Source organism: Triticum urartu, chromosome 4A (assembly GCF_056163025.1).
Source record: "Triticum urartu cultivar PI428250 chromosome 4A, HENAU_Tu73, whole genome shotgun sequence".
NCBI lineage: Eukaryota > Viridiplantae > Streptophyta > Magnoliopsida > Poales > Poaceae > Triticum > Triticum urartu.
The window spans coordinates 503,439,620-503,511,708 of NC_141876.1; positions in this window are offsets into that span (position 1 = coordinate 503,439,620).

Sequence of the window (72,089 nt, forward strand, 5' to 3'; positions counted from 1 at the left end):
TTGCCATCGAGGATAACAAGATGGGGTTTATTTCATATTGCATGAATTTATCTCTCTACATCATGTCATCTTGCTTAAGGCGTTACTCTGTTTTTAACTTAATACTCTAGATGCATGCTGGATAGCGGTCGATGAGTGGAGTAATAGTAGTAGATGCAGAATTGTTTCGGTCTACTTGTCACGGACGTGATGCCTATATACATGATCATGCCTAGATATTCTCATAACTATGCTCAATTCTGTCAATTGCTCAACAGTAATTTGTTCACCCACCGTAGAATACTTATGCTCTTGAGAGAAGCCACTAGTGAAACCTATGGCCCCCGGGTCTATTCTCATCATATCAATCTCCATCACTTTAATCTTGCTTTGCTTTTTTACTTTGCCTTTACTTTTTACTTTGCATCTTTATACCAAAAATACCAAAAATATTATATCTATCAGATCTCACTCTCGTAAGTGACCGTGAAGGGATTGACAACCCCTAATCGCGTTGGTTGCGAGTAGCTATCATTTTGTGCAGGTACGAGGAACTTGAGCGTGGCCTCCTACTGGATTGATACCTTGGTTCTCAAAAACTGAGGGAAATACTTACGCTACTCTGCTGCATCATCCCTTCCTCTTTGGGGAAAACCAACGCAAGCTCAAGACGTAGCACAAATACTAATCTCGATCTATGCCAACTCAACAAAGACCATCGGAGACACCTGTATAGCATCTTTATAATCACCCAGTTACGTTGTGATGTTTGATAGCACACTAAGTGTTGGGGATATAACTATCAGTTATGACCCGCCCAGGAGGGGCCGGGTCAGCCCCGCCAGTAAACATTAAGATGATAGTTTATCAAATATTATAGAAGGCCCAAAAGCCTAGCGGCGGCTTAAGGCCCAAAATTGCAAACTGCCGTATGTAATGAAAGACTTGTAAAGAAAGGAATGTAAAGGAAGTCACTGAGCCAGACACGATTATGAGCCGGCCGGGACTCTATAGGCCACCAGGCGTCAACCCGTGTATATAAGGGGACGACCCGGTGGCGGCTTAGGGCAAGCAACAAAAGATTGATAACCAAGCCGGCGAGTTGAGCCTCTTGGTGATCGAAACCCCGGCAATACCAACACAACTAGACGTAGGCTTTTACCTTCATCGTAAGGGGCCGAACTAGTATAAAACCTCTCGTGTCCTTTGTCCCGATTAACCCCTTTAAGCTTCCTAGTTGCGATGGCCCTACGACTAAGTCCTTTCTCTAGGACATCTGCCGTGACAATTCCACGATAGTTAGCGCCCACTGTGGGGCCAGCGCATGGTGGATTTGAGTTCTTGAAGGGCAACTTCAAAGGGCTCAAGGGATACGCTGTGGGCCGGATGACCAAGAGTCGTCGCGGCAAGCTCTACATCGACGACGAAGGCTGGGGCCCCGAGGCTGGCTCGATTGAGTACGGGTACCGGGTCCCCTTCGGCGGAATTCACATCTTCATCGGCCGGATCGGCGAGTCAGGCCCTGAGCTGGACGTCCACACCAATCTCATCGAAATGGCTCAACGCGCAAGGACCACCCGTGTTCAATCTGTCGTGAAGCATGCCTTCGTAGGCTGCGTTCACGGCGGTGAATACACTGAAGGATCGGTGGAGGGCAGTGAGATGGCCGTCTGTTCCGACACTGCATCATCAATGGACGAGACGAACTCTTTGTACCAGCTGCAGGATGGCATGCTCGGGGGCTGTTCCGATGGCAGCAGTATTCCGGATCCCCTTGAGCCGCTGAATTGGACCGGAGTCTTCATGGCAGGGACACAGCCCGGGCAGAACTCCACAGCAGCGGTGGCGACAGCTACCGGGTCGGCCGCAGCCGGGTCAGAAGACCCCGCGCACCCCCGGCTCAGATTCTAATGGACCTCATGGATAAACTGACGACTCTGTTGACTGCTGTGGTAGAGCCGGCGGATAAAGCCCAGCATGACGCAGAGGTGGCATGCGTACGTGAAGAGATGGTGCAAGCTAAGGAAAATCTGGCCGTAGAGGAAGTCAAGATGTCAGTGGAACGGGCGGCTCTGGACGTTCGTGCTCAACAGCTTCAAGCAGAGACCTTCCGGCTCTCGGTGGATCTAAACGCGTCAAATGAGGTCATGTGGAGAAGGCATCAAAAAACTCAGTCACGTCTACCTCTGATGCTTGATCCTAGGAACCTATTCCATACACCCGGAGCTGGGGGAAGTAACCCGCCGGAGGCACACCGGATCACGACACCTGGCGCGCCGGTCCAGCCGCGTGCCATGGTACCACCTCGTATCGTTACCGCTCCGCCTCATTACGTACCAACACCGACGGGTCACTTCTCCAACCCCTTGGAAAACCTCATCGCAGCGCCGGCTCGCTTGGCGGCTCTCCCAATGGAAGGTGACTCACCGGCGGCGGTCGAAACGCGGAGGGTAAGAGAACTTATTCAAACAGCTCTAGCACAGCAGGATGCATACTCCTACAGTCGAGACATGATCCATTCAAATCCTCGCACAAGCCGAATCCCGAGCTACAGTAGGCATATGGAATCCGCAGACATGTCAAGCAATGCTCAACGCTGCAACCGGCCACACAGGCATGAGCCGGTGCGGGCTGGAGCCCTTAACTTGGCGGATCAAGAGAGGATTCGACAAGAGGTAGAACGAGCAGTTCGATTGGCAGTAGATCAGGCGGTTCATCAAACTTTTTCGACTTATCCAGCAACCTCGGTCGAGGTAGGAGTGGCCACGAGAACCGGAGGCGTCCCTTGCTTGGTGCCGGCCATATGTAATGAGCATTTTCCCAAGGACTTTAAAGGGCCTCATAAGGTGCCTAATTATACGGCTGACTTACAACCTGGGGCTTGGATTGAGAGTTATGAGATGGCTATGGAGTTGTTAGAGGTTAGCGACGCAGCAATGGCTAAGTATTTCACCATGATGTTGGATGGAACAGTTCGTACTTGGTTGAAGGGGTTGCCGCCCAATTCGATCGGCTCATGGGCAGAGTTGAAGGCCCGATTCATCCAGAACTTCAAAGACACATGTAAGCAGCCTATGTTGATTGTGGACCTGACTAATTGTAAGCAAGAGGACGGCGAGTCTACGACCCATTGGGTGCGCCGGGTCAAGGAGATAATACATTCGTCCGATAAGATGGATGCCGGCTCAGCAGTCTTGATGTTGGAGAAAAATTGCCGTTTTGAACCTCTGAAGCAGAAGTTGGGGCGGCTCAAACGTGATTGCAATGACATGGGCCAGTTGATGGCGGCTCTCGTCAAGTATGCCGATTCTGACAGTACCAAAGACCCGGTGTCTGATGAAGAAAAGACAATGAAGGGAAAGAAGAACGGCAATGACAAGGGTCACCAGCATAACCCGACAAATCAAGGAGGTAATAAACGTAAGGCTGATGAGTTTGTTGCTAACACCAATGAACAGGGCGAAATCAACAGCGCAAGGGCAGACAAACCCTCGGTCGGGCGGGTCAGATCCCACCCTTGAGCAACTATTGAATGAACCTTGTCCAAGGCATGGCACCCGGGAGAAGCCAGTCACCCACCTGTGGAAAGATTATACGATCATTAAGGCATTTAAAAATTCAAACGCGTTTGATGGCGGTCACGGCCTAGGTGGCGGTTCAGGTGGAGGCAGTTTCCAAGGCCCGGGCACCAGTTCAGGTGGAGGAGGATTTCACGGTCAGGGCCATCCTGGTAACCAAGGAGGATATAATCCACAACCCGGCCAAGGTAATCAGCAGCAACAGTCTGGATATCAGAGCAACCCAAAACAACTAAATAGTGGGCAATACCATGTATTCACCACTAGTTTATGTAAGAGGGACCAGAAGCTTCACAAGAGGGCCGTCAATGCCGTTGAGCCGGCGATTCCATGTTACTTACGTTGGTTAGAGCAGCCTATTGTGTGGAGCAGAGAGGATCACCCACCCCGGGTCGATAATCCTGGTCACTTGGCTTTGGTAGTGGCGCCTCAGGTTGGTGGATACAAATTCACTAAGGTACTCATGGATGGAGGCAGTAGCATCAACATCCTCTACTATGAGACGTTTCGCCGGATGGAGTTGACTGATAAGAGTCTTAAACAATCCAACACTGTTTTTCACGGTGTGGTTCCTGGCAAGTCGGCATACCCAGTGGGTAAGATTGAACTGGAAGTAGCCTTTGGGGATGAGTATGATTCCAGAGCAGAAAAATTAACCTTTGAGGTGGTTAAGGTCAAAAGCCCATATCATGCTTTGTTCGGACGGCCGTCTTATGCCAAGTTCATGGCTCGGCCGTGTTATGTATATTTGCAGCTCAAGATGTCGGGCTATAAGGGCACCATCACAGTACATGGGAGCCGGAAAATAGCTTTGGAGTGTGAAGAAGGTGATGCTGCCTATGCTGAATCTGTTTGTGCAACAGAGGAGTTAAAGTTTTACAAAGATCACGTTGACCCGACAGACATGACGTCGTTAAACAAACCAACAACAGAGCATGAGCCGGCATTGAAGTTCAAATCAGCTGATGACACCAAGATGGTTGACTTTGTGCCTGGCGACTCATCCAAGCAGTTCATCATCAGTGCAAACTTGGATCCAAAATAGGAAAGCGCGCTCATCAAGTTCATCCATGAGAACCGGGACATCTTTGCATGGAAACCTTCAGACATGCCGGGTGTCCCGAGGGAACTCGCTGAGCACACTCTCAATATTGATCCAAAGTTTAAACCTGTCCGACAGTTTCTCCGACGGTTCAATGAAGAAAGGTGCAAGGCCATTGGAGAAGAGGTGGCCCGGCTCTTGGCGGCCGGGTTCATTGTAGAAGTCTTTCACCCATAGTGGTTAGCCAACCCGGTGCTTGTGCTAAAAAAGAATGGCACCTGGCGTATGTGTGTGGATTACACCAATCTGAACAAGGCTTGTCCGGCTGATCCTTTTGCCCTCCCCCGTATTGATCAGATCATCGATGCTACGGCGGGTTGCGCATGTTTGAGTTTCTTGGATGCTTATTCAGGTTATCATCAGATCAAGATGGCGGTCAAAGATCAGGAGAAGACGGCTTTTATCACTCCCTTTGGAGCTTTCTGCTATGTGTCTATGCCTTTTGGGCTTAAGAGTGCCCATGCGACTTATCTATGGTGTGTGCAGTATTGTCTTCATAATCAGATTGGGCGTAATGTTCATGCCTATGTGGATGATATAGTGGTAAAATCCAGGAAGGAGGAAACCTTGGTTGCAGATCTGAAAGAGACCTTTGATAATCTCCGGGTCTACAAAATGATGCTTGACCCGGCTAAGTGTGTTTTTGGAGTCCCAGCCGGCAAGCTCTTGGTTTTTTTTGTGTCCAACAGATGTATTGAAGCTAACCCGGAGAAAATCAAGGCACTTACATCCCTGGCCAAACCAACGTGCGTCAATGACGTTCAATGGCTGGCAGGTCGTGTTGCTGCTTTGAGCCGGTTCATAAGCCGGTTAGGGGAGAAGGCAATGCCTTTGTATCAGATGATGAAGAAAAGAGATGATTTTGTTTGGAGCGATGCTGCAAACTTTGCTTTTGAAGATCTGAAGACACAGCTTGCTGAGCCGCCGGTCCTTGCTGCTCCAGTTGAGAAAGAGCCACTGTTGTTATACGTGGCTGCCAACTCACGAGCTGTTAGTGTGGCTATTGTGGTGGAGCGCAAGGAGGCTGGCAAGGAACATCCAGTTCAACGGCCGGTTTACTACGTCAGCGAGGTGTTAATTGAATCCAAGCAACGATATCCACATTGGCAGAAGCTCGTATATGGCGTGTTTATGGCAAGCCGGAAGCTTAAACATTATTTTCAGGGTCATCCAATCACTGTGGTCAGCTCTGCTCCTTTGGGAGACATCATTCAAAACAGAGAAGCCACTGGACGAGTCGCCAAGTGGGCCATTGAGCTTGGGTCTCATGGGTTGAAGTATGTACCACGTACTGCGATCAAGTCTCAAGCACTAGTTGATTTTATCAATGACTGGACAGAAATGCAGATGCCAGAAGAGAAACCAAACAACACATATTGGACTGTTCATTTTGATGGATCCAGACAATTGGAAGGCTCGGGGGCTGTGTAACGCCCTCGATGCGGCTATATCTCCCACGTGTCGAAGCACGACTTAGAGGCATAACCGCATTGAAAGCAATGTCACAAGTGAGGTAATCTTCACACAACCCATGTAATACATAAGGGAAAAGAGATACATAGTTGGCTTACAATCGCCACTTCACACAATACATGAATAAAGCATTACATTCATCCAAATACAATCAAGGTCCGGCTACGGAACCAAAATAAAAGAAGACTACCCCAAATGCTACACAGATCCCCGATCGTCCTGACTAGGCTCCACTACTGCTCAACTAGCACGAAACAACACAAAGGACAAGATCTTAATCGAGCTCCTCCTTGAGCTTGGTTGCGTCACCTATACGGTTTCATCGACACCTGCAAACTGGTTTTGGAAGTATCTGTGAGTCACGGGGACTCAGCAATCTCACACCCTCGCGATCAAGACTATTTAAGCTTATAGGTAAGGTAACGGTATAAGGTGGAGCTGCAGCAAGCGACTAGCATATATGGTGGCTAACATACGCAAATGAGAGCGAGAAGAGAAGGCAAAGCACGGTCGAACAACTATGATCAAGAAGTGATCCTAGAACAACCTACGTCAAGCATTACTCCAACACCGTGTTCACTTCCCGGACTTCGCCGGAAAGAGACCATCACGGTTACACACACGGTTGATGCATTTTAATTAGGTTAAACTTCAAGTTTTCTACAACCAGACATTAACAAATTCCCATCTGCCCATAACCGCGGGCATGGCTTTCAAAAGTTCAAAACCCTGCAGGGGTGTCCCAACTTAGCCCATCACAAGCTCTCACGGTCAATGAAGGATATTCCTTCTCCCAAGACAATCCGATCAGGCTCGGCATCCCGGTTACATGACATCCTCGACAATGGTAAAACAAGTCCAGCAAAGCCGCCCGATGCGCCGACATCCTGATGGGAGCTGCACATATCTCGTTCTCAGGGCAACACCGGATAGGTCAAGCTACAAGTAAAACCAGCCCTCAAGTTTCCCCGAGGTGGCCCCGCAGGCTGCCCGGTTCGGACCAAAACTTAGAGAAGCACTGGCCAAGGGGGGGGGTTAAAATAAAGATGACCCTCAGGCTCGTGAAAACCCAAGGGAAGGTTATAGGTTGTTAGTGCAAATGGTAAAACCAAGGTTGGGCCTTGCTGGAGGAGTTTTATTCAAGGCGAACTGTCAAGGGGTTCCCATTATAACCCAACCACGTAAGGAACGCAAAATCCGGGAACATAACACCGATATGACGGAAACTAGGGCGGCAAGAGTGGAACAAAACACCAGGCATAAGGCCGAGCCTTCCACCCTTTACCAAGTATATAGATGCATTAATTAAATAAGAGATATTGTGATATCCCAACAAGAATCCATGTTCCAAACATGGAACAAGCTCCAATCTTCACCTGCAACTAACAACGCTATAAGAGGGGCTGAGCAAAGCGGTAACTTAGCCAAACAACGTTTTGCTAGGACAAGGTGGGTTAGAGGCTTGGCTTAACAATATGGGAGGCATGATAAGCAAGTGGTAGGTATCGTAGCATAGGCATAGCAAAAGAGCGAGCAACTAGCAAGCAAAGATAGAAGTGATTTCGAGGGTATGGTCATCTTGCCTGAAATCCCGCAAGGAAGAAGAACGAGTCCATGAAGAAGACAAACAGACGTAGCCAACGTATCCTCACAAACGCAATGTTTCCGGATTACCGAGAAGAAGTACACCGGAAAGAAAGCAAACAACATAGTAAACAAACATCACATAAGCATGGCATGATGCACAACCAAGTATGATGCATGTCCGGTTTGAAGAGGCATGGCATGGCAAAGTGCACAAACAACCCTACAAATTAAGTGGAGCTCAATATGCAACTCCGTTGCATATTGACGAAACACCACATGACTTATTTAGATCGATCTTGTTTATGTACCCAACAGTATTAAATGTTGTTAAACATGGCAAGTGGGTGAAGCTAAAGAAAACTACCTATCTAGGCAAGTTTAAATGAGGCCGGAACAACAAACAACAAGACCGGAAACTCCTCATGTGCATATTTTAGGTTTTGGTACTGTTCTGCCCTAAAACATATTTTAGAGTTGTTAAACATGCAAAGTAAGGCCACCATGTTAAACTAGGCATTTTTCCACCCCATTTACATATAAAGTTTATTAAGTTCGGAGTTACGGTTATTTAGTTATGAAATAAAGCATTTTAACATGGCATAGGAGCAAATATAACCAAACAGCATTTTAAACATTTCAAACATGGATGAAAGTTGCAAATTATTAAACTAGACAAAATTCTAAGCAACTTTCATATATAATTTATTTAGATCCGATGCACGGCTGTGAAGTTATTAAATGCATGAAACTAGGGGGGTTTTCTGTAAAAACTGCAGTCCCAGGTTTAATTGCTAAAATCGCAGACAAGGAAAAAAATACATTGGGCCGAATCCATTCTTGGGCCAATAGAGAGGCGCTGGGGAGCAGCTCACCATGGGCTTCGGCCCAGTCCAAGCAGTGGTGGGGTAGGCTGGATCTGTGTAGCCCACACGAGTAGGGAGGCTGCTCGGTCAACTGAAGGGAGTCAACCCGCTCGTCTTCACTGTAGAGGAAGCAGGGGCGCGGCGGCTGGGAGCAACACTCCGGCGAGCGAGTCAGAGGGGCGGCGAGGCGAGGGACTACAGGTGCGGCGGCCAGGAGCAGCAAGAGGTGGGGTCCACGGGCCGACAGGGCGCCGACGCGGTCAACGCGGCAAACGAGCGGGCGAGGCACAGGTTTGCGGGCGCTCCTCTGCTCAAGAAGAAGCAGAGCAGCGGCGGCGTCTTGGCCCGGCTGCAGGCAGCGCGGATCCGGGCGAGGACGGCGACTCCGGTCGGCCAGAAGGTTCCGATGAGCGAAGCAGGGTTCGAGGAGGACGGATCCGAACGGTGGAGGCTCCTGTCGACAGAGAAAGGAGAACAGAGAAAGATGAGAGAGGGAGAAACGGGAGGAGCACAGGAAGGAGAAGAAGGGGGCGACGCTCATCTAGATCGGGAGGAGCTCGGGCACGGGCACGAGGGCAGCGGCGGAGCAGTGGCTTGCGGGGGCTCCTCTCCTCTTGATGGAGCTCGGGGACGAGGGAACGAGGAGTAGCGGGGTGCAGGCGCCTGGTGGTGCTCGACAGCGGAGGAGCTCCTCTCCTGTTGGGTTCGAGCGAGGCAACGAGGAGGAAGCAGGCGCGAGGCCTCCTGTTCGTTTGCTGCGGCCGGAAGGACGAGGAGGAGGGCACGCAAGGTGGAGCTCGGGCGCGTTGGATTGGGGAAAAGGAGGAGGTTGGATGGGTGGATCAGACAGGGGAGATGGCTGGTGGTTGGTGCAGGGGGAATGAGAGGATCCCGAGGTGGGGAATGAGTGCGGCGGCGGTGTCTGGGAGGATCCCTAGAAATTAGGGATTGGTTCTGAAATTAGACTAGGGGTGGACTATATATATACATCACGGATTAGGTTAGGGGCTATCTTGACCCTACGATCGCAATCGGACGATCGCGGATAAAATAGCTAGGGAGTCCAAATAAGAAAACAGTGACGTTTTGTAGACGTTTGGGGATGATCCAAATTCAACGGTGACGACTGCCCGGGTTGGGTCCGGGACAGTTTCGGACGCGCACGTGAGGGGTTCGATGCATTGTGCGGAGAGGGTTTCGGGGCCTGGCGTTTGTCAGTGGACTGCGCAGAAGGGCTCGAGCTGAGAGAAGAGAAGAGAGAGACCCGGCGGCTGTTTCTGGAGACCGAAAACGTCCGACGTTTTGACCGGCTATAATGCCGCTATAGTTTAATGGTTGGGCTATCAAACGAACACCGAATGCGATGAAACTTGACAGGCGGTCTATCTACACTATAATAAGACCACACGCCAACTTTCACCCATTCCGAGAACATTTTCCGGCCACTTGTAAACATGCCGCAGGTGCGTGCAAGTGTGTCTGGGCTCAGGACGGACAACGGAAAGAACGAGGAGACTGGGACGGATGCCAGTTTTGAAAACATGATGATGCAATGCACATGATGACATGAATAAATGCAACACGCAAGCAAATGACATGGCAACGTCGGCGAATAACAGGAAGACACCTGGCACATCGGTCTCGGGGCATTACAACACTCCACCACTACGAGAGGATCTCGTCCCGAGATCTAGAATGGCACCGGAGGGAAAAACGGGAGAGAAAGAGAAGAGGTAAAACTAAGTTGCTTCTTTGAAAAATGAGTGAAACCAAAGAACCTTGAAAAGGTTGAGCCAATTTGAGAAAAGAATGCAATGGAGATGAACGAAGTTGAAAACACTCCGTTAGAAAAGAGGAACAAGGAAAAAAAATTCAAACAGCACTCCTGTTGAAAAGAGATGCAAGACTTGATAAGGCGAAAAAACTTGAGCAAAAGGGCACAACACTTCGGTTAAATGGGATATGCGAGGAAAAGAATATGAACTTGGCAAAATGAGTTGATGGGACGAAGACAGCAACATCATAATGCCTCTGGAAGAAAGACATAGAAGATAGATAATTGGAAGAGAAGGAATTGAGAAGAAAATGACAACTTCTGCCACAATTGAACTTGAAAAGGCATCCTTAGGAGAAGGGTCAAACGTAGTTGTTGAAAAACCCACAACGAAAAGAGTAAGCTTGTTGTGGGCTTATGGAAAACATCTCAAAAAAAACTTGAGGTGAAAACTGCCACTAACGAAAACAATAGATTGGATTGATATGAACAAGAAGACGAGGAACTTGTTCACCTGAAGGATAAAAGAAGAACTTGGGTCCTTTAAGAGCACCATAAATAGTAACAATCCTTAGGGAAGGTTTTAGGTGAAATATAACCCAAGATAACTCCAACGAAGAGGTTGATGGATGTAAAATATCTCATTCTTAACAACATGTGAATCATGGAACATGAACTCAAATTATCAACAATGACATAATACCACCTCAAATGATGAGATATGAAAGAATAGCACTCCGGATTGCAAGATGAAGAAACTTGAGCTCCTTTGAAAAGAATGTTGATGAACACTTCGAGAAGGAATTAAATCCTTGATGAACCACCATGTAGAACCTTCATGAAGAACTCCGTTAAACAAAAGAATGATCAAATGGAAGGAAAAAGAAGTTGAAAACACAAGGTGAAATCTTGTAATAATTAGATGGACCTTCATGATGAAATAAATTGAGAGAGCTTGGAACTCCGGAAAAGAAAAGATGAAACAAGTGAAACCGAGAATTTGATGCACCTCCGGAATAAAGAATTGAATTTACACGATGAAACAAAGAATAAGAATTACGTTATGGGAATCCTTCACCAATTAAATTAATGACCAACAATGGATTTGGCACACTACTTATTCACGTAGTAAGGATTAAGATAGATATAGCGCAAACTTGAGAAGGTCTTCAACGAACCACCAGTAGGATGAAACAACGAATGAATTAATATGATAACCATGGAAGAGAGATCTTGAACGAACCACTGTAAGAACTGAAGAGGAACGAATAAAACATGAGACAACACCGGGAAGGATCAGCAAATAAACGAACATGCTTGAGAGAATTTAGATCCATGAGAACGAAGAGATTACGAGCTAATTAGAGGATCCTTGATCTAAGCACCGGTATGACGGAGACTGATAACTGAAAGCTGAGAATGAATAAACCTGAATTGATGGACTCCAGATAGGTGAAAGGAATTCTCACAATCAAAACAATTATGAGAGGATGGCAACAAGCTAGAATCACGCATCTCTGAGAGAACGAATAAGATAAGGAGGAAAAAACTCTTCTTCGGTCTTCAAAATCTGAGAATTACGACGAGAAACACCACCAAATTGTTGAGATACTCCGGGGTGAAAATTATAAAGGTTGAACCAACGATGAAAAGAATTTGAAAGATCTTGGAGAAAGACATTTGACTGATGATAATTCATTCTTACGTCAACTTTGAAAAGAATTTGAAAAGGTCCGGGAAAAATAAGAAGATTCAGGTAAGATCCTGGGGAAAGACCTGTGGGTTAGGGCCCACTCAAAAGAAACACCGTAGAAATGATTACTCGAAAGAGAGATTGCACCCTTTGAATTAAAATACTTGAATGAGAGAACGTCCTCGTAGATATTGAACAACTGCAGAGTGGAAACATGAATCTTCGAGATACCTTGAGCACTCCGGAACAATTGAGTAGTGAGAAGTGGATGATTAAGAGGTGCACCGGCAAGAGAAAGCATTAGAAACGAGGGAGAAAGGAATATGATCAACAAAGTTTGAATTAGATCCACCGGAGAAGAAAAGGAATGAGGAATGGCGAACTAGAAGAACATCTTCATGAGAACCACCGGGAAAGAATATTGAAGGGAAAAGAATGGAGAGACTTCTCATCCATAAAAGGATACTTGAATAAGAAATCTGAGTCCTTGAAGAAAAAAGGGGTGGGTGGGCGGGAAAAACAAAGGCAGCCTGGGACGAATGAAACAAACACCGTTGAAAAGAACTGAGATTGGATCTTGCAAATGTTGAAATGATCGGATACACTTGAAGAGAAACACGCCGGTGAAAAGAAATTTAGATGACAATCTCGATGATCAAGAAGGATTTGTATTCACATAGAAATATGAGAACACCGCTTGGAAAAGGTATGGAATCAACATTTGACTTCGAAGCAACTCGAATACCACAACTCAAAACAAAACAAAATATTGGCTTGTGGAATAAGCCTGAACAAACATATGATAGAGATTTCGTCCGAAGTTTTCGTGGTGGGGCCTACATGGGCTCGATCATACAACACCATCATATACAAGGCAGTGCACATGACATACGAAGCGTCCCCGAGTAGGCATAGCCAAGGACTCTTTAAGACACAACGAGACCACTGTAAAACCAACCGTGGATAGGCGGACCACTAGACGTCGAACCCCAATTTCATATCATACATCTGACGGAAAGATATCCTAAGAGCTACTTGAATTCCCACTTATAAACTCCCAAATTTTTCCGGTTATGCAATCAGGTGTTGGGGATACAGGGGAAGCATAATATCTCACCCAAAACTAGCAAATCCTACATCCAGCTGTATCCATCCTTCAACACATAACCAAGAAACCTTCGGAAATCATTGACCTCAACCTTCGAAAAGCATCCGTTATACGAGTTATGGCAATACTCCCGAACTCCCGCCCCAGTACTGGGTGGCGTCGAGGTTATCTGACCAACAACTGCATAAAAGAGATTTTCGATGTTGGCAAAACTAAACTCAGGTATTCCAGAACTGCAACGATAAAATTGTGACGACAACACCTCGGAGCTCAATTCCCTGGGACACTGCCACAACCCCTAAATGATAGGAGGCACCAAGAACAATGTTCTCGTCACAAAACCATCGGAACGATTCCAAGATACCCGCGTGATCCTAAATTTTTTTAGTGAAATTTGAGAAGAGAAGAGTCAAAACTCTACGTCAGGATGCCTCACCAGAGCGATGAAGGGACTGAGGAGTAAAAAGAATTCCTAACTCTACGATATATATAATCCTAAATGACTCAAAACATTTTTCTAGACTCAACAACGCCAACGATTCGATCAAGCAGGGGGCTCCTAAGGTCGGGGAAGGCTCTGATTACCAACTTGTAACGCCCTCGATGCGGCTATATCTCCCACGTGTCGAAGCACGACTTAGAGGCATAACCGCATTGAAAGCAATGTCGCAAGTGAGGTAATCTTCACACAACCCATGTAATACATAAGGGAAAAGAGATACATAGTTGGCTTACAATCGCCACTTCACACAATACATGAATAAAGCATTACATTCATCCAAATACAATCAAGGTCCGACTAAAACCAACCAAAATAAAAGAAGACTACCCCAAATGCTACACAGATCCTCGATCGTCCCGACTGGGCTCCTCTACTGCTCAACTAGCACGAAACAACACAAAGGACAAGATCTTCATCGAGCTCCTCCTTGAGCTTGGTTGCGTCACCTGTACGGTTTCATCGACACCTGCAAACTGGTTTTGGAAGCATCTGTGAGTCAGGGGGACTCAGCAATCTCACACCCTCACGATCAAGACTATTTAAGTTTATAGGTAAGGTAATGGTATGAGGTGGAGCTGCAGCAAGCGACTAGCATATATGGTAGCTAACATACGCAAATGAGAGCGAGAAGAGAAGGCAAAGCATGGTCGAACAACTATGATCAAGAAGTGATCCTAGAACAACCTACATCAAGCATTACTCCAACACCGTGTTCACTTCCCGGACTCCGCCGGAAAGAGACCATCACGGTTACACACACGGTTGATGCATTTTAATTAAGTTAAACTTCAAGTTTTCTACAACCGGACATTAACAAATTCCAATCTGCCCATAACCGCGGGCACGACTTTCAAAAGTTCAAAACCCTGTAGGGGTGTCCCAACTTAGCCTATCACAAGCTCTCACGGTCAATGAAGGATATTCCTTCTCCCAAGACAATCCGATCAGGCTCGGCATCCCGGTTACATGACATCCTCGACAATGGTAAAACAAGTCCAGCAAAGCCGCCCGATGCGCCAACATCCTGATGGGAGCTGCACATATCTCGTTCTCAGGGCAACACCGGATAGGTCAAGCTACGAGTAAAACCAGCCCTCAAGTTTCCCCAAGGTGGCCCCACAGACTGCCCGGTTCGGACCAACACTTAGAGAAGCACTGGCCGGGGGGGGGGGGGTTAAAATAAAGATGACCCTCAGGCTCGCGAAAACCCAAGGGAAGGTTATAGGTTGTTAGTGCAAATGGTAAAACCAAGGTTGGGCCTTGCTGGAGGAGTTTTATTCAAGGCGAACTGTCAAGGGGTTCCCATTATAACCCAACCGCGTAAGGAACGCAAAATCCGGGAACATAACACCGATATGACGGAAACTAGGGCGGCAAGAGTGGAACAAAACACCAGGCATAAGGCCGAGCCTTCCATCCTTTACCAAGTATATAGATGCATTAATTAAATAAGAGATATTGTGATATCCCAACAAGAATCCATGTTCCAAACATGGAACAAGCTCCAATCTTCACCTGCAACTAACAACGCTATAAGAGGGGCTGAGCAAAGCGGTAACTTAGCCAAACAACATTTTGCTAGGACAAGGTGGGTTAGAAGCTTGGCTTAACAATATGGGAGGCATGATAAGCAAGTGGTAGGTATCATAGCATAGGCATAGCAAAAGAGCGAGCAACTAGCAAGCAAAGATAGAAGTGATTTCGAGGGTATGGTCATCTTGCCTGAAATCCCGCAAGGAAGAAGAACGAGTCCATGAAGAAGACAAACGGACGTAGCCAACGTATCCTCACAAACGCAATGTTTCCGGATTACCGAGAAGAAGTACACCGGAAAGAAAGCAAACAACATAGTAAACAAACATCACATAAGCATGGAATGATGCACAACCAAGTATGATGCATGTCCGGTTTGAAGAGGCATGGCATGGCAAAGTGCACAAACAACCCTACAAATTAAGTGGATCTCAATATGCAACTCCGTTGCATATTGACGAAACACCACATGACTTATTTAGATCGATCTTGTTTATGTACCCAACAATATTAAATGTTGTTAAACATTGCAAGAGGGTGAAGCTAAAGAAAACTACCTATCTAGGCAAGTTTAAATGAGGCCGGAACAACAAACAACAAGACCGGAAACTCCTCATGTGCATATTTTAGGTTTTGGTACTGTTCTGCCCTAAAACATATTTTAGAGTTGTTAAACATGCAAAGTAATGCCACCATGTTAAACTAGGCATTTTTCCACCCCATTTACATATAAAGTTTATTAAGTTCGGAGTTACGGTTATTTAGTTATGAAATAAAGCATTTTAACATGGCATAGGAGCAAATATAACCAAACAGCATTTTAAACATTTCAAACATGGATGAAAGTTGCAAATTATTAAACTAGACAAAATTCTAAGCAACTTTCATATATAATTTATTTAGATCCGATGCACGGTTGTGAAGTTATTAAATGCATGAAACTAGGGGGGTTTTCTGTAAAAACTGCAGTCCCAGGTTTAATTGCTAAAATCGCAGACAAGGAAAAAAATACATTGGGCCGAATCCATTGTTGGGCCAATAGAGAGGCGCTGGGGAGCAGCTCACCATGGGCTTCGGCCCAGTCCAAGCAGTGGTGGGGCAGGCTGGATCAGTGTAGCCCACACGAGTAGGGAGGCTGCTCGGTCAACTGAAGGGAGTCAACCCGCTCGTCTTCACTGTAGAGGAAGCAGGGGCGCGGCGGCTGGGAGCAACACTCCGGCGAGCGAGTCAGAGGGGCGGCGAGGCGAGGGACTACAGGTGCGGCGGCCAGGAGCGGCAAGAGGTGGGGTCCACGGGCCGACAGGGCGCCAACGCGGTCAACGCGGCAAACGAGCGGGCGAGGCACAGGTTTGCGGGCGCTCCTCTGCTCAAGAAGAAGCAGAGCAGCGGCGGCGTCTTGGCGCGGCTGCAGGCAGCGCGGATCCGGGCGAGGACGGCGACTCCGGTCGGCCAGAAGGTTCCGATGAGCGAAGCAGGGTTCGAGGAGGACGGATCCGAACGGTGGAGGCTTGAGGCGCTGGTGCGGGAAAAGCTCAGCGACGCCATGGCGCGGGGTACTCCTATCGATAGAGAAAGGAGAACAGAGAGAGATGAGAGAGGGAGAAACGGGAGGAGCACAGGAAGGAGAAGAAGGAGGCGACGCTCATCTGGATCGGGAGGAGCTCGGGCACGGGCACGGGCACGGGCACGAGGGCAGCGGCGGAGCAGTGGCTTGCGGGGGCTCCTCTCCTCTCGATGGAGCTCGGGGATGAGGGCACGGGGAGTAGCGGGGTGCAGGCGCCTGGTGGTGCTCGACGGTGGAGGAGCTCCTCTCCTGTTGGGTTCGAGCGAGGCAACGAGGAGGAAGTAGGCGCGAGGCCTCCTGTTCGTTTGCTGCGGCCGGAAGGACGAGGAGGAGGGCACGCAAGGTGGAGCTCGGGTGCGTTGGATCGGGGAAAAGGAGGAGGTTGGATGGGTGGATCAGACAGGGGAGATGGCTGGTGGTTGGTGCAGGGGGAATGAGAGGATCCCGAGGTGGGGAATGAGCGCGGCGGCGACGTTGGGAGGATCCTAGAAATTAGGGATTGGGTCTGAAATTAGACTAGGGGTGGACTATATATATACATCGCGGATTAGGTTAGGGGCTATCTCGACCCTACGATCGCAATCAGACGATCGTGGATAAAATAGCTAGGGAGTCCAAATAAGAAAATGGTGACGTTTTGTAGACGTCTGGGGATGATCCGGATTCAACGGTGACGACTGCCCGGGTTGGGTCCGGGACAGTTTCGGACGCGCACGTGAGGGGTTCGATGCACTGTGCAGAGAGGGTTTCGGCGCCTGGCGGTTGTCAGCGGACTGTGCAGAAGGGCTCGAGCTGAGAGAAGACAAGAGAGAGAGACCCGGTGGCTGTTTCCGGAGACCGAAAACGTCCGACGTTTTGACCGGCTATAATGCCGCTATAGTTTAACGGTTGGGCTATCAAACGAACACCGAATGCGATGAAGCTTGACAGGCGGTCTATCTACACTATAATAAGACCACACGCCAACTTTCAACCCATTCCGAGAACATTTTCTGGCCACTTGTAAAATAATATTTCGGACATGCCGCGGGCGCGTGCAAGTGTGTCTGGGCTCAGGACAGACAACGGAAAGAACGAGGAGACCGGGATGGATGCCAGTTTTGAAAACATGATGATGCAATGCACATGATGACATGATGAAATGCAACACGCAAGAAAATGACATGGCAACGTCGGCGAATAACAGGAAGACACCTGGCACATCGGTCTCGGGGCGTTACAGGCTGGAGTTGTTTTAACCTCCCCTCGAGGTGAAAATTTTTGTTATGTGCTACGGCTGATGTTTCCTTGCACTAACAACGCAGCAGAGTATGAAGCCTTGCTCCATGGTCTTCCAGTGGCCAAAGAGATGAGCCTGAGCCGGGTCAGGTGTCTTGGCGACTCGGACTTAGTGGCTCAACAGGTATCAGGCAAGTGGGATTCCAAAGACCCTCTCATGGCGGCTTATCGCCGTGAAGTTGATGCGGTTGCAGGGCATTTCAAAGGATATCAGGTGGAGCATATTGACCAATGGAAGAATGAAGCGGCTGATGCTCTAAGCCGGTTGGGATCTCAGCGTAAGCCGGTGCCACCTAACACTTTTTTGGATGTCTTGCATAACCCGTCTGTTAAGTTGCCCACAGAAGAAGATCTAGCCGTAGCTGACCCGGAGGCACGGTTGGTGGCGGCTCTTCATGTCATCCCAGATTGGACAGTGCCATTCTTGGCTTACATGACCCGGGGCGAGTTGCCAGCGGATGAGACCCTGGCTCGACAGATAACCCGGCGGTCTAAGTCAATGACGATTTCTGATGGAGAATTGTACCATCGCAGCGTCTCTGGAGCATTTCAGCGGTGTGTTTCCCCTGAAGAAGGACAAGAAATACTTCATGAGATCCATGAAGGTGATTGTGGTCATCACGCCGGGTCAAAATCTCTGGTGGCCAAGGCTTTTCGTCACGGTTTTTACTGGTTGATGGCTCACGCTGACGCGGAGGATCTGGTCAGCAGATGTGATGGATGTCAAAAGTTCGCACGACGAGCACATGTACCGGCTCAAGAACTCCGGATGATTCCAATCACTTGGCCGTTTGCGATCTGGGAGCTTGACATGGTGGGACCTTTCAAAAGGTCTAAGGATAAAAAGACACATCTTTTAGTGGCAGTTGATAAATTCACAAAGTGGGTTGAGGCAGAGCCGGTAAGTAAGTGTTATGCGGCCACGACAGTTTAGTTCATGAAAAAGGTGATCTTCTGTTTTGGTTTTCCACACAGCATTATCACTGACAATGGCACTAATCTGTCCCAAGGGGCTATGGAGGAGTTTTGTCAACGTGAGCATATCCGGCTTGATGTTTCTTCTGTAGCTCATACTCAGTCCAATGGTCAAGCTAAGAGAGCGAATCAGGAAATTTTAAAAGGTCTCAAGCCCCGGCTTATGGTTCCCTTGCAGCGCATGCCGGGTTGTTGGGTAGAGGAATTACCCTTGGTGCTATGGAGTATCAACACCACACCGAACAGGTCCACAGGTTACACACCTTTCTTCATGGTGTATGGTGCAGAAGCAGTGCTGCCTAGTGACATCCTCATGACTCGCCCCGTGTGGCGGCTTATGTTGAAGCTAATAATGAACAAGCCAGACAGGATGCACTTGACTTGTTAGATGAGGAACGAGAGTTAGCAGCGGCTCGATCAGCAATTTATCAACAGGACCTGTGCCATTATCATAGCCGCCGGGTTAAGTCCAGGACTTTTCAGGAAGGTGACCTGGTGCTCCGGCTCATCTAGGATCTGTCAGATGCACACAAGTTATCCCCACCTTGGGAAGGACCTTTTGTGGTCAGCAATAACTTAAACAACGGGTCATATTACCTCATTGACATTCGAGAGCATAAAGACTCACGTAAGTCAGAGGAAGAGACCCGCCGGCCGTGGAACATTGCTCAACTTCGGCCATACTACACCTAAGCCACCGGCTCTCATCATGTACATACTTTAACATTGTATATACCATGACAAGTAATAAAGCAGGACCATCAGTCTCTTTTCTTTTCAAAAGATTACGTATCTTTGTTATGTTTTATTTTCAACTGACTATTAAGGAGTTGATCTTATTTGAATCAAGTCTAACCTTTTTTTTGGTCCAGCTTATGATCGTATTTGAATCTAGCTGCAATATCATGGTCACTTGGGGGCTTTCTGTTCAAACATAGGTCATATTCGAACCAAAGAGAACATAGCTGTCGTAACCCTCTTGATTGGCTCAAGGCCAAACTCACTTGGGGGCTTCTTGATCGTATCTGAATCATAGCTTAACCCCTTTTGGGTTTGACTTGGATCGTATTCGAATCAGGGTCATTAAAAACCTCTCAAGGTCATTTGGGGGCTTCCTGTTCAAACATAGGTCGTATCTGAACCAAAGAGAACATAGCTGTCGGTACCCTCTTGATCGGCGCAACGCCAAAGCCATTGGGGGCTATATGGTCGTATTTGAACCTTAGCTTAACCCCTTTGGTCCGGTTTACTGATCGTATTCGAATCAGAAGCCCCCAACCTTTCAATACAAGGTTAAATTGTAGCCTTTTAGTGTTTTGTTGTCTCAATGTTATAACTAATTAGTCTGATCTTCTTCGCCGGCTGGACTATTTGACAACAAAGCGACCAAGGTATGATGATCATTAAGTATTCAGAAGCATTGACTTCTCAAAAGATTTAAGTTATCAACTTCATTACCCGAGTCATTTAAACCGGTGGTCTAAAGATCAAAGGTACACGTATGGCTATTGTTTATACGCAATTGCCTGTTGCATTAACTAAAGGGTTAATTTCAGCCTTGTTCTCTTTTTATATCTGTTTCTGTTTTTTATTATGGTAAACATATTGGCTATAAGCCGGGTGTTCTAACCCGTTCGGTACTTAGCCACCAAGCCAGCTTTTTTCCGTTGTATCTACAGGAACAGAGCTGGAATATTATAGGGACATCCATAAGTATGATGGACATATTGACATCAGGAAACACAGAATCACAGATAAGTGTTTTATGCGCGATGGCATAAGCAAAGCATACAGTGTTTTCACAGCTAAACTATTACAAGGCTTTTATAAGCCCATGAAGATGATTATTGCTCCTCCCTCGCCGGTTCACCGCCCTTTGTTAGTTGGAAGCTGGGTTTTGACCAGTCAAAACCATTCACGGCGACAAATTCGGCTTCTTCGTCGATCAGGCTGGCCGGGTCAACTTCCGGGGCAAATGTATTTTCTCTTACAGGCGGGATCAAATCTGTCACCTTGTACGAGGGAGTCGCCATCTTCTTATTTTCAACATCAAAACCTGGCTGGTACTTGTCGATGTTGGTTTCATCTCCAAGAATAGTCGCCTGAGGTCGCACCTCCCTCACGCAAGCAACGAAGTCGTCCTGTTCAAACAGTGACCCGTCTTCCTTTACCGTGGGGTACCCTCTGGCTACATCAGCCGGGTCTAGATCTGGCACCCAAGCCTTGGAGCGGCTCAGGGCAGTCAAAGCTCTGGCTCTCGCACAGGAGCGCTTAACCTCTTGGAACCTGGCGGGCAAAATTGACACCTTCTTTAGAACATCGCTAAGCCGGTTTGGCCCTTGATTGGCAGGAGAGATGGCAGCAAGTGCCTTTTGTGCGCCAATATACATTTGTTCTACTAAATTTTGCACTGCCTTCAGTTTAATCACAGGGTCTTGGCTCAGATTCTTGCTTCGTGGGCCTGCACATATTTTATAAACAAAGTCAACTGGCGGCTTATATTCTAGATCAACAAAGGAGTACACAGGATTGCAGATAGACGGCTTACCAAATATTGCGGCCACCATTTGAGACACCCGGCCCTTTAAACCGTTCAATTCTGTCGAAACCTCTTCAAGGGCTGCTTCGGCCTTCTCGGCGCGTTGTGTCAAAAGCGTTTTTTCCTCTGCCCAGGCTTTCTTCTTGGTAGCGAAGCTGGTCTTTAAATTTTCCATCTCAGAGAGACTTATTTGCAATTTGGAGTTAGCAGACTTGATTTCTGCTTCCTGACCTGCTAGCCGGGTCTTCGCATCAGTCAATTGCGAGTTTAGTTCAGATAAGGCATTCTACATGAAAACATACTCAGATGAGTAAAGATTTTGCTCAAAGGTTCAAACATCAAGATTCAAGTCTCAAGTACTTTACAAAAAACCACTTGACACTTGGGGGCTAATGTATGCCAAAACAATTTCTTATGACTCTAAAGACATACTTTAAGTCCCAAGTACTTTACAAAGTAACAACACTTGGCACTTGGGGGCTAATATATGCTATTCAGCAAGTTTCTCAAGGTTAAGCTGGATTATGAAATTCTTTGAATACAGTACAAGACAATTTAAAGTACCGGCTCATCTATGATCAAAATGAACCGGCCCTTGGGGACTACAGGTGAAGCTTTGTTCTATTTTATTGAACTCAAGAAAAGTCTCAAAGATAAAAGTCTTGGCCTATATCATCAAGTCTACAGATCATTCTGGTTCTCTTATAATCTGAAGACTTGGGGTCTGGCGGAATATAGATAAGCCGGAAGAACATACCTCATATTTCAGCTGCAACTGTTTGACCATTTCGATCTCAGAGTCACGACTGGAGTGCACATGGCTGAGATAGCCGGATAAAATATCGTTGGCATTTAGATGATTATAATTGGCAACGTCAAAGCGCACTTTCTGCTTCTGCAATGCTTCTTGTTTCGCCATGTGGCAAGCCAGCACAGCTGGATTCCCCGGTTCAATAAAACGGCTCCCGTTGATCAAAACGTCTTGTGCAGACGGTGATGGCGGGTTGGCAGAGCTTGATGGTCCAGTTGCGGAAGGATGCACGGTGGTCTCATCAAACGACGGCTCAGGAGGATTTGCTTCTGCATCGACAGGCGGGTCTTCTGGAGCGTTAGTTAATGGAGGAGAAGGTGGCCTGGCCGGGTCAGATGCAAGGATTGGCGGGTCTTCCGCCGGTTTAGCTGCCTTTGCCTTCTTCGACTTAGCTTGGCCACTAAGAGAAATGTTGCAGGACTGTCAGTACAAAGATACAATTCGAACAACCCGAAAAAAGGAGGATTTTTCATTACCCAGGGGCAGTCTTGAAGGCCGGGAATTGGGTCTGCGATGAGTCGTCAGAAGAGCGAGACACCTCCAGAAAAGATAAAATAAAGTTAAAGTAATGCAAGGGAAAGGATCCATTAAACAGAGTTAAAGATAAAAGAAGTAAAACCTCATTCCGGCGCTTTTGGGGAGTTTGTTGAAGAGCAACAACCGGTTCGTCTTCGGTCTGAGCTTGATGGCGGCTCTCATGTTGCTGCTTTTTCAAAAGAAAGTGAGGGTCCAGATAATCCAAAGGGTGTGAAAACCTTACTTTCCGGGTTATGACTCAAAGTTTCTGTCTTGGCAAATGTGCTGAGTCAGAGGAAATAGTTACCTCTTCTTCCACGGCCTGACTGGCCCCCGTGTCGTCCTGGTAATGATCAGTGTTAATAAGATTATTAAAGAATCGGCCAAGGGAGTCAAGGGCCACCTCCGACACAGAAGTTTCGTCGAGTTTCATCAAGTCTTCAACAGTGCTCCTCTTCTTCTTTTTGGAACTCCGGGTCGTTTTCTTGGCGGTTATGGCAGCGATTATTGCTTTCTTGGCAGCTTCATGGTCATATTTCACCTTCTAGAAGTCAGATTTGGCCTGCGAACAGGTGAAAACAAAATGAAAGGTTAGGAAAGTGTTAAATAATACGGTTGAAAAAAATACAAAGAAGAAAGATCAGAGTCTCCTTACTTCTGGCGCCGGGTTAAGCTTGTAGAAAGGGTTTAACCCGACGATACTGCAATCTTCGTACTTCCCGTTCACCAGAAGGGTTGACATTGAAACAATATCTGCTTCCGTTAATTGCACGGGGCTGTGACGAAGAGAGTCGTCTGGGCCTCCACCATACTCGTACATCAACTTTGACCGACGGCTCAGAGGAATAACCCGCCATGAGATCCAGCAGCGGGTCAGATCAACTCTAGTCAGGCTGTTTCCTAATAAGGCGTTAATCCTTTTTATGGATGGGATCGGCTTCCTACGTTCGGCAGCCGTAAGCTTGTCAGGGAGCGCAAATTTGGAGTCAAGACGCTCGGCGCGATAACCCGGCAATGGCTTCTCGTTTGCTGGTGAGATATCTTGACAGTAGAACCAAGTCTGGTTCCAGTCTTTGGGATGACTCGGTAAGACTATGAGGGGGAAGACAACGCCCTGCCGACGCTGAATTGAGATACCTCCAAGCTCCAAGCTAAGGCCGTTGGTGCACTCATTCTGCCGATTCAGATAAAAGTATTCTCTAAACAGCTCCACAGTCGGCTCTTCCTGAAGGTACAACTCATAGAGCACTTGGAAATTGTAGATATTAGATATGGAGTTGGGCCTGATATCTTGAGGATGGAGTTTGAAAAGGTGGAGGACATCTCTGAAGAACTTTGAGCCGGGTGGTGAAAAGCCACGGTTCATATGGTCAGTAAAAACAATCACTTCGCCGTCTCTTGGATTGGGCCGTTCTTCCTCCGGGTCAGGAGCATGGTAAGACATGACGATTTTCGCTGGCAAAAATCCTATAGTAAAGAAATCTTTCAAACGTTCCTCAGTTATGGTTGAGGGAACCCAGTTGCAGATGGTTGGCGCTTTGGACGGCATGATGTTCAAAAACGAAATGAAAAGAAAGGTAACATGCCGGTTGAATTCAATGATGAAATTAACAGTTGAATGATGATAATATAGGGAAGTAATGGCGGCTTAGTTAAGGGCTAATGTCATATAAGGAAAAGTAAGCCGGCATAGTAAGCCGCCATAACTACAGGTATTCGAGAAGTGCAAAATTCAGCTAAGTGTTGAGACAAACAAGTTTCCTAAATGCTTGGTATTATTCTGGATCAAATGGCTATTCAAAATGGGAAAAATTCTAGACCTAAAGAGTTTAGGGCAGATGAGTCTGAGAGTTCTAATGAGATCTTTGAACCAGAGAAACGGATATGTGGGCATCAAAAGTAGGCACAAAAACGCTACTGCACAAGCATATATATCTTTTTGGATCAAGAAGAGGCCTGCGGTGGAAGAACTACGATGAACTACGATGAACTATGAAGAACACGACAGAGTCTGGAAACCCTAATGCGGATCTGAGAAGTGAAAAGAAGAACACTTACAACCACGAATATCCTGCGGAGGTCGCCGCCGTTCTCTGGACCGATTCGGGTTGATGCAGCGGCCAAGATCGACGGAGACGGAGGAGAAGCGCGGCGGCGGTGAGGCTCGAGCAGCAGGAGGGTTGCGAGAGGAAGAAGACGGAGAGAGAGAAGAATGAGGAAGGCCGAGGCGTGCCTATTTATAAGGAAACATGTGAACAGACGGGCGCGAAAATCGAGGGGGGGGGGCGAATAATGGTTATCCAACTACACAAACGCCTCGATTCTCGGAAGACATTAAAGATGAAGATCCGTTGGGATATGACGTCATAAAAGTTTCTTGCGTTTTCAAGAGATGACGTCATGGCGGGTTACAAGAACTTCTGCGAGGATAAGAAGATGGATTTTGTCTAAGTGTTGAAGATTGACAAAGAACAAAGTTCAAAGTCAACCTGGGGCCTAATGTTGGGGGATATAACTATCAGTTATGACCCGCCCAGGAGGGGCCGGGTCAGCCCCAATGGCGGGTTGCACAAGAAGCCCAGTAAACATTAAGATGATAGTTTATCAAATATTATAGAAGGCCCAAAATCCTAGCGGCGGCTTAAGGCCCAAAATTGCAAACCGCCGTATGTAAGGAAAGACTTGTAAAGAAAGGCATGTAAAGGAAGTCACCGAGCCGGACACGATTATGAGCCGACCGGGACTCTATAGGCCACCAGGCGTCAACCCGTGTATATAAGGGGATGACCCAGTGGCGGCTTAGGGCAAGAAACAAAAGATCGATAACCAAGCCGGCGAGTTGAGCCTCTTGGTGATCGAAACCCCAGCAATACCAACACAACTAGACGTAGGCTTTTACCTTCATCGTAAGGGGCCGAACTAGTATAAAACCTCTCGTGTCCTTTGTCCCGATTAACCCCTTTAAGCTTCCTAGTTGCGATGGCCCTACGACTAAGTCCTTTCTCTAGGACATCTGCCGTGACAATTCCACGACACTAAGTGTTCCTTCGGTGTTCGGGAGTTGCATGATCTCATAGTCATAGGAACATGTATAAGTTATGAAGAAAGCAATAACAACAAACTAAACGATCATCATGCTAAGCTAACGGATGGGTCAAGTCAATCACATCATTCTGTAATGATGTAATCCCGTTCATCAAATGACAACTCATGTCTATGGTTAGGAAACTTAACCAGATTTGATTAATGAGCTAGTCAAGTAGAGGCGTACTAGTGACACTCTGTTTGTCTATGTATTCACACATGTACTAAGTTTCTGGTTAATACAATTATAGCATGAATAATAAACATTTATCATGATATAAGGAAATATAAATATCAACTTTATTATTGCCTCTAGGGCATATTTCCTTCAACTGTTGGGCAGGTGGTGTCTGTACATGACAAGGTCAAGGAGATTCTTTTTGAGTTAGAGCCTCGCAGCTTTGCTCATACTTTTGGAGGCTGCTAGCCCTGGATCAGGTAGGACGTTTGTGGAGGAGGCTCTCGGGAGGGAAGGAAAGAAGAGTGGCGCCACGGGAAAGGCGTCCGCAACTGCTTGATGGATGGTCATCAATCTCTTGGATTGTGGCTTGGCTTGTCTCCGTGGATTTGCTGGTGCCCGCTGTCTTCGACCGAGGTACTCTTATTTGGGGTTTCTTTGCGATGTAGCAGTGTGAGGATTGGTGGTCGCTGTGTGTTGGGTATGGTTGTCAGGGCGATCATGCACTTAGGGATTGCATATTCTGTGGTAGTTCACATGTGGTTGGTTTGTAGCGGGTTTTGCCCGGTTTTTTGTTAATTAACTGGTAATTATCCTCTTCTTAATTAATTAATGAGGCAAATATTTTGCCTTTGTTTCGTAAAAAAATAAAAAGAATGACACAACTGACCTTGAGATGAAACCAGTGCTCCAATCGTGCCCTTGGTTTTGTTAATCACTTTGTGGGTGAAAACTTGCATCTACACAGGGGCACTTCAAATATTTATATCTTAGCATGGTTCCATGGATATGATGTTACAACATGTTTAATAAGGAAAGAGAGAGCGGTTGTATCTTAAAAGCAAGGTTAATATAAAGTTGTCACGTCACATATAGCCAACCTAGTAATTTACTCATATAATAGTTAATTATACGAAAGGAAAGTGAATATACATGATTGCTCGCCCGTGCTGCTCCCAAATGCACGGCTCAGAAAAACCCTAGCCGCCGGTGCTGCCGAGTCCTCTCCCTCCCAATCTCCCCGCCGTCGTCGAGGGAAGCCGGTGAGAAAAGCTCGTCTGGTGGACAGTGGTGGCAGGCTTGCCTCCTTCCTATGCGGGAGGCCTCCAACTAGAGCGTGGCCCTACCCTTAGGCAGCGCGCAGGGCGGCGGAGCTGGGCGCTGGGGTGACAGCCAACTTGTTCTAATTGAGTATGAACCTTGTATGAATGTTTACTTAAACCTCTAACATCATAAGCAATCCTAAACATCAAATCACTCAAGTGTTCAATCATGGTAGCATTTCGTTTCAATTGATTACTATCATAGATGTTGAAGTTCTCTTGCTTAACAATATAATTATCAAATTCATCCAGGCATTGACTAGGAGATTTATTATAGGGAATGTCACCCTCATCGAATTTTTAAAGAGAATTTACCTCCACTACCTGTGTCGGGATATCAAGTATGTGTATTTCTTCAATAGGTGGTAATTCTTAACATTTTCATATTTAATACCCTTTTCTTTCATAGTTTTCTTAGCTTCTTGCATATCTTCTAGACTAAGGAATAGAATACCTCTCTTCTTTGGAGTTGGTTTCAGTGGTGCTTTAGGAAGTGTCCAATCATTGACATTCTTCAACATATTATTCAACAAATCTTCAGCCTGTCCAACGGTTCGTTCCTTGAAAACACAACTAGCACAACTATCTAGGTAGTCCCTAGAAGCATCAGTTAGTCCATTATAAAAGATATCAAGTACTTTATTTTTATTAAGAGGACGATCTGCCAAAGCATTAAGCAATTGGAGAAGCCTCCCCCAAGCTTGAGGGGGATTCTCTTCTTCAAATTGCACAAAGTGAAATATTTCCTATAAGGCAACTTGCTTCTTATGAGTAGAAAAATATTTTTTAGAGAAGTAATAATCATATTCTGGTGACTACGCATACAACTAGGAGCAAGAGTATTAAACCATTTCTTAGAATCACCCTTTAATGAGAAAGGAAACAACCTAAGAATATAGCAGTAGCAAATTTTGTCCTCAGGAGAAAATAGGGTGGCTATATCATTCAATTTAGTAAGATGTGCCACAACTGTTTCAGTGTCATAACCATGAAAATGATCAGATTCTACCAAAGTAATTAATTCAGGACCAATAGGGAATTTATACTCATCGGTGACAAAGATAGGAGAAGTAGCAAACTTAGGATCATATTTCATTCTCTTTATCATAGCCTTTTCTTTCAGCTTACTCAGTATTTCTTAATATCAACTCTATCATTACAAGCAAGAAATTCTCTAGCTATCTCCCCATCCATAACATAACCATCAGGTATCATAGGCATTTCAACTCTAGTAGGAGAACTATGCATAATAGGTGAATCATAATTTTCACCAGTTTCAGCATTCTCAATTTCTTTAGCTTTAGAAATGTGTTTATCAATAAATTCACCTGGTGGCACAACATCATCAAACAAAGTTCTAGAGTCATCACAAGTTTCATTTATAACAGAATTAGTATCATCAATTACTTGCAACATATCAGAATGAATAACAAGTGGTGGTGTTGCAAGCCTACTTAAAACACAAGGTGAATCAAGTGCGCAGCAAGATGGCAGTTCCTTACCTCCCCTTGTCTTAGAGGGTACGATCTTGGTCTTAGCTTCTTTCAGATTCTTCACAATGATAAAAAAATTTAAAACTCCCAAGTGAACTCAATAAATAGAGTTATTCTCCCCGGCAACGTCACCAGAAAAAGGTCTTGATAACCCACAAGTATATGGGATCGTGACAATCTTCGAGGGTAGTATTTCACCAAAATTTGTTGATTTGACACAAAGGGAGCCAAAGAATATTTATGAGCCTTATTAGTTGAGTTGTCAATTTAACCACACCTGGGAAATAATATTTCTGCAGCAAAGTGTTTAATAGCACAGTAGTTTGATAGTAGCAGTAATAGTAGCAATTGTAACAAGAATAGTAACAGAAGCAGTTTTGTAGTGATTGTAACAGCAACATCAGTAGTGAATTAGCAAATATTAATATGAAAAAAATGCAGGCATTGGATCAACGATGGATATTTGTGTTGGATGATATTCATCATATAACAGTCACAACCTAGAGCGATGCACAATATCTCCAATTCATCAATTCAATGTAGGCATGTATTTCGTGTGTAGTCATACGTGCTTATAGTAAGAATTTGCATAACATCTGTCAGATTCGGGGTTCCAGCAAACCCTTGAGGTTCGAACTCTGGGGTGCGCACGAAGATCTCTCTCTCCCCGGCTTGCTCTCGCAACGATCTCAAGGCCTAGCTCACCGAACCCAAGGAACAAGAGACACGATGGTTTATACTGGTTCAGGCCACCGTTGTGGTGTAATACCCTACTCCAGTGTGGTGTGGCGGATTGCCTCATGGGCTGAGGATGAATCAGTACAATGGATGAACAACCTCCTGAGGAGAGGTGTTCTTGAGCTCGATGAGCTGGTGTGACTCAGGATGGTCCAAATGATCCCTCTTTGCTATAGTGGTGGCTAGCCCTATTTATAGAGGCCCTGGTCCTCTTCCCAAATGTTAGGCGGGAAGGGATCCCACAAAGGCAAATTTTGAAGGGAGACAACTAGTACAAGTTATCCTGACAAAAGGTGGTCTTCGCCTGCCAAAGGCTCTGGTGGTGATGCAGCTGTGGGCTCCGCGGTGACCTCCGTCCTGCCATCCTGCTGGTATTGGTCTTGTTGCACCGATATGGAAACCTTTGCCTAATGCCTCGGGACTCCTCGCCTCCGCCAGCCTCTTTAGCACCAAAGAGGAAATTGGCACTTTGCGCCCACTGGCACCCGCCTAGCTTCGGTCTTCATGGGTCACGTCATGCGAACCTCACGAGGTGCCCCCCGCCTTGATATCTCCGCTCCCCGGGAGCCAGCCTAGCGAGGCTGCCCCTGAGGAGGTCCTGTGTCGTTCGTCTCACGAGGGTCTTGAGTGGTTGCTGATGAAGATGGGCCGTACCGGGCCGCGGGTAGAGCCACGCCGTGGGCCGCAGGCACGCAAGTCTGGGTACCCCCGTTCCCAGGACGCCGACTGTATCCCCCGGGCCCAAGGCGCGCTCAGACTTGGCTTCGAGGCGAAGCCAAAGGGCAAGTGTGGAGCGCCACAAGCCCCAACCACACGCGGCCTTGATTGACGCGTGGCGATTGACAAGACGTGGGCGTCTCCACTTCCCCATGCTGCCTTGGCAACTATCCTCGATTGACAAAAGGATGGCGCGCGCAGCAGAGCCTTCATTGCCTTCCTTCGCCTTGCTCGAGATCCCCTTTCTCCTTCTCGCCCCAAGAGACCCCCAATCTGCCAGAAATCCTCCCCAAGCCCGCATCCGATGGCGCCTGACAAGGCTAAGGCCTCGCGCTCACCCGCCTGGTATGAGCCGGCATTGAGCGCACCCACTGTATTGGAGGAAAAGCTTATCACCGCGCACCGGATGACGGTGGGCGATGACGACGAAGAAAGGGAGGCGGTGCTGCGGGCCGGCTCCGCCAAACCTGAGGCTCCGGGTAGCACCTTTCGTCCTTTCTTCTTGAATAGTGTGTTCACGGGGCTGGTCCCTCCCTTTTTTGATTTCTTCTATGCTGTGCTCAGCCACTACAGCCTCCATGCTCTCCACCTCCATCCTAACTCCGTTCTCCTCCTGTCAATTTTTGCCTTCCACTGCGAGGCACGTGGGGGTGATGACGTCCGTGGCGCTGCTGCGCCACTTCTTCTACCTTTGGGTCAAGGACGGCCATAGCTCGGGGTGCGCCAATTTCGTCGTGGCCAGCGGGACCAACGCGATCTCGAAGGCGGGGAAGAAAGCCGAGGGCTTCAGGAACAAATGGGTACTCATGGACGCCAAGTGCTCCTACCCCCGGCTGTCGCTGCCGACAGGTATGCCTTCTTCTCACAAGGGCTGGCTCAGCGCAAAGCTCGCCGACCCCTGGGCGAAGCAAGTGCTGGAGAAGATGGCCGCCGACTTGAATCATGATGACCCGAAGGCGCAGAAGCTGACGGGGGGCATGATACTCAAGGAGTTCCTGGCGCAGTGCCTGGCCCCGCTCTAGGCGCATTCGCGCCCCCTGTGGAAGCTCGAGGGCGAGGGGGACGATCTCCGCCTGTGCCATGACTCTTTGTCCGATGAGGAGCTGGATGGGGCCCTGTGCCTCCTGGTCGGGGAGGACCAGGGGTTCCCGCCGGACTCGCATCTCCCATTGTACCACCATGCTGACAGGGCAGAGATTGTTGCCGCCATGCCCGTCTTCAACGAGTATGGGACCGTGCCGCCACCGCCCGCCGAGGCCCCAGTGGAGCTGTCCTCCGGTAACTCCGACGAGGAGGAGGAGCCAGACTCGGAGGCAACCCGGGAGGGGGCAGGGGAGACTTTCCCTCGGCGCATGATAGATCTCCTCCATGCTTTCCCTGACGATGTCGGTGACCATCTGGTGAGGGAGGCCATGCCCCTTGGCGGGATCACCACGAGGTCCAAGGTCACCCCTCGAAGAAGCCGCCGGCAGGGGTTCCAAGGAAGAGCAGGTCGGCGCTGATCTCTCGAGGCGGTGCTCCTGCCCTGACGCCGGCTGGTGCTTCCACAGGGCCAGCTGCCGCGGCCTCCTCTGCCCTTGGGGCTTGCATGGCGCCCTATACTGCGAAGTCTTCGGGCTTCGTACTTCAGAAGAGGCCGAGAGATTACGCTGCCATGGACCAGTAAGTGCTTCATCCTGATTCTGTTCCTACTCCTGTCGCTGCTTCTTGATGTTTTTTCTTTGCGCCACCAGGCCAACGCTGGCGGCGAAGAAGAGAGAGGGAGCGGCCACGCCCCCTGGGACCCAACAGCCTGCCACGACCGCACGTCCCCTGGCATGGGAGAGTATTGACGGTGCTCGCGCCTCACCGGCCCGGTCATCCTCGCGAGGCCCGGAGGACCGATCTCGGGAGAAGGCGACCTCCACATCCAAGTCGGCTCTGGAGGCGCCAGCTTTCGGCTCGGCTGCCGAGGTCTCAAGGGCCCAGGAGCCCCCAGATCCTTCCGCCGCCACCAACTCGCAAGCCCTGGAGACGATGCTGTCTTCTCCTCATCCCATCGCGCCGCAGGGCCGTGATCCTTCCGCTTCACCTGACGCTCTGGAGGAGGCTCTTTCCACGTTAACCCAGCTTCGAGGCGATCTTCAGGGCACCGACCATCGCCTCGTGTCAGGGCGCCTGGAGTTGATCGCAGGGTGGTTGCGATCTGACGCGTCTGTGAGGGCGGCCTGGGGTTAGGCCATGGTAGCTTCCGAGGAGGGTAAGCAGGCCGCCGATCTGGCCGCGGCTGCCCGCGAGGCGGTGTTGAAGGATGCCGAGGCTACCAAGGAGCGCTTCTGTGTCGTGGAGGGCGAGCTGGAGAACCTACGCAAGGAGCGCGCTGCCGCGACTCGCCAGTGCGAGGAATGGGAGGAGAAGCTGAAGGCTCGAGAGGAAGTGGTCGCCGGCCGCGATGCTGAGCTGGATCGTATGGCGTAGGCGCAGGCCACGGAACACGACCGCCTGGAGAAGTTGGAGAAGAAGGTGGAGGCGGAGAAGGTCCTACTGGAAACCAAGGCGAAGATTCTTGCTGAGGATCGTGCGACCTTCAAATCTCTTGAGGAGAGGTCCCGTGAGGCACTGCAGGAGCTCTACGAGAAGTGCCTGGAGAAACCGCTGGTGACTGATGACAAAGGTCCTGCCCAGCTACTTCCTCATCTTTTCACGGTGCTCGAGGGTGTCGTCAACAGAATCGGCCCCATGGTGGAGGGGGGAAGCGCAGGCGCTCTCCTCATGGGCCTTGACGCGCGTCCTCAGCCACCTTCACCTTCGCGATCCTAATGCCGACCTTGGTGTCCTGCTTGAGCCTGTGGATGAAGAGCCCTGCGCGACTACTGCTGAAGCCGTGCAGGGCCAAGTGGAGGCCTTGTTGAAGAAGTTCCTTGCCATCGACCCCACGCCTCCGGCCGATGGTGCCGCTAGTCCCGCGACCAAGGCCGACGACACGGGCGACGGTGATGCTGTCGACAGGGGGCGCTTCTTGACGACGACGCCCAAGGCTGAGGCGGAGGTTTGCTGGTGAACGATGGTGCTCCTTCCCGTATTTACTTTTCCTGCGACATGCAACGTGCCTCGTGGAGGCGTCAAAACTTTTGTCTGGTGTTTGAAGAACAATATGTCTTGTAATATTTTGCTAATGTTCCGTGATTTCCTTCCCGTTTGCTTGATGTTCTACGTCGGCAGGGCCCGACCCCGCGCGTACCTCAGCTGCCGTTGGGCCGTCCGGATCACCAGGACGGAGCCAAGGGGTGAGGGGCTACGTGGCCAGTTAGGCTCCTGAGTCGTGATGCTCAGGAGTCCCCCTTGACGCGCAAACGGCCTACGGGGAGGAGATGCGAAAGTAGGCCTTAGCGTTCTACGTCGGCACGGCCCAGCCGCGCGTGTACCTCAGCCGCCATTAGGCCGTCCGGATCACCAGGACAGAGCCAAGGGGTGAGGGGCTACGTGGCCAGTTAGACTCCTAAGTCGTGATGTTGAGGAGTCCCCCTTGACGTCCAAATGGCCTTCATACTTTTTCCTTCACCGAGGCTCCGCTCAGGAGGGACGCATGACGACTAAGTCCGAGGGACCTGGCAGGGCAGCATATGCTCGGGCGTGACCCGAGTGTAGCCCCCGTCCCCAGCCCCCTTGCGTGACCCTCCTGAGGGGAAGTGTTGCGATGAGGCTGGACACTGAGTCCGGAGGCTCCTTGAGGTTGGTACGGCCATGGGGACGCCCTCAGTTGTTTATCATCAGCGCGGAGCGTAGCGCTTCCACACTTGCACGGGCATAGCCGCTCCTCGACCGTGTCGACTGCCAGCATGGAGCATGGTGCTTCCACTGGTGCGTGGGTGAGGGCTCCCTCTAACTGGAGCCCCCGGGGCGTGTACAACCCTACCCTAACACGTGGCTCGCATGACAGGGCTACACGAGGTGTGCCTGGGCACTCATGAGCCAGTGTGGAACTCACGAGGCCCTACCGCAAGGCGGGTTGCGCCTGGTCTTGATTCTTGATGGCTGCGGTGACCCTGCCAGATGGTTAGGCAACCTGCGCCGGACGAATCTCCTGAGGTGATCACATGAGAAGGCCAAACACCAATGACCCCAGGAGGTGGTGACGTGAACGGGGCCAGCCCACCAGACAGAGCTCAGTCGTTGGATTTATTGACGCTGCACGGACGGACCCGAGCACAGACGCCGTGCCTAGTCTTCTCACGTGAAAAATCCTAAAGAAAGACGACCGACGCGCGGCTCCCGTGGTGGCAAGGCACCGGGTTACGCATCCTGGCCTGTCCGTCCACGATTAGCTCATGCGAGAAGAAGGCACCAAGGGCCATGGGAGGTGACGTACACGAGAGCGAGCCCGCGAGCCAGAGCTCAGCCACTTGGGTTTGGCCACACTGCAGGGACGGACCCAAGCACATACGCCATGCCTATCCTTAATCATGAGGCGTCGTGGGCGGGCTTCCAAGGGCGTGCAACATTCATGGTATCGAAGTACCGGATAGGCAGGTGATAATCATAAGGTAGTCCATGCAAGAGGGCAAGCTAGTTCAGATAGATGCAAGAACGATACATGTCACTGGGACGGACCCGAGCGGCCTGGGGATGATGCAGTCCGTGAGGCGCTCCCAACAGAGTAGGCTGAAGATGCAAAAGGATACATGTCACAGGGACAAGCCCATGTGACCTGGGGATGATGCGGCCCGAGGGGCACCCCCAGCTGAATGAACCGGAAAGTGTCACCTGGTACTGTTGCTGAAGAAGTGTTGAAGCAGCTGAAGATGTGCGCCGGGGAGGTCCCTCCTCACGAGCCGCCAGGGCCCTGAGCCTCAGGAGGCTCCGGGGGCTTGGGTGGTTCTTAAAGAACCATCGCCATCTCCGCCAGGACTGCATGGTGCCTGGCCTCCTGAGCCGCTAGAATGTTCCACATGTGGCGTTGGAAGGTGATAGCTGCGTTCGGCAGGTCGAAAGGCATGCGAACGTAGCTGTGAGGGGGACCCTTGCACCGTCCAACACTCGATGGCCAGAAACGCCCCTGAGATGCGGCCCTGTTGAGCCCTGCAATGTCAACGCGGATGCGCAGCCCGCCGTCCTTGCCAGGATAGGGAGTTGCACCAAGTGGTGGGCGGCGGTCGCCGCACATGGCTCTTGCTTCCTGAAGCTCCTCAGTCGCCTTGGTGATGAACTCCTGAGCACTAGGCGCTCCGCGTCTTGCGCCCTCTTGGGGGAACATGCGGCGAAGCACGCCTCCACGTGGTGCCCGAGCGCCTCCCTCGTGACGTTGGCTAGGTCTGAGTCCCTCGAGCCCGGCCTGAGGAGGGCGCCGGGCACGCCTTCCTACGTGAGGGAAGGAGGCACCCCAGCTGTGGGCGCAGATCCTGAGGTGGCGCCACTGGAAATGCCGCTTTCCTGAGGCCCTTGGTGGAGTAGCTGCTTCTTCTTCTTGGGGTTGGCCTCAGGAGGGCACAGGGTGCCTTCGTTGTCGGGGTCTTCGGCCGCTGTAGCTTGGTAAGCACACTCGAGGGAGCACACTACATCTCTTTCCTTGCAGGCGACCGAGATGACGCTGCCACTCCCTGGCATCTTGAGGACGTTGTAGCCCTGATGGGTCACCGCCATAAACTTAGCTAGGGCTGGATACCCAAGGATGGCGTTGTACGACGGGTAGATGTGGGCGACGTCGAAGTCGATGAGCTCGGTGTGGTAATTGTCGTGCTGGCCGAATGTGACGGGGAGGCGGACCTGCCCTATCGGGGTGGTGGAGCCGTCGATCACTCCTGAAAAGGGCTTGGTAGGCTGTAGCTGATCGTATGGCACTTGGAGGCGATCAAACATCTCGACGGACAGGACATTGAGCCCTGCGCCGCCGTTGATGAGGGTCTTGGTGACTTGGACGTTGCTGATGATGGGCGAGTAGAGCATCGGGAGGGCACTAACGGTTCCCGCACACTTGAGCTGGTCGGACGAGCTGAGGGTAATGGCGCACTTGGACCACCGAAGCGGGCGTGTGGCCTTGAGCCTGGGGAGAGCCGCGTTCACCTCGCGGGCGAACTACTTGAAGACGTGCTGGGAGGCTGGGGCCTGAGCACCACCCAAGATGCAGGCGATGGCACGGGGCTCCTGAAAGCCCCCAGCCCCCTCGTCCTGATGGTGGTCGTCGTTTCTCCTTGGCGGTGGCGGCAGCGGAGGGAGGCCGGCGTTGCCCTGAGGACAGTCCTCACGAGGCTGCTCCCTCCAGGGGCCCTCGCGAGGCTGGTCCTGCCAGCGATCCTCACGAGGTCGGTCGCACCACTCCTGGCGGGGACCATGGTCATCCCAGCGTCCTCCACTTCGTCCACCTCCTCGGCCGCATCCCCGGTCGCTGCGCTCAGGGCGTCGACTGAAGCGCCCGTCACGGATGGCCCTGAGCTCTTGACAGTCATTAGTGTTGTGGCTGTGTACGTTGTGGAAGGCGCAAAACGGGCTGCTGCTCTTGGACAACTCGGGGTGGTCTCGGCCGTGCTTCGTCTCCGGCTCAGCCGCGAGCACGGCTACCCCGTTACGCTTTACATCTTTAGCCTTGGCCTTCTTGTCTTCTAGGTCAGCGGCTGGAAGCTTGAGGAGGGAGAGGTGCCCTTCCTCAGCTCTTGCACACTTGGTCACCATATTGAACATCTCCAGGGCCGTGCATAGCTCCTCATGGATGGCGAGCTCCTCCTTCATCTTGACGTCGCGGACGCCGTCGGAGAACACGGAGATGATGGGCTCGTCCGTCACCATGGGGATCTTGAGGCGAACGCTGTTGAAGCGCTGGATGTACTTCTGCAGGGTCTCCCCTGGCTGCTGCTTGATGCGCTGCATGCAGGTCACCCGCGGCCGGCGGGCGGTCGCGAGTTCCCTGGAAGTTGGTGAAGAAACTTCGTGCATCTCGCCCCAGGAGGAGATCGATCCCGCGGGCAGATTCAGGAGCCACGGGCGTGTGCCATCTTTGAGGGCCATGGGGAACCAGTTCGCCATGACCTTCTCGTTGTCGTTGGTTGCCTTGATGCTCAACTCGTAGAGCTGCAAGAACTCCGTGGGGTCGGGGATGCCATCGTAGCGCGGAGGCAGGTCTGGCTTGAACCTGCCGGGCCAGACGACGCTGCGCAGCTCGGGAGTGAAGGCGTGGCAGCCTGCTGTGGTCACTGGAGCCCGTCGCGGAGGCAAAGCCCGGTCCTGGTATCCACATGCCGCCGCTGCAGGCAGTACGCGGTCTTAATGCGGTGGTGCTGGGAGCGCAGGAGCGTTTTCTTGTGGCCTCGGGACTTCTTGGCAGCTTCCTTCTTCGTGCGTGGGCGCCCGATGCGGCGGTCACGCCGCGGGACAGTGGCTCTTGGCGCGAGGGCGCCGTCTTGACGCGGAGGTGGTGGAGGCGCTCCATGAGCCGCATCACCCTCAGCTGGAGGTGGTCGAGGCAGCGAGAGAGACGGTGCGGGAGAGCCCCCAGCGGCGCTGACGAGCTTGGCGATGCGGTCCAGCCAGTCCTCATAGAGGTCGTCGGTCGGGCTGTAACGCTGGAGCTCCGTGCCATGAGCAGTGCAGCCTGCATGTCCGTGGGACCGCGACGAGCATGGGACGACGAGCCGGCCGGAGTTAGCGATGGGGTGGCGGTGCGTCTGTCCCGCCGCACGGAGGGGTGCAGCGATGAAGCTTGCTGCTCGTTCGCTGCCGGGCCGGTGGCGGCGTTGGCAGCGGGTGATGGAGAATGGCGGGGAGATCCACCAACGGGCGCCGTCTGAGCGATGCGGGCGGCGAGGGCGGCCCGACGCTCAGCACGGGCTCGGCGAGCATCAGTCATGGATGCGGTGGAGCAGTGGAGCGTGGATCGACGGAAGAAAGGCTTCAGCGCACCCCTACCTGGCGCGCCAAATGTTGGATTCGGGGTTCCGGCAAACCCTTGAGGTTCGAACTCTGGGGTGCGCATGAAGATCTCTCACTCTCTCTCTCTCTCTCTCTCTCTCCCTGGCTTGCTCTCACAACGATCTCAAGGCCTAGCTCGCCGAACCCAAGGAACAAGAGACACGAGGGTTTATACTGGTGCGGCCACCGTTGTGGTGTAATACCCTACTCCAGTGTGGTGTGGTGGATTGCCTCGTGGGCTGAGGATGAATCAGTACAATGGATGAACAACCTCCTGAGGAGAGGTGTTCTTGAGCTCTATGAGCTGGTGTGACTCAGGATGGTCCGAATGATCCCTCTTTGCTATGGTGGTGGCTAGCCCTATAGAGGCCTGGTCCTCTTCCAAATGTTAGGCGGGAAGGGATCCCACAACGGCCAATTTTGAAGGGAGACAACTAGTACAAGTTATCCCGACAAAAGGTGGTCTTTGCCTGCCAAAGGCTCTGGTGGTGATGCAGCTGTGGGCTCCACAGTGACCTCCGTCCTGCCATCCTACTGGTCTTGGTCTTGTTGCACCGATATGGAAACCTTTGCCTGATGCCGTGAGACTCCTCGCCTGCGCCTGAATCTTTAGCACCGAAGAGGAAACTGACAATGTGCGCCCGCTGGCGCCCGCCTGGCTTCGGTCGTCATGGCTCATGTCACACGAACCTCGCGAGGTGCCCTCCGCCTTGATATCTCCGCCCCTTGGGAGCCAGCCTAGCGAGGCTGGCCCTGAGGAGGTCATGTGTCGTCCGCCTCTCGAGGCTTGGCCCCTCGCGAGGGTCTTGAGTGGTTGCTGATGAAGATGGGACGTACCGGGCCGCCGGTAGAGCCATGTCGTGGGCTGTAGGCACGCAAGTCTTGGTACCCCCGTTCCGAGGACGCCGACAACATCTTTTGTCCTACCCTCCCATGGCAGCGGGCTCCATAAGGAAATCTAAGGGATATTAGGGCCTTCTTTTAATAGAGAGCTGGATCAAAGCATTAGCACTCAATGAATACATGAACTCCTCATACTATGGTCATCACAGGAGCAGATCCCAGTTATTGTCACCCTGGGGTATACTAATCATAACACATAATAGGTGCATCTACTTGCAAGATAGGATCCAAAACTCACTTATATTCATGAAAAATAAAGAGTTTGGATCTGAAATCATGGCACTCGGGCCCTAGTGACAAGCATTAAGCATAGCAAGGTCATAGAAATATTAATCTCAGAACATAGTGGATACTAGGGATCAAGCCCTAACAAATTGACTCGATTACATGACAAATCGCATCCAACTCCATCACTTCCCAACAAGCCTACAAAGGAATTACTCACTCCCGGTGGTGAGCATCATGGAATTTTTGATGAAGAAGGGTTGATGATGACAACAACGATGAATTCCCCTCTCCGGAGTCCCGAACGGCTTCCAAATCAGCCCTCCCAATGAAGAACAGGAGGTGGCGGGCTCCATATCGTAAAATGTGATGATTTCTTCTCTCTGATTTTTTTTCTCCGTGAGACGGTACTTATGGAGTTGGAGTTAGGGCTAACGGGGGTCTACGGGACCCCAAGCTCATAGGGGGCGCCCCTGAGCTCGTGGCTCCCTAGTGGCCCCCCTCTAGTAGGTATTTTCTCCAATAATTTTTATATAATCTGGAAATATTCTCCATAAATTTTCATCCCATTCCAAGAACATTTATTTCTGCACAAAAATAACACCATGGTAGTTCTGCTGAAAATAACGTCAGTCCGGGTTAGTTTTCATTCAAATCATGCAAATTAGAGTCCAAAACAAGTGCAAAAGTGATTTGAAAAGTAGATACATTTGAGACGTATCAACTCTCCCAAGCTTAACTCATTGCTTATCCCCAAGCAATTCAATTGACAAACTGAAAGTGATAAAGAAAAACACACAAGAGTTGTTGTCTATAAAAAGGCCACCGTGATCTCCACACAAGTAACAACAATTTGACCACCAACTTCTCTAAACATCTACTAGCACTTGAAGTAGAATAGGATGTGGGAGTGTGGATACATACCTAAAAAAGATTCATAAGAGCGATGCAGCCCAGCCATCGGTGACGCTCCCTACTTCCCCTCTCTAGGCACCACTGATAACCCACAAGAATAGGGGTCGCGACAGTTTTCGAGGGTAGTATTTCACCCAAATTTGTTGATTCAACGCAAGGAGAGACAACTAATATTTATGAGCCTTAGCAGATGAGTTGTGAATTCAACCACACCTGGAAAATAATATTTCTGCAGCAAAGTGTTTAGTAGCACAATAGTTTCATAGTTTTGATAGTAGCAGTAACAGTAGCAATAGTAACAGGAATAGTAACATACGCAATTTTATAGTGATTGTAACAACAACATTAGTATTAACTCAGCAAAGATCAATGTGAGAAAAGCGTAGGCATTGGATCATCGATGGATAGTTGTGTTGGATGATATTCATCATATAACAATCACAACCCAGAGCGATACACAATAGCTCCAATTCATCAATTCAATGTAGGCATGTATTCCGTATGTAGTCATACGTGCTTATAGTAAGAATTTGTATAACATCTTTTGTCATACCCTCCCATGGCAGCGGGGTCCATAAGCAAATCTAAGGAGTATTAAGGCCTCCTTTTAATAGAGATCTAGAACAAAGTATTAACACTCAATGAATACATGAACTCGTCATACTACGGTCATCACCGGAGCGAATCCCAATTATTGTTACCTTGGGGTATACGGATCATAACACATTATAGGTGCATACAACTTGCAAAATAGGATCCAAAACTCAGTTATATTCATGGAAACATAAAGGGTTCAGATCTGAAATCATGACACTCGGGCCCTAGTGACAAGTCATAGCAACATCAATCTCAGAACATAGTGGATACTAGGGGATCAAGCCCTAACAAACTGACTCGACTACATGACAAATCTCATCCAACTCCATCACCGTCCAGCAAGCCTACAAAGGAATTACTTACTCTCGATGATGACCATCATGGAATTGTTGATGAAGAAGGGTTGATGGTGACAACGATGACGAATCCCCCTCCCGGAGCTCCGAACGGACTCTAGATCAGCCCTCCCGATGAAGAACAGGGGGTGGCGGTGGCTCCGTGATGACCCACAAGTATAGGGGATCTATCGTAGTCCTTTCGATAAGTAAGAGTGTCGAACCCAACGAGGAGCAGAAGGAAATGATAAGCGGTTTTCAGCAAGGTATTCTCTGCAAGCACTGAAATTATCGGTAACAGATAGTTTTGTGATAAGGTAATTTGTAACGAGTAGCAAGTAATAAAAGTAAATAAGGTGCAGCAAGATGGCCCAATCCTTTTTGTAGCAAAGGACAAGCCTGGACAAACTCTTATATGATGTAAAGCGCTCCCGAGGACACATGGGAATTATCGTCAATCTACTTTTCATCACGTTCATATGATTCACATTCGGTACTTTGATAATCTGATATGTGGGTGGACTGGTGCTTGGGTGCTGCCCTTACTTGGACAAGCATCCCACTTATGATTAACTCCTATTGCAAGCATCCACAACTACAACAGAAGTATTAATGTAAATGTCAGTGTCAAAACCGGCGGATCTCGGGTAGGGGGTCCCGAACTATGCGTCTAGGCCTGATGGTAACAGGAGGCAAGGGACACGAAGTTTTACCCAGGTTCGGGCCCTCTGGATGGAGGTAAAACCCTACGTCCTGCTTGATTAATATTGATGATATGGGTAGTACAAGAGTAGATCTCCCACGAGATCGGAGAGGCTAAACCCTAGAAGCTAGCCTATGGTAAGATTGTTGTTCTGTATGTTGTCCTACGGACTAAAACCCTCCGGTTTATGTAGACACTGGAGAGGGTTAGGGTTACACAAAGTTGGTTACAATGGTAGGAGATCTACATATCCGTATCGCCAAGCTTGCCTTCCACGCCAAGGAAAGTCCCTTCCGGACACGGGACGAAGTGTTCAATCTCGTATCTTCATAGTCCAGGAGTCCGGCTGAAGGTATAGTCCGGCTATCCGAACAGCCCCTAATCCAGGACTCCCTCAGTAGCCCCTGAACCAGGCTTCAATGACGACGAGTCCGGCGCGCAGATTGTCTTCGGCATTGCAAGGCGGGTTCCTCCTCCAAGTACTTCATAGAAGATTTTGAACACAAAGATAGTGTCCGGCTCTGCAAAATAAGTTTCCACATATTGCCATAGAGAGAATAATATTTACACAGACCTAATCTGCTGACGTATTCCGTAGTGTGACACACCACGGCCAAGCCTTTATCCAAGTCGTTTTATTATCCCACCTCAGCGCGTCATGCGAGGCGGTTTCCTTGGCACGTCTTGTTAAAGCAGAGATCGTGTCCCCTTATTCCGGGATTCTCATCAATACGGGCGTGGGTAACCCAACCGCACCATTGATTATGGCGCTTGGAGATAAGCGAGTTTTACCAGGCTGGTGGGGACACGTAGTTGCGTCCACCCATATAAGGGGATAAGGATCCACCTTTTCACCTACGCCTTCTTCCTCCCTTGCTTATCCATTCTCGCACACTCGAGCTCCAGCGCCCAAGTCCGCACTCCCCACCTCAACCTTCTCCAGCCATGTCCGGAGCGGGAGGCAAGTGGATGGTCTCCTCCGTCACGGAGGGACACATCAAAAAACTGAGGAAGGCCGGATACTTATCTAACGACATCGCGTACCGGCTTCCTGAAAAGGGGCAGCTCATCCCCACCCCTAGGCCCCATGAGAGGGTGATGTTCCTCCCCCATTTCCTCCACAGACTGGGCTTCCCTCTCCACCCATTTGCCTGGGGGCTCATGTTCTACTATGGCTTGGATTTCCATGATCTGGCCCCGAACTTTGTCCTCAACATCTCAGCGTTTATCGTCGTGTGCGAGGCTTTCCTCCGCATCCGCCCCCATTTCAGCCTATGGCTCAAGACTTTCAAAGTCAAGCCGAAGGTGGTGCGCGGCAACCAGGCGGAGTGCGGAGGCGCCATGGTGGGTAAGATGCCCAACGTTTTATGGCTCGAGGGCTCCTTTGTGGAGACCCTGAAGGGGTGGCAATCGGGGTGGTTTTACATCACCGAGCCGCGCGACCCCGAATGGGTCGCAGCCCCTGAGTTTCGATCCGGACCCCCTACGCGGCTCACCTCCTGGAAGGAGACGGGCCTGTCGTGGGGTAAAAAAGGAGAGCTGACCGGACTCCAAACATGCGTCCAAACCCTGGTGGACAGGAAGCTCAAACTTGTCAACGTAGTCCAGGTTATGCTCATCCGCCTGATCCTCCCGTGTCAACAACGGGCTTTCAACCTGTGGGAGTTCGACCCGGCGCGGCACCGAACTCTGAGCAGGCTCTTCGACCCGACATACGAAGATGCCTAGAAGGTGCTTTTCAAGGGCGCCGAGGCCCCCACATCCGCTACCGAGGATCGCGGATTCAGTATGCAGTGTCACGCTCATGCGGTAAGCTGTTTTTCCTTTTACAGGGTATCAGTTTTTCATAGTTTGACTCCATGCGGGATCTAAGCTCCCTTACCTTTGACAGGATTGGCAGGAGACGTCCGGGCAAATCAACTGTCCGGCTCCTTTGCCCGAAGGCCCAGCGGACGCTCGCTTGGCGAAGTTGCTGGTTCTGGCACCCCATGTGGTGCTGGAGAAGAAGGCCAAGAAGAGGGCCACGGGGACTCGAAAGAGTGCCCGACGCCTGGAGGTGTCGGATCCCTCATCCGACGACTCCAAGACGCACTCCTCCCATGAAGACGAGGAGGAGGAAGAAGAGACCCCTCCCCCTCCAGCGGGGGAAGGGAAGAAAAGGAAGGCCGCCCCAGCTGGGGAGGCTGAAGGGTCCAAGAAGGGGAAAACCCTTCCTCCGGACTACTCCACCGACGCCGATGACAGCGGAGAGGAGTGGCCGCCCAGGGCCAAGCCCCTGGCTAAATCATAAGTATCCGGATACCAGAGTAATTCATAGTATTCGTTTATTGCACAGCTTTCCCTTATGTCGAATATGTTTATGCAGCCCACCCAAAGACCGGCTCGACGCATCGTCGAGCGGCTCACTGGACTCGTCGGATGTGAACTCGCTTCCGACGGCTTCCTCCCCCCGCCCTACGGACGACACCGAAGTGTTGTCCCAACAGGTTCCAAGCCGGGAGGAGGTGGTCCTGGAGGCGCCGCAAGGCGACCTCCTGGATTCCAGGAGTAAAGGGGATGAAACCCCCAGGGCTCCAAGTCCGGCTCTAGGCTGGACACCGCTCCGGAACCTTCAAAGGTTCTAGAGTCCGGTGGGGGACCTCCTTCCAAGAGGAGCAAGCCCACCGTGCCGGTGACCCCCGTCCAACCGGAGGCGCCGGACAATCTGTTGGGGGCGCTCCAAGGCGCCTCCATCGACGAGGAGCACCTCACCATTATGAGTGCGGTGGTCTAGAAGGTTCAGTCTGCCAAGAGCGGACTGACTGAAGCTTGTACTAGCCTTTTAACAGGCTTTGAGGTAAGTAAAGAATGTGTAAATAATATTACCGCATAGACAGTAGCCCCTGATGCTCTGTTTGGCGTTCGGGAAGAAAAGCCGAATAGAGGATCAAATAAAATTCGCAGGAGTCTAACAAAAAGGAGTCAATATGCGTATGCAGGCTTCTCTGCTTGCGTCCGCCGCACTGACTGCGGAAGTGGACACGCTAAAGCAGAACCTCGAGCGGTCCGAGCAAGAGCTTGAGCGTGCCAAGAAGCAGCTCGAGGACAATGAAGGTAAGAAATACCTTATTTAAATATATATATATATATATATAAAGGTGCAATTGCAAAAAATGACAGGATTATCGTGGCTATTGTAGGGGCCACGTCTGAGGTGGCGACCCTTAAGCAAGCGCTGGTCGAGGCCGAGAGGAGGGCGGCCATGGAGCGCACCGAGCGGGAGAAGTATGAGGCCGAGGTTGGCAAGGTGCGGCAAGAGCTCCAGGCTCTCATGGAAAAACATGAGAGTTTGGAGCTTGACTCAAAGACGCGAGCGTCCGAGCTCGCGGTGGCTATTGAAAATGCCAAGTCTGCCAAGGCCGAATCCCAGAAGACCCTCCAGGAGTTGGATGAGGTGAAGAAGATAGCGGCGGGTAAGGCATTCTTTATGCAAAGCAAACACATAAACGTGAGTTACTTGTTACTTACCCGAATCCGGAGCTCTCCAGGAGCGTTCGCAGATCTTCCCCGGAGTGTATCCGATGCCGCTGCATTCTATCGAGCCGAGGAGGGCAGCTCGACAGAGAAGGTGTTCTGGTCTCAGTATGTTGAGGCCGGACACCCCGTGCCCCTGAGCGACCAGCTGAAGCAACTGGTCGAGCTCCACAAGGCGGCCGAACAGGCCATGAAGGGCCTCATAGTTCGGCTGTGGCCTGGAGAGGCTCTACCTGGGAGCTATTTCGGGCTGGTGCGGCGGCTGGTGGAGGCCTGTCCAAGGCTCGAAGTCATCAAGCGCTCCGTCTGCATTGAAGGTGCCCGTAGGGCCCTTGCCCGTGCTAAGGTGCACTGGGGCAAGCTGGATGCTGAGAAGCTTGTGAAGGACGGGCCACCGCCGGGGAAAGAGCATCGCAAGCACGAGAATTATTATAAGGATGTTCTGAAGGGTGCCTGCCTTGTGGTGGATGAATGTTCTAGGGATGTAATTTTTGAGTGAAACTTGCTCGTTTTGTCCTGTGCGCTGAAAACTTGTTCATATGCGCTAAGCAATGCTGTTGGAATTTAAAGTATTACCTTCTGTGCGGCTGTTTATCAATTCTGAGAGATGGCAAGTCGTCGGCTTCTGCCCCCGTGCCGCTAGTGCTGGGGTGTTCGGGGATAAACCCGAGCGCTCTTTTCCCCATGTTTGGGTCCTTCGAGGGAGGCGCTCAGCCCAATGAACAAGGCAATCGGACTATAATGCGTGAACACTCTCACTTAGCCTTAGAATTCTATAATTTTAAATTTCGGCGAAGCCCCTGGTATTCGGAAGACCGAGTTCGGGGCGCTATCCACGCCTTGGCCGGACAGAGCCGGCTCCTCACTCTAAGCGGCATAAGTCGTTAGGGACTCGAAAAACCTCTCGAACAGCGACCAGCTCTCGCTTCATCACGACAGTCAGTTTTAGCTTTCTCCAGTGAGGTGCTCGACCCAGCTCAACTGGGGCACAATCGCAGTGGTTCTCCTAGTGCTACCTTAGCCGATATAGCGGAATGTAAGGCACCAAAACATAGGAGCCAGACAAACCCAACTATTGACCCAAGACATGATTCGGAGCCGATGCATATAATGCTATAAGTTCGGGGTGCCGCACTTGTTAAAGTGTTCGGACTTCTCACACCATATTGAGGGGTACTAAAGCCCCTGGCATATTTAGGCCGTACCAAAGTGTACGGGTGCAATATGTCGTTAAGGAACATATATATATATATATATATATAAAGAGGAATGCAAAAATAGACAAAAGCTATGCACTGTTTATTAAAGAGGGCTGCGATCAAAGCAGAACGATACAAATAATGCGATAAGCAAAAGGTTGGACTATGTAAAATGTCCATTCCAGGGGCAAGCTGCGGAATAGTATGCGAAACAGGTATACTGCTCGTGATAGAGACCACCTGGGAGTTCCGTAGTGCGGCGTGGCTTGTCTGCTTCCCTGGTTCTTGCATCGTTTGTGCGGCAATTGAACTGCCGAACAGGCCTTCCAAAGAGTGGAGTCCTGAAATTAAGAGAAAATTAAAAAATCGGCAGCCCCTGGTGCGGTTTAAGCCGTGTTTCAGGCGTGCCGTGATGGTGCCCCTCCCCCTGTACCCATGGTATTTCTAGAGCGTACTTATGTATGCGAAGTACTAGTGTCGCATTTTTGCGAGGGCTGGGGTTGGGGCCGCATTGCTACGCCTGCTCGGATCGTGCTAGGCGGTCTTGTTGTAGGTTACTCCGGGTGCGCTTGACGGTGTCCGGTCGTTTAATGGCCGGACTGGAGAACTGCCTGGAGAGGCTGCTTTGTACTTCCGCTGCAAGGGCCGCTGTGTGCTCCTCCGTTCGGAGGGAGTGTTCGGTGTTTCCATTGACCGTAATTACTCCTCGAGGGCCTGGCATCTTGAGCTTAAGGTATGCGTAGTGCGGTACCGTGTTGAACTTGGCGAATGCGGTTCGCCCGAGCAGTGCATGATAGCCACTGCGGAATGGGACTATGTCGAAGATTAACTCCTCGCTTCGGAAATTATCCGGAGATCCGAAGACCACTTCAAGTGTGATTGAGCCTGTACAGTTGGCCTCTACACCTGGTATTACGCCTTTAAAGGTCGTTTTGGTGGGCTTAATCCTCGAGGGATCTATGCCCATTTTCTGCACTGTATCCTGGTAAAGCAGGTTCAGGCTACTGCCGCCGTCCATAAGGACTCTAGTGAGATGAAATCCGTCAATAATTGGGTCTAGAACCAATGCAGCGAATCCGCCATGACGGATGCTAGTGGGATGGTCCCTTCGATCAAAGGTGATCGGGCAGGAGGACCATGGGTTGAACTTTGGGGCGATTGGCTCTAACGCGTATACGTCCCTTAACGCGCGCTTCCGCTCCCTTTTGGGGACGTGGGTTGCGTATATCATGTTCACCGTCCGCACTTGTGGGGGGAAACCCTTCTGTCCACTGTTGTTCGGCGGCCGGGGCTCCTCATCATCATCGCTATGCAGCCCCTTGTCTTCATTTTCGGCATTTAACTTGCCTGCCTGCTTGAACACCCAACAATCCCTGTTGGTGTGATTGGCCGGCTTTTCGGGGGTGCCATGTATCTGGCACAAGAGGTCGAGTATACGGTCCAAACTGGACGGGCCAATAGGATTCCTTTTGAATGGCCTTTTCTGCTGACCGGATTTAGAGCCTCTGAATCCAGCATTAACTGCCGTATCCTCAGCATTGTCGTCGTTAATGCGGCGCTTCTGCTTGTTGCGACGCGACCTGCCACTACTGTCCCTGGTATCCGAATTGCCAGGGTTCTTGGTCATATTGTTGCTACGAGCAAGCCAGCTGTCTTCTCCCGCGCAAAAGCGGGTCATGAGTGTCGTGAGTGCTGCCATAGACTTCGGCTTTTCCTGTTCAAGGTGCCGGGCAAGACACTCATCACGGATATTGTGCTTGAAGGCTGCTAGGGCCTCACCGTCCGTACAGTCGACTATTTGATCTTTCTTTGTTAGGAACCGTGTCCAGAATTGCCTGGCCGATTCCTCTGGCTGCTGAATTACGTGACTTAGGTCATCGGCGTCTAGGGGTCGCACATAAGTGCCCTGGAAATTGTCAAGGAATGCGGCTTCCAGGTCCTCCCAACAACTGATTGATCATGTTGGCAAGCTGTTAAGCCAATGCCGAGCTGGTCCTTTAAGCTTGAGTGGGAGGTATTTGATGGCGTGGAAATCATCGCCGCGGGCCATGTGGATATGAAGGAGATAATCCTCGATCCATACTGCAGGATCTGTTGTGCCATCATATGATTCGATGTTTACGGGTTTGAAACCCTCGGGGATTTGATGATCCATTATTTCCTCTGTGAAGCATAGTTGGTGTGCGGCGCCTCTGTACTGGGCTATATCACGACGTAGCTCCAATGAGCTTTGTCTACTGTGTTCGGCCCTGCCGAATTTGTGGCTGATGTGACGGTTACCGTCTCGAGCCGTGGGGCGCCCACGCGATCCGTAGATCGATCTTTTTTGCCTTGCCTTGTCCTCCAACATATCTCGTAAGTCCGGCGCATATTCCCGTGCCTTGGTACGGCGTGTGGCTTGAGTGGAGGGCCGAGAGGCCTCTCTGTCGTGGCCACGAGGTGGCCGGTCGGCCGCATCAAGTGCTTCCTCCTCTAATCGGGGTAGCAACCTGCGCTTTGGGTAGCTCTTGGAGGGGCGTTCGAGTTTATGCTCTTCGGCCGCAAGGACTTCAGTCCATCTGTCGGCTAGCAAATCTTGATCAGCTCTAAGTTGTTGCTGTTTTTTCTTGAGGCTTCTTGCCATGGCCATAAGCCTGCGTTGAAAACGCTCTTGCTCGACGGGATCCTCTGGCACGACGAATTCGTCGTCGTCGAAGCTTGCCTCGTCTTTGGAGGGAGGCATATAATTATCGTCCTCGACCTCTCTGTCTGTCGCTCTCTCATGAGGGCTGGTTTCTCCATCCTCCTGTGCTAAATCTTGCTGGAGGGGGTTTTCTTCGGCACTTTCCGGAGTATTATTATCTCCCGTGCTGGAATCACCGTATTTGTTTTGGCAGGATTTTGAGCGGCGCCGCTGACGCCGGCGCTTAGGCTGTTTCTTGGAGGGGTCATCCTCCGCTGTTCCATCGCCATCTCCTTCTTTTGGGGTGTCCACCATGTATATGTCATATGACGAGGTGGCTTTCCAGGGCCTGATAGGCGCTGGTTCTTCATCAGCGTCCATACCGTCGATGTCTTCGGAGTCGAAGTCGAGCATGTCGGTTAAGTGGTCGACAGTGGCTACAAAGTGGGTGGTGGCTGGGCTTTGAATTTCTTCATCGTCCGAATCCCAACCTTGCTGACCGTAGTCTGGCCAGGGCTCTCCTGATAAAGAGAGAGACTTCAGTGTCTTCAGAATATCGCCGAAAGGCGAGTGCTGAAAGATGTCCGCGGCAGTAAACTCCATGATCGGCGCCCAATCGGATTCGATCGGGAGGGGCGCGGAAGGTTCGGAGTCCAGAGAGGAGTCCGGCTCCTTGGAGTCACGAGTCTCGCAGAGTGCGGGGCTGGTGTTCGGCTCGATCGCCGTTGGGATCGCAGCCCCCGAGGTGGCGTCCAACCACCCATCCTCGATCGGCGTAATTGGCTCCAAATTAAGGGTCGAAGCCGATGCGGGTGCGGCCTCCAGGGCACTATTCGGCGGCAGAGCTAGATCATGCTCGTCGTGATAGTGCGGCGTGCTCGGCAATGGCTCGAATCCGTTGAAGATCAAGTCCCCGCGGATGTCAGCCGTGTAGTTTAAGCTTCCAAATCTGACCTGACGGCCAGGGGCATAGCTTTCGATCTGCTCTAGATGGCCAAGTGAATTGGCCTGCAGTGCGAAGCCGCCGAAGACGAAGATCTGTCCGGGGAGGAAGGTCTCACCCTGGACTGCATCGCCATTGATGATCGTAGGAGCCATCAAGCCTGACGGCGACGACACAGAGGAACTCTCAATGAAAGCACCAATGTCGGTGTCAAAACCGGCGGATCTCGGGTAGGGGGTCCCGAACTGTGCGTCTAGGCCGGATGGTAACAGGAGGCAAGGGACACGAAGTTTTACCCAGGTTCGGGCCCTCTCGATGGAGGTAAAACCCTACGTCCTGCTTGATTAATATTGATGATATGGGTAGTACAAGAGTAGATCTACCACGAGATCGGAGAGGCTAAACCCTGGAAGCTAGCCTATGGTAAGATTGTTGTTCTGTATGTTGTCCTACGGACTAAAACCCTCCGGTTTATATAGACACCGGAGAGGGTTACACAAAGTCGGTTACAATGGTAGGGGATCTACATATCCGTATCGCCAAGCTTGCGTTCCACGCCAAGGAAAGTCCCTTCCGGACACGGGACGAAGTCTTCAATCTCGTATCTTCGTAGTCCAGGAGTCCGGCTGAAGGTATAGTCCGGCTATCCGAACACCCCCTAATCCAGGACTCCCTCAGTAAACCTAACCATAGCAAGAAACATATGGATCAAAATCAGTCCCTTACGAAGCAACGCATAAACTAGGGTTTAAGCTTCTGTCAGTCTAGCAACCCATCATCTACTTATTACTTCCCAATGCCTCCCTCTAGGCCCAAACAATGGTGAAGTGTCATGTAGTCGATGTTCACATGACACCACTAGAGGGATGACAACATACATCTCATCAAAATATCGAACGAATACCAAATTCACATGACTACTAATAGCAAGACTTCTCCCATGTCCTCAGGAACAAACGTAACTACTCGCAAAGCATATTCATGTTCACGATCAGAGGGGTATTAATATGCATAATGGATCTGAACATATGATCTTCCACCAAGTAAACCAACTAGCATAAACTACAAGGAGTAATCAACACTACTAGCAACCCACAGGTACCAATCTGAGGTTTGGATACAAAGATTGGATACAAGAGATGAACTAGGGTTTGAGATGAGATGGTGCTAGTGAAGATGTTGCTAGAGATTGACCCCCTGCCGATGAGAGGATCGTTGGTGATGATGATGGTGATGATTTCCCCCTCCCAGAGGGAAGTTTCCCCGGAAGAACAGCTCCGCCAGAGCCCTAGATTGGTTCCGCCAAGATTCCGCCTCATGGCGGCGGAGTCTCGTCCCGAAAGCTTGCTTATGGTTTTTTCCTCGACGAAAGACTCCATATAGCAGAAGATGGGCATCGGAGGGCCACCAGGGGGCCCACAAGGCAGGGGGCGCGCCCCCACCCTCGTGGCCAGGGTGTGGCCCCCCTCTGGAACTTATTGCACTCGGTATTTTTTATATATTCTGGAAATAGCTTCCGTGAAGTTTCAGGACTTTTGGAGCTGTGCAGAATAAGTCTCTAATATTTGCTCCTTTTCCAGCCCAGAATCCCAGCTGCCGGCATTCTCCCTCTGTATGTAAACCTTGTAAAATAAGAGAGAATAGGCATAAGTATTGTGACATAATGTGTAATAACAGCCCATAATGCAATAAATATCGATATAAAAGCATGATGCAAAATGGACGTATCAACTCCCCCAAGCTTAGACCTCGCTTGTCCTCAAGCGAAAGCCGAAATCGAAAAATATGTCTACATGTTTAGAGATAGAGGTGTCGATAAAAATAAAATACGGACATGAGGGCATCATGATCATTCTTAGAACAACATATATATATATATAGATATATATATATTGCCATATGATCTCTTATGCTAAAGTAACAATTCAATCACAATTTCAAGTATGAATCATAAACTTCGTTGAGAACCAACAAACTCTAATCTCGATCACTGAGGCAATTGCAATTTATCATAACATAGGAAAGAGTCAATATAAGAGCTTTTCAGCAAGTCCACATACTCAACCATCTTTTAGTCTTTCACAATTGCTAACACTAATGCAATATTTATGGGTATGAAGTTTTAATCGGACATAGAGAAAGATAGGGGCTTATAGTTTTGCCTCCCAACGTTTTACCTCAAGGGTAATGTCAACAATAATAACTCATGAAGACTCACATCCAATTAGCTATATATATCAGGATCTTTCCAACATATTGTGCTTGCCAAAGGATAAAATGTAAAAATGAAAGGTGAAGATCACCATGACTCTTATGTAAGGTAGAAGATAAAAGTAAAATATAGGCCCTTCGCAGAGGGAAGCAGACGTTGTCATGCGCTTTTATGGTTGGATGCACGAAATCTTAATGCAAAAGAACGTCACTTTATATTGCCACTTGTGATATAGACCTTTATTATGCAGTCCGTCGCTTTTATTTCTTCCATATCACAAGATTGTATAAAGCTTATTTTCTCCGCACTAATAAGTCATACATATTTAGAGAGCAATTTTTATTGCTTGCACCGGTGACAACTTACTTGAAGGATCTTACTCAATCCATAGGTAGATATGGTGGACTCCCGTGGCAATACCGGGTTTAGGGATATTTGGAAGCACAAGTAGTATCTCTACTTGGTGCGAAGAAGTTGGCTAGCATGAGAGGGAAAGGCAAGCTCAACATGTTGGATGATCCAGGACAATATAATTTGTCTCAGATGTAAGAAAACATAACCCATTAAGTTGTCTTCCTTGTCCAACGTCAACTCTTAGCATGTCATACTTTAATGAGTGCTAACAATCATAAAAGATGTCCAAGATAGTATATTTATATGTGAATCTCTCTTTCTTTATTACTTCCTATTTATTGCAACGATGACCAAAACTATGTTTGTCAACTCTCAACAACTTTTATTCATCATACTCTTTATATGTGAGCTCACTACTCTCCATAAGATCCATAAGATCTCTTTACTTCTTTTTTATATCTTCTCTTTTATTTTATTTAATTCCTCAAGATCATAGCAAAATAATCAAGCCCTTGACTCAACACTAATCTTTATTATATATAGCTCACGGACTCAATTACATAGGGGGATCATAAAGCAAAACTCACAACTAGATCATACTAAAACTTTATTCTACTAGATCAAGATATTACTAAAAAGGATCGAACTAAGAAAAACAGTAAAGATAAAAGTGATGGTGATAAGATACCGGGGCACTCCCCCAAGCTTGGCAGCTGCCAAAGGGAGTGCCCATACCCGATGCTCAGTTCTTCTTTGTTGGTGAAGAAGGTGACGGTTTTGTTGATGGCGTAGGCTTCTTCCTTAATTTGTGCTTGAGGACATAATTTTGGTCCCTTAGGTCATCGATCTCCTGCTCTAGGCTCAGTATCTTTTTGCATAATTCCTGCTTGTTTTCCTGCAAGAGGCGAAAAGGGATAAACTCAATCTTAGGTTTGTTTACTCTATCCGGGAGGCTTGACTTTTTGAACTCCACATGCATGTCCGCAGGTTGAGGTAATGGGACTTCATCTTCATCTGAGCTCGTCTCCTCCTTTCCCTTGGGTTCATAGTCCTCTTCTTCTTCCATAGTCCAACCACAATGCTCCACATCCCCATAGACCTTAGGATCTGCAAGGTAATCAGCCACATAGCTTTCTCCTTCAGAATCCTGGGACGACATGTTGCTCTAATATGCAATAGGACAGCTCGAAACAAAGACATGAGATATTCGCGTGATACGGTGGTCAAAACCTTCGGGAGATTATATAATGAATTTTTACCGACCAAAAGAAGTATCGTGCAAGAAAACAGAGTCCGGAGAGCACACGAGGTGCCCACGAGGCAGGGGGCGCGCCTAGGGGGGTAGGGCGCGCCTCCCACCCTCGTGGGAGCCTCATGTCCTTTTCGGTCTGCTTCTTATTTTCCTATTTTCTTATATATTCCAAAACAGAGAAAAAATGCCATTAGAACTGTTTTGGAGTCGGTTTACTTACCGTACCACGTACCTATTCATTTCCGGAGTCTGAAACATTCCGGAAAGTGTCCCTTATGTATTCCTCCGGGGTTACGGTTTCAATAATATTAGTTTCAACATTTATAGGATTACCTGAGATATAATGTTTAATTCTTTGACCGTTCACCACCTTCGGATTTGTTCCTTCGAAGTTGTTGTTTTTTATGGCACCGGAACGATAGACCTCCTCGATAACATAAGGACCTTCCCATTTAGAGAGAAGTTTTCCTGCAAAAAATCTTAAACGAGAGTTGTATAACAATACACAATCACCTACATTAAACTCATGCTTTTTTATCCTTTTATCATGCCATCTTTTAACTTTTTCTTTAAACAGCTTGGCATTTTCATAAGCCTGGGTTCTCCATTCATCAAGTGAGCTAATGTCAAATAACCTCTTCTCACCGGCAAGTTTGAAGTCATAGTTGAGCTCTTTAATGGCCCAATATGCCATATGTTCTAATTCAAGAGGTAAGTGACATGCTTTACCATAAACCATTTTATACGGAGACATACCCATAGGATTTTTGTATGCAGTTCTATAGGCCCATAATGCATCATCAAGTTTCTTGGACCAATTCTTTCTAGATCTATTAACAGTCTTTTGCAATATTAATTTGAGCTCTCTGTTACTCAATTCTACTTGACCACTAGATTGTGGGTGATAAGGGGATGCAATTATATGATTAACATCATACTTGGCAAGCATTTTACGAAAGGCGCCATGAATAAAATGTGAACCACCATCAGTCATTAAATATCTAGGCACTCCAAACCTCGGAAAAATAACTTCTTTAAGCATCTTAATAGAGGTGTTATGATCAGCACTACTAGTTGGAATAGCTTCTACCCACTTAGTAACGTAATCAACAGCAACTAAAATATGTGTATACCCATTAGAGGAAGGAAATGGTCCCATATAATCAAAGCCCCAAACATCAAATGGTTCAATAACAAGTGAATAATTCATAGGCATTTCTTGACGTCTACTAATATTACCAATTCTTTGACATTCATCACAAGATAAGACAAACTTACGGGCATCCTTGAAGAGAGTAGGCCAATAAAAATCGGATTGCAATACCTTATGTGCAGTTCTATCTCCCGCATGGTGTCCTCCGTAAGCCTCAGAGTGACACTTGCGTAGGATCTGTTCCTGTTCATGCTCGGGTACACAATCTCTAATAGCACCATCTACTCCTTCTTTATAAAGATGTGGGTCATCCCAAAAGTAATGTCTCAAATCATAGAAGAACTTTTTCTTTTGTTGGTATGTGAAACTAGGTGGTATAAATTTGGCAACAATATAATTAGCATAATCAGCATACCATGGAATAGTTCGAGAAGCATTTATGACATTTAATTGTTCATCAGGAAAGCTATCATCAATAGGTAGTGGGTCATCAAGAACATTTTCTAACCTAGACAAGTTTTCTGCAACGGGTTCTCAGCTCCCTTTCTATCAATAATATGCAAATCAAATTCTTGTAGCAAGAGAACCCATCTAATAAGTCTAGGTTTAGCATCTTTCTTTTCCATAAGGTATTTAATAGCAGCATGATCAGTGTGTATAGTTACTTTAGAATCAACAATATAAGGTCTGAACTTATCACAAGAAAATACAACTGCTAAGAATTCCTTTTCAGTAGTAGCATAATTTCTCTGGGCATTGTCTAGAGTTTTACTAGTATATTGAGTAACATTTAATGTCTTATCAACTCTTTGCCCTAGAACAGCACCTACAACATAATCACTAGCATCACACATAATTTCAAAGGGTAAATTCCAATCAGGTGGCTGAACAATAGGTGCAGAAATCAATGCTTTCTTAAGTATTTCAAATGCTTCTACACAATCATCATCAAAGACAAAAGGAATATCTTTTTGTAATAGATTAGTCAGAGGTCGAGAAATTTTTGAGAAGTCTTTAATGAACCTCCTATAAAAACCGGTGTGACCGAGGAAGCTTCTTATACCTTTAATGTCCTTGGGACACGGCATCTTTTCAATAGCATCAACTTTAGCTTTGTCAACTTCAATACCTCTTTCAGAAATTTTATGCCCCAAGACAATACCTTCATTAACCATAAAGTGGCATTTCTCCCAATTCAAGACAAGATTAGTTTCTTCACATCTCTGCAAAACTCGATCAAGGTTGCTTAAGCAATCATCAAAAGAGGTACCATAAACGGAGAAATCGTCCATGAAAACCTCACATATCTTTTCACAAAAGTCAGAGAATATAGCCATCATGCATCTTTGAAAGGTAGCAGGTGCATTACATAAACCAAAAGGCATACGTCTATAAGCAGAAGTACCGAAAGGGCAAGTAAAAGTGGTCTTTTATTGATCATCAGCTGACACAGGTATTTGAGAGAAGCCAGAGTAACCATCTAGAAAGCAAAAATGTGTATGTTTGGATAATCTTTCTAGCATTTGATCAATAAAAGGCAAAGGGTAATGATCTTTTTAGTAGTCTTATTTAATTTGCGGAAATCAATTACCATCCTATAACCTGTAATAATTCTTTCCGGAATTAGTTCATCTTTATCATTAGGAACAAAAGTAATACCTCCCTTCTTGGGGACACAATGAACAGGACTTACCCACTGACTATCAGCAATGGGATAGATTATACCTGCCTCAAGGAGCTTTAATATTTCTTTTCTTATCACTTCTTTCATCTTAGGATTCAGCCGTCGTTGATGATCAATAACTGGTTTGGCGTCTTCCTCCAAATTTATTTTGTGTTGACATAGAGTGGGACTAATGCCCTTAAGATCATCGAGAGTATATCCAATAGAAGCACGGTGCTTCTTCAGAGTTTTCAATAATTTCTCTTCCTCCTTCTCTGAAAGGTTAGCACTAATAATAACAGGATATATTTTCTTTTTATCAAGATAAGCATATTTAAGAGTATCAGGTAATTGTTTAAGCTCAAACACGGGATCACCCTTGGGTGGAGGAGCATCCCCTAGGATTTCAACGGGCAAGTTGTGTTTCAAAATAGGTCCCTATTTAAAGAATACTTCATCTATTTCCCTTCTTTCATTCATGAACATATCATTTTCATGGTCTAGCAAATATTGTTCTAATGGATCAGTAGGAGGCACAACAATAGAAGCAAGACCAATAATTTCACCTTTACTAGGCAATTCTTTATCATGGGGTTGTCTACGAAATTTAGAAAAATTAAACTCACGAGACATATCCCCTAAACCAACAGAAACAATATCCTTATTGCAGTCTATCTTAGCATTAACAGTATTCAAGAAGGGTCTACCAAATATAATGGGACAAAAGCTATCTTGAGGGGAACCAAGAACAAGAAAATCAACAGGATATTTAGCCTTCCCACACAAGACTTCAACGTCTCTAACAATCCCAATTGGCGAAATAGTATCTCTATTAGCAAGCTTAATGGTAACATCAATACCTTCTATCTCAGCTGGTGCAATATCATGCATAATTTCTTTGTGTAAGGAAATAGGTACTGCACTAGCACTAGCACCCATATCACACAGGCCATGATAACAATGATCTCCTATTTTAATAGAAATAACAGGCATGCCTACGACAGGTCTATGTTTATCTTTAGCACCCGGTTTAGCAATTCTAGCAGTCTCATCACAGAAGTAAATAACCTGCCCATCAATATTATCGGCCAAGAGATCTTTAACCATAGCAACATGAGGTTCAACTTTAACTTGCTCAGGGGGTTTAGGTGTCTTAATATTACTTTTGTTGACCATAGTTGAAGCTTTAGCATGATTCTTTATTCTCACAGGGAAATGTGGTTTCTCAACATAAGCAGTAGGAACAATAGGATCATTATAAGTGATAGTCTTTTCTTCAACTTTAATAGGTGCAACTACTTTTGTTTCAATGGGAGGATTATATTTAAACCATTTCTCCTTAGGGAGATCAACATGAGTAGCAAAGGATTCACAGAAAGAAGCTACTATCTCAGAGTCAAGTCCATATTTGGTGCAAAATTTACGGAAAACATCGGTATCCATAAAAGATTTAACACAATCAAACTTAGGTGTTATACCCGACTCCTTACCTTCGTCGAGATCCCAATCTTCAGAATTGCGTTTAATTCTCTCAAATAAATTCCATTTGTATTCAATAGTCTTCATCATAAAGGAACCAGTACAAGAAGTATCGAGCATGGAGCGATTGTTGTCAGAAAGCCGAGCATAAAAATTTTGAATAATCATTTCTCTTGAGAGCTCATGATTGGGGCATGAATATAACATTGACTTAAGCCTCCCCAAGCTTGAGCGATGCTTTCTCCTTCGCGAGGCCAAAAATTATATATATAATTACGATCACGATGAACAAGATGCATAGGATAAAACTTCTGATGGAATTCCAATTTCAACCGTTTGTAGTCCCATGATCCCATATCATCACATAGCCTATACCATGTCAATGCATCTCCCTTCGAAGATAAAGGGAAGACCTTCTTCTTCATAACATCATCGGGCATACCTGCAAGCTTAAATAATCCACAAACTTCATCCACATAGATTAAGTGTCAGTCGGGATGCAATGTTCCATCTCCTGCAAAAGGATTAGCTAGCAGTTTCTCTATCATGCCCGAAGGAATTTCAAAGTAAACATTTTCATTTTTAGTAGGTCCAGTAGGTTGAGTAGGTTGAGGAGCAACTATTTGCTCTACTAGTCGGGGCAAAGATACCCTGAACAAGCCCCTCAAAGGATTACTTTCCATAGTAACAACAGTAAATTTCAGCACTATATAAATTTTTCCTTACCAAATTCCACCTACCAAAGGCGCTTCACTCCCCGGCAACGGTGCCAGAAAAGAGTCTTGATGACCCACAAGTATAGGGGATCTATCGTAGTCCTTTCGATAAGTAAGAGTGTCGAACCCAACGAGGAGCAAAAGGAAATGATAAGCGGTTTTCAGCAAGGTATTCTCTGCAAGCACTGAAATTATTGGTAACAGATAGTTTTGTGATAAGGTAATTTGTAATGAGTAGTAAGTAATAAAAGTAAATAAGGTGCAGCAAGATGGCCCAATCCTTTTTGTAGCAAAGGACAAGCCTGGACAAACTCTTATATGATGTAAAGCGCTCCCGATGACACATGGGAATTATTGTCAAGCTAGTTTTCATTGCGATCATATGATTCGCGTTTGGTACTTTGATAATCTGATATGTGGGTGGACCGGTGCTTGGGTGCTGCCTTACTTGGACAAGCATCCCACTTATTATTAACTCCTATTGCAAGCATCCACAACTACAACAGAAGTATTAAGGTAAACCTAACCATAGCATGAAACATATGGATCCAAATCAGCCCCTTACGAAGCAACGCACAAACTAGGGTTTAAGATTCTGTCACTCTAGCAACCCATCATCTACCTATTACTTCCCAATGCCTCCCTCTAGGCCCAAACAATGGTGAAGTGTCATGTAGTCGACGTTCACATGACACCACTAGAGGGATGACAACATACATCTCATCAAAATATCGAACGAATACCAAATTCACATGACTACTAATAGCAAGACTTCTCCCATGTCCTCAGGAACAAACGTAACTACTCACAAAGCATATTCATGTTCATGATCATAGGAGTATTAATATGCATAATGGATCTGAACATATGATCTTCCACCAAGTAAACCGACTAGCATCAACTACAAGGAGTAATCAACACTACTAGCAACCCACAGGTACAAATCTGAGGTTTGGATACAAAGATTGGATACAAGAGATGAACTAGGGTTTGAGATGAGATGGTGCTAGTGAAGATGTTGATGGAGATTGACCCCCTCCCGATGAGAGGATCGTTGGTGATGACGATGGTGATGATTTCCCCCTCCCGGAGGGAAGTTTCCCCGGCATAACAGCTCCGCCGGAGCCCTAGATTTGTTCCGCCAAGGTTCCGCCTCGTGGCGGCGGAGTCTCGTCCCGAAAGCTTGCTTATGATTTTTTCCTCGACGAAAGACTCCATATAGCAGAAGATGGGCATCGGAGGGCCACCAGGGGGCCCACGAGGCGGAGGGTAGGCCGCGCCCCCACCCTTGTGGCCAGGGTGTGGCCCCCTCTGGAAATTCTTGCGCTTAGTATTTTTATATATTCTGGAAATAGCTTCCGTGAAGTTTCAGGACTTTTGGAGCTGTGCAGAATAGGTCTCTAATATTTGCTCCTTTTCCAGCCCAGAATCCCAGCTACCGGCATTCTCCCTCTTCATATAAATCTTGTAAAATAAGAGAGAATAGGCATAAGTATTGTGACATAATGTGTAATAAGAGCCCATAATGTAATAAATATCGATATAAAAGCATTATGCAAAATGGACGTATCACTCCGTATGGTAAAACATGATGATTTCTTCTCTCTGATTTTTCTTCTCCGCGAGATGGTACTTATGGAGTTGAAGTTAGGGCTAACGGGGGTCTATGGGACCCATGAGCTCACAGGGCGCGCCCCCTAAGCTCGGGGCTCCTTGGTGGCCCCCTCCAGTAGGTTTTTCGCCAATAATTAATCCATGGCTGCTGGAGCGGCTACTAGAGATCCATGAGGCGCCCTTCTTGTTCCGCCTCGCGCATTAGTTTCCCCTAGTTTTGTAGGCTGGCTTTCTTATGTTTCATTTTGTTGGCCTATTCTAAATTCCCTTTTTTGTTTTCTATTTTTATTTCCTTTTATGGTTTTACAATTTCCTTTTTGCATTCTTTAAAAACATGCTTTGATTATGATCTTTCTAAAAATTATGAATAATTGCCAAACTTGTGAACATTTTTTATAAAATTCATGAACATTTTTAAAAATCATGATTTTAAAAAATTTACAAACATTTTCTAAAATTACGAATATTTTTGAATTCTCCAGATTTCAGAAATACATGTACTTTTTCCAAGTTTGGAAACATTTTTAAAATTCATGATATTTCTACATGAAAGAACTTTTTTCAAATTAATGAACATTTTTGAAATACAATGAACATTTTTGAAATACAATGAACATTTTTCAAATTGGTGTTTTCTAAATTCATGAACAATTTAAAAATTTGTAATCTTTTCAAATCTATGATTTTTAAATTTCCATTTTTAATTATGAACTTTTTTTATTCAAAAAATAAATATTCTATAAAAAACCATTGCTAATCTTCTTTTCAAGCACTATTTTATTCACGTACATGCAACACATAGCGAGCGAGCGAGAGCTAGTGACAACAAAATTGGGGGCACAACCCGTTTGTTGTGCTGACGAGCGACATGCCTTAAGGCGAAATCACTAGTAAGGGCCTCTTTGATTCACAGGATTTTGAAGAATGTAGGAATAGAAAAAGTATTGGATTGGAGTGCCATGTCAACTTGAATCCTATAGGATTAGCAAGGAGTGTTTGATGCCACATGAAAAACAAAGGAATATTAAAAAGAGATTGGAGTGGATGCTAGATTTCCTATGAAATGTAGTGCAAAAGATTGCATAGGAAAAATTCCTTGAGCCCTAAAGGGTTACCCATTGCAATGGTCACATCTCGACCTTCTATGTATTTCACTTTCCGAACCTCGATTTTTTAAAATTCGTTTATTCAAAATGATTTATTTCTTGAACCGTGCTCCAAATATCGAAACCGTTTTCATTGTTGGATTTTTCACGCGGAGATCTTTGAAACTAGGTCCCATATTGATAGATTACGATGAACTTACTTTTTGCAAAAAAACCGGAAAGAAGAAAAACCCCGCAACCAAAAAAACAAAATTCTGAAAAAGAAACGGAGCCTAAAAGCATGGTTGCCGTATTCACTCTCTTTTTGGAAGCACAAGCTATGATTTTTCTTTTTCTCGAGGAAGCACATTTCTTGTAGAAGCACATATTGTACTCTTCCCTTTGCGAGTACAAGCACTGTTGTGCTGCTTCTCTTGGAAGCATATATTTGCGTTTCTCACAGAAGCAAATGTGTGCTTCCATGAGAAACACAACTTTGCATCTCATGAAGACACGGATTATGTTTCCTATTCAAAAAGGACTGTTTGTGCTTCGCAAAAAAAAAATCTCTGAAAGCTAGTGAAAACCAGGAGATTGTCGGAAAGCCAAAAAAGCCCCCAAACATATAAAATCCAAAAAGTTATAAAAAATAATAAAATTCAAAGGGAACGTCCAACATGGTACACACAACTGGATGCATCACTTAACATGCTCCCAAGCCATAAAAATGACCCCTATAGGCCCCCCTAAGGGGTAACCGCTTGTTAGCGACTCCCGCCTAAAGGGCCAGTGCTATGCATTGCGAACAACACCCCTCATATCGCCTGCTCAGGTCGGCAGATAACGTTGCAGCTTTGCATTGCTAGCTTACACGTGGACTAGACCCAATGTGCAATAGAAGCACGAGCCTCAGCCGAGCGAGCACATGGTAAGATTTTTCCTTTTTCCCTTCTTTTGATTTTTTCACGAATTTCGAGTGCATTTATTTTTAATTTAATAATCAAGGATTTGAGAATACTGTTTGCTAATTCAAAAAATATTCACCTTTGGAAAATATTTGTGAATTAAAAAAATAATCATTGATGAAAAAATGTTCATAAATTTGAAAAATGTTTGTGATTCAAAAAAAGTAATTTGAGAAAAATTTTACGAATTTGAAAAAATATTTTGTGTTTATTATTTCAGTGTATTATTGTTTAAAAGAGATTGTGTACCAGATAAATCTTCAGCATATATTAATTAAATAGTTCATCGTACATTAAAAACAGTTCAGTTTGTAAAACAAATGGTCATTGTATGTTAAAAAAATGATAACCGTACATTAAAAAAATTTCACTTCAGATAGAACAAATATTCTGTATACTTAATAAAATGTTCGTGGTGAATTCAAAAAATATTCACAAATTCAAGAAAAGTTTACGATTTCAAAAAATGTTCATGTATTTGAAAAAAATCATATGTTCAAAAAAAGTCTGTGAATACAAATAAATGTTCATGTATTCCCAAAAATGTCCATGAATTCAAAAAAGGTTGGGAATTCCAAAAAATGTTCACATTAAAAAATGGTTCCAAAGCCTTAAATTACAAAAATGTACACATATTGCGAAAAAATAGCAACGAAAACATATTTTTATTCTATGAACAAAACTTAAAATAAATAACAGTTTTTCAAAAATCCGAACAATTTTTTATAATATGAACATTTTTTTCAATTGATGAACAAATTTTGACAGCAAAAACATTTTGTTGAAATTGCAAGCAATTTGTTTAAACTTGAATTTTTTTAATTTATGAACAATTTTTGAAAATAGAGCATTTTTAATTTCCAAAAAATGGAAATAAAACAGATAGAACAGAAAAAATAAAAATAAAAAAAATAAAACTAGAAGAAAACTAGGAAAAGCAGTAAGGAAACAGAAAACTGACTTGGTGCCTTATAGAAGGTTCAGAAAACCGATAAAAAATGTCTTCTTCTAGAAGGTTCCTAAAAGTGTTTGAGATTCTTGAGTAACCTTCTTTTTAGAAAATCTTGCATAGCCGTGAGAAAATGACAAACCCTATTTGCCCCCTTCAGCGCCCGTTGTTAAAGACATTTACACCATCCGACGCACACCCGCACTTCAAGCTGGGCCGGCCCATTTCACTTTTCTTTCTTTCGTGCTAAACTCCAAAAAAGGAAAACTGGTTGAGGATCTTGCGTAGCCTTTTTTAGGAAATCTTAGAGAACACTAATTTTATTTATTACTCGACAACATTATACAGAGTTACCCGGATACAATCCGGATCAGAAAAGAAAACACAAGGACTAACCAAATACATACAAGCTCTAGCTAACAAATGAACAACAATATTCAAATGCCATTGTATGTGCTTGAAGATCACTGAATTGAAGGCAACGGCTCCAATTTCAATATGAGAAACCACCGCACCAATAGCAGAACGATCAATTCTTGAAGAATGACTTATGTACACCGAAGATAGGCAATTTGTAGCAAACACAACATCATGTACTTGCTTTTCCAATGCCAAATGAACAGCTCGCCTGAGAGCTATAACCTCCGCCATCTCCGACTCGAGATCACCAAGAACTGGCTCACTGCAGGCCACTATGAAACATGCCTCGTGATCCCGAGCGACGACCTCTATGCCTGATCTGTCAAGCTTAGAAAAGATGGCAGCGTCAGAATTGAACATAACGGCACCAGACGGCGGCGGAGACCAAGTTATACTGGAAATGTTGGTATCACGCCCGTGTTTAGTAACCGGTTTATAAAGATGCTGCAAAATCAGTTCGACAAATGCCTTGATTTTCTCAGCTGTACGTCGAGGATGGAGTGCCTCTGGGTTATTTCTAGCATAGTTTCTAGCTTCCCAAATATGCCATATAGTCACTGCGAGCACTGTACAATTCTGGTCCGAGGATCGACCATGGAAATCAAAAAGGCATTTTCTTGATGATATAAAATTATGGCATTGTAGACAGATCCCATAAGTATCCTTGAACACGTCCCAAACATCTCTAGGATGAGGACAAAAGAGAAGAGTACACATTCTAATCTATTGCAGAAAAGGCAAAGCTCGGAGGAAGGAACCTGGCGCCTTAAAAGTTGATCATCTGTTGGAAGACAATTCTGAGCAAAACGCCATAAAACAACTTTCATCTTATTAGGTGCTTTAACAGCCCAAATCGTTTTCCACTGTCTCTCATCATCAGATCTGTTGGAAGTCTGGCCATGGCCATGAATGGTGCTTTTCTAAAAAAATCGAGCAGTACGGGCCATGTTGTATGCTGATCGAGCAGAGTAATCACCATACTTAGTGAACGACTATCTCACAAAATCATTTTCAACATGTCTACAAATTGGTATGTGCAGAATCTCCAAGGCAATGTTTTCTTCAAAAAAGGCTCGCACCGTCTCCTCATTCCAGGTACCGCATGTCTTATCGACAAGACAATGTACTTTAGCATTTGCAGGGATGGATGAAACTGTTTGAAGAATATGCGAATGACATGAAGGAATCCAGTGATCTGATAAAATATGAACTTGCTTACCATCACATATACCCCATTGAATACCATGTTTCAGTAACTTACGACCAGCTAGGATGCCTCTCCAAGTTGCAAAGGCCGATCTTGGAATTGGGGCGTTCCAAAAGTCGGTATAAGGAAAGTAGCGTCCTTTCAAAACACACACACATAAGGAATTTGGATTTGTGAGCAACCGCCACCCCTGCTTTCCTAGCATGGCTAGATTTTAAATTTTCATATCACGGAACCCCATACCACCAAGGGACTTGGGAGTCGACAGCCAATCCCAAGACCTCCAATGAATCTTCTTATGACCATTTTCTCTGCCCCACCACTCATCAACAATAATCTGCCTGAATTTATGACAAATCTGTTTAGGCAAGTCAAAGAAACTCATTATGAAGGCCGAAATCGCCTAAATAATGGATTTCAACAAGGTTTATTTTCCGGCTCAAGAAACATGACGATCCGACCATCCATGAATATTATGCCATGCCCGATCAAGCAAAAATATGAAAGTATTAGTTGGATTATTACCCACCTTCGTAGGCATCCCCAGATAAGTATCATTAAAGGCCTCATTAGTAATTCCCAAACTAGTCTTCACTCTTTGTTTAACCACATCTGGACAAGCACGACCAAAGAACAAAGATGACTTACGCCTATTAATCAACTGTCCAGAACCAAAACAATAAAGATTCAGACTAGACACCGGTGCATCCACACTACGAGTATCACTTCTTGCAGAGAAGATGTTGTCATCAGCAAACATGAGATGTGAGATAGGAGGATCGGAACGACTGTTCCTAATACCATGTAGTTCGCCACAGTTCTCCTTCTGAAGCAACAAGCTTGACAATCCTTCAGTGCACAAAAGAAACAAGTCAGGACTGATGGGGTCACCCTGCCGAATTCCTTTCGAAGGTACAACAAGTGCAATGAGATCTCCATTAACCCGGACCGCATAACGGACATTAGTAACACATCTCATGACAGAGCTGATCCATATAGAGTCAAAACCCAACTTAGATAGGCATCCATGAAGGTAACTCCACTCAACATGAACATACGCCTTCATCATATCAATCTTCAATGCAAAGAAAGGCTTCTTAGCCCTCTGTTTTTGATAGTGTGGAGAGATTCATAAGCAATCAGAGTATTATTAGTAATAAGTCTGCCACGCACAAAGGCACTCTGATACTCAGAAATGACAACAGGTAGAAGCAACTTCAGACGATTAGCCAAAACTTTGGAGGCAATCTTATAAAGAACATTACACGGACTAATTGGACGAAAATTCTTTAAATGCTTGGGTCTTGCAACTTTTGGAATAAGCACAATCACTGAGTCACAAAAGCCATCAGGAATGGACCTTCCCACCAAAAAACTCCTGACCGCCTGAAAAATCTCGTCACCCAACAAATCCCAATGAGTCTGGTAGAATAGGGATGGAAAACCATCCGCACCAGGAGCCTTTGTAGGCCCCATCTGAAAAAGATTTGTCTTCATCTCTTCATTAGTATAGGGTTTACATAAATCAGCATTCATCTCATCACTAATTTTATGCGGAATATCATCAAGAACAACATCAACATCATCACAAGGACCGAATGTGAAAATATTGTCATAATATTTTTGCACCATACCTTTAATATTCATTGGTGAATCACAAAGAGAACCATCATCCCGGGCCAAACAATGAATTTTGTTAGTACATTTTTGAGCTGTAGCACGAGCATGGAAGAAATCTATATTCCGGTCTCCCTCACGAAGCCAGTCCACCCTAGAGCGTTGCCTCGCCATAATCTCCTCCCTCTCAAAATGTTCGTAGAGTTGTGATTCAATTGATCTTTCATCAGCTAAACAAGTCTCAGTGACCGGTGCAGATCTAATGGTACCAAGTCGGCGTTCCAACTTCAAAATCTGCTTGTGAACAGACCCAAAAGAATCACGACTCAAAATCTTGAGAGCACTCGCCACATGGTGTATATTGTCCCATATGGCCTGAAGGGACATATCATCATGCCTACCATCGGATCAAACACGCTCAAAATACTCTTTATAATTAGTAGCACACAGCCAAATAGCTTCGTATTTGAACCCTTGCCGTACTGGCACTTGGCGCCTCACGACAGAAATCCGAGATAAAACAATCAAAATAACATAGCATTCTGAAGATGTCGTTATCAAATGTTCAACAGTAAAGTCATCATGCATATTAATAAAATTGCTATTAGCCACAACTCTATTGAGACGAACCTTGACATGGAATTTTGGATCTTGACGATTACACCATGTAAACTTTGGACCTAAGAACCCAAGGTCCATCAACTCGCAACCCATAATACAGTCCCAGAATGCGGCAATTTGAGCTTCAAAATGAACTCGAGGTCCACAATGCTCATTGATGCGGCTTGAAACTGCGTCGGTATTTCCCCAAGAGGAAGGGATGATGCAGTAAAACTATGATTGGTATTTCCCTCAGTTGTGAAACCAAGGTATCAATCCAGTAGGAGAACCAAGCAACACTATGTAAATGGTACTAGCACACAAAGAACAAATACTTGCAACCCGACGCGTAAGAGGGGTTGTAAATCCCTCCCCGGTAAAAAGATAGATTGGCTTGTATGAGTTTGGATAAATAGATCTGAATAAAACGCGAAATAAAACAAGTAAATAAAAAGTGTAGCAAGGTATTTTGGGTTTTTGGAATAATAGATCTAAAAATAAATACGGCAAAAGATAGATCGAAAAGCAAATATGATAAAAGATAGACCTGGGGCCATAGATTTCACTAGTGGCTTCTCTCGAGAAAATAGCATATAGTGCGTAAACAAATTACTATTGGGTAATTGATAGAAGAACAAATAATTATGACGATATCCAAGGCAATGATCAATATATAGGCATCACGTCCAAGATTAGTAGACCGAAACGATTCTGCATCTACTATTATTACTCCACACATTGACCGCTATCCAGCATGCATCTAGTGTATTAAGTTCATGGAGAAATGCAGTAATGCAATAAGAACGATGATATGATGTGGACAAGATCTATTCATGTAGGAATAGATCCCATCTTGTTATCCTTAATAGCAATGATACATATGTGCCTCGATATCCATTCTGTCACTAGGTGAGGACACCGTAAGATCGAACCCATCACAAAGCACCTCTTCTCATTTCAAGAAAAATCAATCTAGTTAGCCTAACTAAACCAAATATTCGGACAAGAAATACTAGGCTATAAATAATCATGCATATAAGAGATCAAAGAAGACTCAAATAATATTCATGGATAAAAATCTGATCATAAACTCGACTTCATCGGATCCCAACAAACACATCACAAAAAGTCATTACATCAAATAGATCTCCAAGAGACCATTGTATTGAGAGTCAAACAGAGAGAAGAAGCCATCTAGCTACTACCTACGGACCTGTAGCTCTATGGTGAACTACTCATGCATCATCGGAGAGGCACCAATGAGGATGATGAACCCCTCCTTGATTGTGTTCCCCTCCGGAAAGTGCCAGAATAGGGCTCTAGATTGGATCTCGTGGTTCTGGAACTTGCGGTTGCTGGAATTGTGTTTCGTCGACTCCCCTAGGGTTTCTGGAATATTTTGCTATTTATAGAGCTGAGAGGCGGTGGAGGAGACCCCCGTGGGCCCCACTACCCATCAGGGCGCGCTAGGGGCCTCCGGCGCGTCCTGGTGTCTTGTGGGCCCCACGGGCCTCCCCTCTGGTCCTTCCTTGGCTCTCAAGTTGTCTTCTGGTCCAAAAAAATCTCTAAAAAGTTCCACTGCATTTGGACTCCATTTGATAGGGATATATCGCGAAGTAAAAAACAAGCAAAAACAACAAATTGCACTGGGCACTATGTCAATAGGTTAGTCCCCAAAAATAAAGTTGCTATAAAATGATTGTAAAACATCCATGAATGATAATGTAATAGCATGGAACAATAAAAAAATTATAGATACGTTGGAGACGTATCAGCATCCCCAAGCTTAATTCCTACTCGTCCTCGAGTAGGTAAATGATATATACAGAATTTTTGATGTGGAATGCTGCCTAACATGTTCATCACATATTCTTTTCTTTTGTAGCACGGACATTTGGACTTTTCGATGGTTCAAAGCAATAGTCTATATTTGACATGAAGACTTCAATACTCAAGCATATCAACAAGCAACCATGTCTTTCAAAATATCAATACTAAAGAAAGTTATCCCTAGCCCATTATGCTCAATCATTGATGCATTCACGAAACACACACGGATATCAGCTACATTCAATGCACAGGTATGATCACAGTGCTCCCTAGTTGGTGCTTTATAAGAGAAGATGGAGACTCGAATAAAAATAAAAATTGCATAAAAGTAAATAGATAGGCCCTTCGCAGAGGGAAGCAGAGATTTGTAGAGGTGCCATAGCTCAAAGCAAAAATCGAGAGATATTTTTTTGAGAGGCATGCTTTTCCCGTCAATGAAAACGATCGAGTAATTCCCAATACTTTCCATGCTAGATACATCTAGGTGGTTCCCAAACATAAAATAAAGTTTATTCCTTTTTCCACCATTCTTTCACAATCCATGGCTAGTCATATCCACGGGTGCCTTCCATACCAACACTTTCCAAGGAATTTATTATTTGACGACATAAAGTAAATTTCTTTTTCATTTCGGGACTTGGCATCCCTATTACCGCCACACTCTCGTGCAATGACAAGTGAATAAACACTCATCTTGAGAATAACACATCTAGCATGAAAAAATATTGGCCACCCCCTGCTGCCTCATGAGCCGTACGGGCACACAAAAAGGAAATTCATTTTGAAAATTACGGTTGGCACATACAAATTTACTTAGGACGGCACGACCATACCACATATAGGTAGGTATGATGGACTCATATGGCAAAACTGAGTTTAAGGATTTTGGATGCACAAGTAGTATTTCTACTTAGTACAAGTGGAGACTAGCGAATAGATTGAGAAGCAACCAACCAAGAAACGAAAATTCTCATAAACGAGCATTATGCATAACTAACACCGAATAATGCACCACAAGTAGGATATAATTTCATTGCATAACTATTGACTTTTGTGCTTGCATAGGGAATCACAAACCTTAACACCAATATTCTTACTAAAGCATAATTACTCCCCAACATGACTCATATATTACTATCATCATGTCTCAAAAAAATTACAAAGAATCAAGTTTATTTTGTCCAATGATCTTCATGAAAGTTTTTACTATATCCATTTTGAATATCTATCACTTTGGGACTAATTTCATATGTTGCAATTGCTTTTGATAAGCTCAAACAAATTTAAGTGAAGAACATGAGCATAAAAATTTTCATCTCTCAAAATAATTTAAGTGAAGCATGAGAGAATTTCATCAAAAATTTACTAACTCTAAAATAAATCTAAGTGAAGCATGAGAGCATTTCTTCAAAAATATTAAAGCACACCATGCTAAAAAAGATATAAGTGAAGCATTAGAGCAATTCCATAGCTCAAAAAAAATTAAGTGAAGCACATAGAGCAATTCTAACAAATCATAGCATAATTTTGGCTCTCTCCAATAGGTGTGTCCAACAAGGATAATTGGGACAAACTAAAAAGCAAAATAAGAAAAGATTCGGATAATACAAAACGCTCCAAGCAAAACTCATGATATGTGACGAATAAAAATATAGATCCAAATAAAATTACCGATGGTTGTTGGAAGAAAGAGGGGATGCCTTCCGGGGCATCCCCAAGCTTAGTTGCTTGGTTCTCCTTGAATATTAACTTGGGGTGCCATGGGCATCCCCAAGCTTAGGATCTTTTCACTCCTTATTCATTCATCCATCATGATCTCACCTAAAACTTGAAAACTTCAATCACACAAAACTTAACAAAACCTTCGTGAGATCCGTTAGTATAATAAAGCAAATCACCACTCTAAGTACTATTGCAAACAGATTCATATTTTATATTTGAATTATACCTACTGTATTCTAACTTTTCCATGGCTTATACCCTTCAATAAAATCTATAGATTCATCAAAATAAGCATACAATGCAAAGAAAACAGAATCTGTCAAAAAATAGAACATTATGTAGTAATATGGACTTTGTCCATACTTCTATAACTCCAAAAATTCTGAAAAATTAGGACAACGTAGGAAATTTGTATATCAAGCTAGTGTAAAAAATTCAGAATTTTATCACGCTTTAGCAAATCACGTCAATTCTGATACTGGATGCAAAAGTCTCTGTTTTTCCAACAAGATCAAAGCAACTATCACCCAACATGATCCCAAAGGCTTTACTTGGCACAAACATTAATTAAACATAAAAACACAATCATAACAGTAGCATAATTGTGCAAACACTCAAGAACAGAAAGAAAAAGGCAAAAATAAATTTTGTTTATTGGGTTGCTGATACGTCTCCAACATATCTATAATTTATGAAGTATTCATGCCATGTTTACAACAATTATATATTGTTTTGGTATGATTTGCATGGAACTAACCCAGACAGATGTTGTTTTCAGCAGAACTACAGAAAGGATCGATATGGTTGACTAGAGGGGGGGGGGGTGAATCGGCAACTAACAATTTTTAGCTTTTCTTTAACAATTTAAACTTTGCATCAAAGTAGGTTGTCTAGATATGCAACTAATTGAGCAACCTATATGATGCAACAAGGATAGGAACACAAGCAAGCAAGAGATATGAAACAAATAAGCTTGCTCAAGTAACGGCACGAGATAACCAAGAGTGGAGACGGTGGAGACGAGGATGTGTTGCCGAAGTTCCTTCCCTTTGAGAGGAAGTACGTCTCCGTTGGAGCGGTGTGGAGGCACAATGCTCCCCAAGAAGCCACTAGGGCCACCGTATTCTCCTCACGCCCTCACACAATGCGAGATGCCGTGATTCCACTATTGGTGCCCTTGAAGGCGGCGA